The sequence below is a fragment of the Astyanax mexicanus genome, chromosome 13, assembly GCF_023375975.1.
Source record: "Astyanax mexicanus isolate ESR-SI-001 chromosome 13, AstMex3_surface, whole genome shotgun sequence".
In the NCBI taxonomy this organism is placed as follows: Eukaryota; Metazoa; Chordata; class Actinopteri; order Characiformes; family Acestrorhamphidae; genus Astyanax; species Astyanax mexicanus.
The window spans coordinates 42,082,566-42,154,654 of NC_064420.1; the positions used below are offsets into that span (position 1 = coordinate 42,082,566).

General features: G+C 36.0%; 3 protein-coding genes and 1 long non-coding RNA gene across 5 annotated transcripts in view; 3 read left to right on the top strand and 1 right to left on the bottom strand.

The window, feature by feature from the left end:
- The first annotated feature begins 4,547 nt into the window (after window positions 1-4,547).
- On the top strand, window positions 4,548-11,329 carry tac3a (tachykinin precursor 3a). Its single transcript, XM_007246760.4, has 7 exons — window positions 4,548-4,717; window positions 5,764-5,878; window positions 7,140-7,239; window positions 7,374-7,403; window positions 7,495-7,548; window positions 9,695-9,764; window positions 10,988-11,329. Exons 1-7 carry the CDS (start codon window positions 4,572-4,574, stop codon window positions 11,004-11,006), a joined length of 534 nt encoding a protein of 177 aa, XP_007246822.3. The 5' UTR covers window positions 4,548-4,571; the 3' UTR covers window positions 11,007-11,329.
- A 167-nt stretch (window positions 11,330-11,496) lies between these two features.
- LOC125780553 (uncharacterized) lies at window positions 11,497-12,199 on the top strand. The gene is made up of 3 exons (XR_007423781.1): window positions 11,497-11,566; window positions 11,633-11,698; window positions 12,087-12,199. It is a non-coding gene; the product is annotated as an uncharacterized LOC125780553 (long non-coding RNA).
- A 413-nt stretch (window positions 12,200-12,612) lies between these two features.
- c1galt1la (core 1 synthase, glycoprotein-N-acetylgalactosamine 3-beta-galactosyltransferase 1, like a) lies at window positions 12,613-45,143 on the bottom strand. Of its 2 annotated transcripts, none has more exons than XM_049462865.1 (5): window positions 44,803-45,143; window positions 41,828-41,942; window positions 23,569-23,824; window positions 20,984-21,648; window positions 12,613-15,028 (listed from the first exon to the last, which is right to left on the bottom strand). In XM_049462865.1, the coding sequence occupies exons 3-5, from the start codon at window positions 23,780-23,782 to the stop codon at window positions 14,705-14,707; spliced, it is 1,203 nt and encodes a 400-aa protein (XP_049318822.1). In that variant the 5' UTR covers window positions 23,783-23,824; window positions 41,828-41,942; window positions 44,803-45,143; the 3' UTR covers window positions 12,613-14,704. The 2 variants fall into 2 exon arrangements, with proteins under 2 accessions (XP_049318822.1, XP_022532626.2); XM_022676905.2 differs by having other exon boundaries at window positions 44,799-45,143.
- A 4,943-nt stretch (window positions 45,144-50,086) lies between these two features.
- b4galnt1a (beta-1,4-N-acetyl-galactosaminyl transferase 1a) overlaps window positions 50,087-72,089 on the top strand; it is a 41,741-nt gene continuing 19,738 nt past the window's right edge. Inside the window, exons 1-5 of the mRNA XM_022676903.2 lie at window positions 50,087-50,256; window positions 54,882-55,093; window positions 66,750-66,926; window positions 69,966-70,072; window positions 70,448-70,485. Of these exons, the coding sequence (XP_022532624.2) occupies window positions 50,218-50,256; window positions 54,882-55,093; window positions 66,750-66,926; window positions 69,966-70,072; window positions 70,448-70,485 (573 nt within the window). The 5' untranslated portion in view covers window positions 50,087-50,217. The remainder of the gene's footprint in view (window positions 50,257-54,881; window positions 55,094-66,749; window positions 66,927-69,965; window positions 70,073-70,447; window positions 70,486-72,089) is intronic.

Sequence of the window (72,089 nt, forward strand, 5' to 3'; positions counted from 1 at the left end):
TACACTCATGTATTGCATATTTAGTCATATGGACACCTGAGCTTAATTTGAAGTGTTATTTAAGAGATAATATAGCTAAACAAATAAAACTGAAAAAAAAAACATTTTTTTAAACAATTGTGATCAATCATAAATGTAATCAACAATAATCCAGTCCAGTTGTATTTTTTTCTTGTGAAAAATCCAACAAGTTAGATCCTCAAATGACCCCGATTAGATATTTCCAATAGATAGGATAAAGGATGGGTGGGTGGATACTTTATTGATCCCCCCAAAAAACTCTGATTTCCTACTCTTCCATGCAGAATTCTTTCAGCTGCATATTGTTTTATTACATTTTACTACATAACAACTAATGTTAAGTTTTATTTGTTTAGATACAGTATATAAGCTCAATATCTCTTTTAGTATTGACCAAATTTAAGCTACACATGTGCTGTACATTCACATTTATCGTATTTATTGTCTGTTGTCTTGCACTAATATCCTTCTATTACTGCATCGAAGAACAGTGTTTCATTGTACTGTGAAACCAATATCAGTAAAATAATGATAAAGTTAAAATGAATTGAAATGAATTGATATGATTAAATATGTTAAAAAAGACAAATGTAAAATTGCTGATGAGGATGATGACAATGATGAAGACTAAGTGAGTCTTTTTAAATGTAATATGTTGGTGTAATATGAGGTGGGTGGTAACTAAAGCTCTCACCACTCATCGGTCCATTTCTCCAGCCAGTAGAATTGCTCCCCTGAAGAAGTCCGTGTAGGTTGTGAGACACTGGTGGAACTGCTATCTGTGTAATTGCTTCCTTGAGAGATTACATTCTCGCCAATGGCTCTGTCAATTAGACGCTCAGGCGGAAAAAAGGACAATAAGACCTACTTAGCAGAGAGAGGAGTTCAAACAGATTGAGTGAACGGAGATGACATTTCAGAGATGACATTTCAGTATTATGACCAATCTCACGGCAGGTTAGATATATAAACATTATAGACCTGTATATACAGGTGCATTAACACGTATGCAATATATACAGTATAATGCAACCAATGTTTTGGGACTGTTCTCTGGTTGTCAAGGAAGAGGAGGGGGGATTCTCTGAGGAAAAATTCATTTTTTTCTCTTCTACTATTCTGTAGTTTTGTTTTAAGTTATTTTTCTATTTTAAAAACAGAAATATGCACCTTTCTATGTATTTGTATCTACATGTTTTTAATCTTTAATCTGTATGAATCTTCATACTATTTGTAACATGTCTAAATAGAATCAGAATTTAAGAATATATTGTCAGTGTGATCCCAAAGACAATAATTTTTTTTTCCATTACTTACATAATAAATGTACTAATACATATGCACACATGGATTTTAATATAAGTGTACCTCACTGTCAAGCAAAAGCACACTTTCAAGAAGCTATCACAACTTTAATGATGAAGCAGGAATACTCCACACAGGCACATTTCTGTTCACCAATGCACAAACACAGTATGATACTGGTCTCAACTATGGTCCTCAAATATTAGGAAAAAAAACAACTGTAAAGAAGTATAGTATAAATATGGCCACACTAAGAAAAGTAAATACAGATTTGTACTTAAAAGAGTACAAAGCTTGTCGCTGGGGCTGTACCTTATATTGAGGTGAAACATTCAGTAAAAGTCCTTTTTTGTACCCCTGGTTTTTGTGCCAGTAAAGATTATAAAGATTATAAACATTATCATCAACTGAATATGGCTCAAAAACTTGATGATCCAAAATTGTCTGGCTTTCAAATAAAAAATGTGCAATTAAAATATATATTGTTTATTAGTACAGTGATGCAGAATACTGAATGTACCCTTTGGCTGGTTAAATGGTACAAATTTGTACTTATTATAATGACTTTGTACTTCAGAGGGAACAAATCTGACCCTGTAAAGACCAATATTGTACCTTTGAGGGTACAATTATGAAGAGTGTACCTTTGAGTACAAATAAGTACTCATACCGTACCTCTGTTTTTTAGAGTGCTTAACTAAAGGTACTGAACACGTTTTTTTTTCTGAGAATGTAAAATATAATCAAATTTCGATGTGGGCATGGTTCAATAAAAATAAAATAACTATATATGTGTATGTGTGTGGGTGTGTATAAATATATATATATATATATATATATATATATATATGCAGCCTTTTTAGAACAAAGCTTCTGTTTGTAAGGTTTAGAGCTGTCCATGGTTCTAAAATATCTTTAATCCATTTTATGTAAAGTAATTACTCAAAGGTGGTCTGTACATTCAAAGAAATAAACCAATTAAGAAAAATATTTAACCAAATTAACAAAGCTGAATAATTTACTTTAATGAAATATATTCAGCAAACTGTGACTTAATTTTTATAGATTTTATCACAGGTGAATTGTGTTACTATGTTGCTGATTTTACTTTTATACATACACTGTAAAAGGTATTACAAAACTAAAAGCACAACTTATAACGTATTGTCGCTTAGAACTTTTTTTAGGCTTTTTGCTTATCAACTCAATAAAAATAGTCAAAACATTTGTTACTTTACATTTTTAGTGTTAGTGTTAGACTACATTGGGTATATATGGCTAAAATGGTTAAATAATCCTAAATAATTAATATGATGTAAAAAGCTGTTTAGAATAGACACAAACAACACAATACAAATTAATTCAGATTTGACATATGATTTAGATACAGTAATTTATTAAATTATTTATTTAAATGGGTTACCACTCGAACCCAGTATTTCTAGTTCCCATATCACTCACTTTACCACTAGCCTGAACCACTCAAGCCCAATCTGGACAACTGTATAGCCCAGCCTAGACAATGACTTTCCAACATGGACTACTGTAACTCAACCTGAACCACTGCAGTCCAAACTAGACCACTGTAACCCAACATGAACCAATGTAGCTCATAAAGCACTGTAACTCAACCTAAACTACTGTAACTCAACCTGAACCACAGTCCAAGCTAGAACACACCTATTCAACCTGGATCACTGCAGCCCAACCTGGACAACTGTGGCCAAACTTGGACCACTGTGGCCAAACTTGGACCACTATAACTCAACCTGAACCACTGTAGTCCGACCTGAACCACTGTAACTTAACATGAACCAAGGTAGCTCAACCTAAACTACTGTTACTTAACATGAACCAATGTAGCTCAACCTAAACTACTGTTACTTAACATGAACCAATGTAGCTCAACCTGAACCACTGTCGTCGACCTGAACCACTGTAACTCAACTTGAACCAATGTAGCTCAACCTAAACTACTGTTACTTAACATGAACCAATGTAGCTCAACCTAAACTACTGTTATTTAACATGAACCAATGTAGCTCAACCTAAACTACTGTTACTTAACATGAACCAATGTAGCTCAACCTGAACCACTGTAACTCAACATGAACCACTGGAACTCAACCTGAATCACTGTAACTCAACATGAACCACTGGAACTCAACCTGAATCACTGTGACTCAACCTAAATCACTGTGACTCAACCTGAACTACTGGAACTCAACCTGAATCACTGTGACTCAACCTAAATCACTGTGACTCAACCTGAACTACTGGAACTCAACCTGAATCACTGTGACTCAACCTAAATCACTGTGACTCAACCTGAACTACTGGAACTCAACCTAAACCACTGTAACTCAACACAAACTAATGTAACTGAACATGTACTACTGTAGCCCAACCTAAACCACTGTAACTCAACACAAACTAATGTAACTGAACATGTACTACTGTAGCCCAACCTAAACCACTGTAACTCAACCTGAACCACTGTAACTCAATATGAACCAACGTAGCTGTGGTATATGTAGAAAGGTTACGCAATTTTGATATATGTTACCCTGAAGTACAACTTGGCAGAGGCTGTAGAGGAAAATCCCAATGAAAACAGTATGTCCTCAGTTTTTGCTCTGTAAGATATTTCTGTCAATAAAAAGTCAGTAACTTGATCTGAGTTTCCTTTTTTTGTCATAAAAAGAAGTTATAACCGTAGCTCAACTAAACCACTGTAACTTTACATAAACCAATGAAGCCCAACCTGAACCAGGACCAGGACTACAGTCCAACCTAGACCACAACTATCCAAGCTGGGTCACTACGGTCCAACCTGAACCACTGTAGCCCAACTATTCAACAATTATTCATTTTGGACCACTACAGCCCTACCAGGACGTCTGGCACCCAATCTAGACCACCATTATCCAAACTGGACCACTGACCACTATCCAACCTGGACCACTGTTTCACTGTTTGTTTGTATATATTATAACCTGATTACAGACAAATCTACACACACACACTGCTGAAATTTAAACACACTTTGTAAAGATTTCCTGCCAAACTCTGATAAAACTCTAGGAGAGGACATATGCTCCAAAGCGCGCGCCGTGCTTTTCTCCTTTTAAGGAAAGCCTCGCGCTCATGATGTCAGGGTCTTGGTTTGCGTGGTCATCTCGGATGGAGAGGCTCCATAACCTTAAACCACACCTACAGAGCAGCATCTGATTGGACTTACGCACATGTGTCTGTCATTTAACCATCAGGGAGGAGAGAGAAGCCCTGTCTCTCTGCTCCAACTCTCATCTGCACACAGCTGGAGCTCCTGTCCCCTCGCGCACCAGCGAGCCGCGCGCTTTACCTGCAAACTGCACTTTCTCCAACCCAGGTAAGCGCTTCACCTGTTCAATACAACCGGGATTAATCCCTTATCGTGTGTTTTAGTTTAGTGTGCATGTCTGTGGACTTTACATGGAGCTCGTGGAATTCACAGAGAGCTGCTCGCGCACTGATCGCTTCACCACAGAGATCCACTCCTGAGACAGACATCTCCGCGCGCGCAAGAGCACGAAAGTGATACAGACCACACAACATGATGAATTGTATTAAACGATTGTTTAATCGTTAAAAAAACGACGTAAACATTTTTTAATTCATTTTAATTCCAAGAAATCGACGCTTTGCCCAAAGGAGAAGCAGTTAGGCAAGACTTCAAAAATTTCCCTCAGGGATTTTTTAAATATATATAATTTAGCTTTTCCATAACTGTTATGATCAAACAAGCATTAAAGTTAGCATCAAATAATTGCATCTTTAAAAAAAACACCAAATATATTAAAAATACGTTCTAAACATTTTAAATTGATTTTAACCAAAAAGTTGACTCAGGATTATATTTTGTTTTGTATTTTTGTTGCTAATGATTGCTAACGATTACATCAAAGTATTGCATTTCTTCTATCAACTTAACATGTTTTTTCTAAATAAATCTGTGCACATACATGTTTTACGCACGTTTTATTTTCACGTATTTTATTGTCACGTCTTATCTTCACGAATGAGTGGGTTAGCATAACTCTAATCAATCAGCCGTTTCGATACTCATATTTGGCAAAAAAAATGATCTAAACATTTTAAACTTATTTTTATTTCCAGTGTGAATAATGGAGATGCGGTTACGCACGACTTAACGCGTAATGCACGAGTTCGTGTAGTTTTTCTTTCTCTTATATTTTTCTTTTCCATTCCTGTTCTGATCAAATCATTGTATCCATTGCTTTAAATTCATCATATCATTGAATTTGACTCGCATTAAATTACTTTTCAGTTTAAGCAGTTTCCTTTATGACTGAATGGCTCAGAATCTTCTCTCTCCATCAGCTGTACAGAGACTCGCCCACAGCTCACTTACTGCCTCCATCTTTCCTCCCTCAGACTGCCTCCCAGGATGTACCGAGCTTTACTATTCGCGGTCCTGGTTCTGGTGCTGGAACCTCGGTTCACCCAATCCAGCTGTCAGGATGAGGAAACGCACAGAGCAGTCTCAGATGTGAGTGACCTGCCTTCACTTAACTCCTCTTCACCTGAAAAAGTGCAGTAAATTAAGTTACAAAATGATCAAATAGTTACAGTGCATACATGTATGCATATAAAAACAAAAGAAGTACTGATCAAGTAAAAAAACAACTATTAAAAGTGTTAAAAAGTGTATTAAAGTATCTGTCAAAATATATATTTTGCCATATATATTATTTATATTTTATAAATATATATTATAAACTGCAGAAATCAAGCTCACACTGAGGTTACATTTCAATATACGCTACTGCAGTAGTTATATAAAATAAATGCAGCATAAGAAAAAAAATTACTAAGAGCTTTCTTCAACCGCAAAAGGTATTAACTCTCATCACAAAAAGAACAGTCTGTTCTTATAAGTGGGAGGTGCATGCTGACCCCCCTTAATTACCTGAGCTTGATTACTTAAAACCACCCTTTAACATCCAGATCACCAAATTAAAACATCTCTTACATTATTAGGGAACACACACACAAAAAAAAGATTTAGTTTTTTATAACAAAATACAAACCCCAAGCAAACCACTAAGTATCATGGGAGCACTCTATTGTCTTAATAATTTAAAATCACAAAATATAGCATAACTTCTCTTTTTTTGTAATTTTAAAATTTCTGTAAAAAAAAAAAAACTTTCTGGCAGCAGTGGTGCTCAAATATTGCCATATTTTGCTGATATTTAAGGAATTTAATTTAAAACATTTTGATATTTAAAAAAAAATCTTTAAAAATTTAATTAATATATATATAAAATCAGAATCTGAATCAGAATCTGTATTTGCCAAATACGAAAGGTACAAGGAATTTTTTTGGTGCAGGTATCAACATTTAAATGTATTTATAGATAAAAATGGATATAAAAATCTAAACTATATATGAGCACAAATTTGACTAAGAAAAATGAATCAGAGTACACGCACAAAAGTCCAATGAGTTATGTGCAATGTAGGTGTTACAACAAGCAACAATACAAAATACAAAATTACCAAGTGTAATTTATATTTAAGTATGCAAAAGTGTATAATATATGGTAAAGTGCACTATGCACTGACTGCAGTAAGTCTTTTTGGAAGACAGTAGATCATACGTTAGTTTGTACAGATGATATAGTATATTATAGTATAAAATGGTATAAAAATGTGTATGAATGTGTCACATGCTCTATAGTTAATTGTACTAGTTAAATGTACTAACTGCATTAATCCAGTTCTCTTCTGTTCTCATTTAAACTCAGGAGGATCCCAGTTTTCGTCTCTCGTCGCGGAACTTCCCCAAGCGGTATAACGACATCGACTACGACAGTTTTGTGGGTTTAATGGGGCGGAGGAATGCAGGTGAGTGAGGTCACCCTTTAACCAGAACCCATACACCAAACACACTCCTCACCTCCATCACATGACCGTGTCTGAGTGCCTGCATTACAGATGTTTATACCCAGCTGAAAGCAGTGTGTTACTCTTGTTTCCAGATGCTGATGATGTGCCGTCTCCACGCAAACGTAAGTGCACTCCTGTACTCTCCTCTCATTTCCTCTCAGCTCTCTCCTCTCTCAGATACCCAGCAGTGCCCACATCTTCTGCCTCTTACAGGAGAAATGCACGACATCTTCGTGGGGCTGATGGGGCGGCGGAGCAGCGATGCTGGTGAGCATTTCTGCAGAGATGCAGTGCTTTTAATCGATGGGATTTAATGAGTATTGAATTTGAGGGTTCTTATAGATGAGGATTAAGTCTAGTCCTGGACTATGAAGCACTTTGGATGGAGATTCTTCATTGAAAGAGATTTGTAGTCCAGTGCTACACAGTAAGAAAAAGTATTACAGATTTGTACATAAAAGAGTATACAGCTTGTTACAGGGTCTGTACCTTACCTTATATTGAGTTACAATAGAGTACTTTTCAGTGAATGTCTTTTTTTTGTAACCATGTTTTTTGTACCAGTAAAGATTATAAAGATGATAAACATTATCAGCAACTGAATATGTGTCAAGAACATAATGATCCAAAATGGTCTGGCTTTCAAAAATATATATATAATAAAAATAATTATATTGTTTATTAGTACAGTAATACAGAATCCAGAATGTACCTTTTGGCTGGTTAAATGCTACAAATCTGTACTTTCTGGTGAAAATATCTGACCCTGTAAAAATATATTATACCTTTAAGGGTACAATTCTGAAAAGTGTACCTTAGAGTACCAAAATTACTTCTATTATACCTCTGTTTTTTAGTGTGTAGGCTTAATCCCTATGCAGGAAACTAACCCTGAATGCCCAGATGTTTGTGGACACCCATTCTAATGAGTACACATACAAGAATGCTGTTTGTTGTTTGTAATATATGCAAAAGAAGACTCTAAAAGCAGCGGATTCATGGTCTATTTTGATGGACTACGTGTCTCAATTAGTGTTATGTACAACAAAACAATAAAAAAAAGAAAATACATCATCTCTATTGTGATGGAGACAGAGTCTGAAAGGGTTACATACACACTGTGAAGACACAGGTTTAGTCTTTAAAAACAAAGTATTGCCAAAAAAGCTCATACTGGACTCTTTATAGCAGATAGACATGAACTTATTGGGGCTGTTTCCCAAACAGAGATTAAGGATGGAGATTCAATTAAGATTTTCCGTAGAAAGAAAAAAAGTATAGTTTATGATCAGGTCTAATCCCTGTCCAGGAAACAGACCCATTGGAACCATGCCAAAAGCTAAAAGCTAAAGCCATTTGTGGGCTAGGTGTCCAGGTGTCAGGTGTATAGAGCCCCCCTTCAGCACTGAGCTGTGAAGCATTTGGGACCAACTCTCTGGAATGATGGTTCTTCGTCCAATACTATTTTGTAGAAGGCATGTGGTAGGATGGAAATCATCCAATGTCCTCACCTCACAAATGCTTTTATGTCACTGAATACTATCAAATTCCCACAGCAATCCTCTAGAGCAGGGGTCGGCAATAGGCATGAAACATCTGGCCCGTGAGGTTGTTTGAACAATAATGAACAATAATGAAAAAAAAAATGCTTCTCTTGCTCGGTGGGACTTTAGTTTCTGCCCATTCTCATTTTTCTGCCTGTTCTTGGGCTCCCTAACTCCTTATAAGGGCATTTTTTCCCGGCTATGTCCCAATTCACTAGCAGTAGCAGCAGTAGCATATTGGACTGCGACCCTGAAGACACGGGTTTAATCCCGCGTGAGGAGCGATGTGTTTATTTATTTATTTATTCCTTTCTTCTTGGGTTTACCTGCTTTGCGATCAACTGTTCTGCAATTAGGTTCAACAACCCTCTGGGCTGGAGAGCTACTAGTCTGTAGCAACTCCATCCCATCACACTTCATTTTACAAAACAGAAATTTTACGTAATTGCTTGGAAAATATCTGGCCTGCAGCTAAACTTAATAGCCGACCCCTTACCTAGAACCTAGTAGAAAGCCTTCCTTGAACAGTAGAAACAGTAAAAACTTCAACAAATGATAAAAGATAAAAAACTCTTTTTCAATACAATTGATTTTTTGAAGAAACAATGAATAAGCAAGTGAGGTGTCCCAATACTTTTTGTCCATATACTGTATGCAATATTCATGATGAACAAAATGTTCTATGTGTTTAATCCATATTAACCCTTAAGGTAATCAATCAGATTGATCAGATTCTGATTGATCAGGGGGGTTTGTGCCTAAGTGGACAAGCGTCAGCATCTATACTGAGGCTTCATTTGACAGCACTTTACTCATCCTCACTCAGACAGTGTCACATCCGCTCATCTGTACCGTGTTCACCCTGACAGATACTGGGCGTCCGTGGAGGAGAGAGCTGCCAGAGACCAGAGGCTTATTCTTTAACAAGTGCAGACTGAGGTTAGTGATCCTTCAGCTCCGGAACTGCAGCTCATTCCTACAGACAGAGACATGGAATTTAGAGTAATACCATATAAAACCCTTGTGCTTCAATTAACCTCCTCAATCCCAATAATTAACACATTATAAACAAACAAGCCCTTCCAATGAGGAACCATATCAGCTATTTATCTCTTTTAGCAGAAAGAATTTGTTTAATTTAATTTAAACCACTTTTTTTTACATTAACCAAGTAAAATGTTACACTTTATTTGACAGCTACCTATATTAAGCTTCATAACACATTCATAAGCATTGAATAATGTATGTATAAAGCAATATTTAGATATTTATGTATAAATATCAGCTCCAGAACTGCAGCACATTCCTATAGATAGAGGCGTGGAATTTGGAGTGATGCCACAATTCTCCTTAATCCTAAAAAATGAACACATTATAAACAAACAAGACCTTCCAATGAGGAACCATATATGAGCTATTTATCTATTTTGACAGAAATTAGTTGTTTAATTTAATTTTAACCACTTATTCTACAGTAACAAAGTAAAATATTACCCTTTATTTGACAGCTACCTATATAGACGCTTAATAACACATTCATAAGTATAGAATAATCTATTTATAATGCAATATTTGGATATTTACTTATAAATATCAGCTCTTGAAGACCTCGGTAGATGTGCCCTGCATTGGAAATGTTCTTTCATGTGTAAAGTAACTGTTTTCCCCTCTCATAAACCATGTCTCTACTAAGTTCTAAGTATAATCTTCAAGAAAACCTAGCTGCTTTCTGATTAAAATGCTGATTACTGTTGTTTTGCTGCATTGTTCAATATCGTGAAATATATAATCGAAAAAAAGAATATTTGCAATGTAATTTTTTTCCAATATCGTGCAGCCCTAATAATCAGACAAACAAAAATGCTAGAACAGAAAAAAAAAATCTTATTTTACCTGGATTTTTTTTTCCCAACTGTGTTCTCTGGAATGATGGTGCTTCATTCAGCGCTTCTGGTAGGCATGAATAGGGAAGCTGGGGAGGAGGTGGGGTCAGGTTGGGATCAACCAACATCATTCTGACCTTAGTAGGAAGCCTTATTTTAGAAGTAACAACAAATAAACAGGTGCTCCAAATGATTTAATGTATCATTTAATTCATTTAATGTTGTATTTGATGTAGAAGTAAACTATGATGAGATTCTGACGTTGCTGCTCTGTTTCAGATTTCGTCGTGGGTTATAGACCGAGCCGCTCCTCCACGCCCCTTTGGACCATCTGTACCGTTTTCTCACAAGATGAATCCTTTTCATGCCTCACTTTGGTGCAGAAAAAGAGCAAAAGAGTTTAATTAAAGCAATTATTTAACTGAGATTTATCCAATTTATTCAAAGATGATTTTTGATTTACGTTTACCTGCAACTACCAATGATATAGATTGTATATACCAGTAGACAGACGTCTCCAGATACATTCTCTGTATTTGAGTATATTTGTTTACCAGTTATTTTTGCTTTCTAATGTAAAAAAACATGATTTTTTTGTAAATAAAGACATTATTTAATTGATCTTGTTCTCATTTAATTTCTACTGCATGTCCAAAATAAACATCACAGCAAGAGCAGTGTGAAGTAACTGTGTTTGTTGTAATGGGGCATGTGTTGAGGAGATGAGGTGGAGTAATGGGCATGTGTTGAGGAGATGAGGTGGAGTAATGGTGCATGTGTTGAGGAAATGAGGTGGAGTAATGGGGCATGTGTTGAGGAGATAAGGTGGAGTAATGGGGCATGTGTTGAGGAGATGAGGTGGAGTAACGGGGCATGTGTTGAGGAGATAAGGTGGAGTAATGGGGCATGTGTTGAGGAAATGAGGTGGAGTAATGGGGCATGTGTTGAGGAGATGAGGTGGAGTAATGGGGCATGTGTTGAGGAGATGAGGTGGAGTAACGGGGCATGTGTTGAGGAGATGAGGTGGAGTAATGGTGCATGTGTTGAGGAAATGAGGTGGAGTAATGGGGTGTTGAGGAGATGAGGTGGAGTAATGGGGTGTTGAGGAGATAAGGTGGAGTAATGGGGCATGTGTTGAGGAGATGAGGTGGAATAATGGGGCATGTGTTGAGGAGATGAGGTGGAGTAACGGGGCATGTGTTGAGGAGATGAGGTGGAGTAATGGTGCATGTGTTGAGGAAATGAGGTGGAGTAATGGGGCATGTGTTGAGGAGATGAGGTGGAGTAACGGGGCATGTGTTGAGGAGATAAGGTGGAGTAATAGGGCATGTGTTGAGGAAATGAGGTGGAGTAACGGGGCATGTGTTGAGGAGATGAGGTGGAGTAATGGGGCATGTGTTGAGGAGATGAGGTGGAGTAATGGGGCATGTGTTGAGGAGATAAGGTGGAGTAATGGGGCATGTGTTGAGGAGATGAGGTGGAGTAATGGGACATGTGTGAGGAGATGAGGTGGAGTAATGGGGTGTTGAGGAGATGAGGTGGAGTAATGGGGCATTAAGGAGATACGGGTATGGGGTAAAGTGAAGGGGTGGAGTAATGAGGGTTAAATGGATTGAGATAAGTAAATGTGGGAGTAATAAGGGTTAAGGGGATTGAGATAAGTAAAGGGGGGGTAATGAGTGTTGAGGAGATGGGGTGAAGTAAAGGGGTGGAGTAATCAGGGTGAAGGGAATTTAGATAAGTAAGAAGGTGGGGTAATAAGGGTTAAGGGGATTGAGATAAGTAAAAAGGTGGAGTAATAAAAGGGATTGAGATAAGTAAAGAGGGGTACTTAACACACATGCACCTTTTCTACATACTGCACGGATGAATCTTTCATTTTAAAAAGCACTGCACAAGTGAAGCACTGTAAACCCGCTTTTATTCCATTAGCTACATCTCCGCACAGCCAGTTCACACAGGTTAAGGCTTCAGATGTAACACGCAAAACATACAATAGTAGAAGAGCCCTTAAAAAAGGGATACAAGTAAATATTATTTTTGTGACAGTCTGTATAAATGATATATTAAGACGTATACGTTCAGTTCATAAACTGGGGAAAGGCCTCCTGCATCTTCAGTCCAGCCGACCCACCCTGTGACCCTGTGGCTCAGCACCAAGCCACCAAAACACAAACTATCACACAACTGACACGAAACTAAATTACTTACCGTACCTTTAACTGACACCGATCTGCAGAATTACAGAGGCTGAGACAGACTGACAGCTTAATCTTCCTCTGACACTTACAATCCATCAGCTTTAATGCATCTCACAGAAACAAACACACAGTTTTGATCCTTTAGAGAGGTAAAAAGTGCAAAAAAGTCAAATTAAGAAAGCCTGCAACCAATAGCAAAATACAATGCTGGACAGTTTTTTGGACTGGATTTATAATATAGTGACTAAATTGAGAATTTATTTAAATTTAATTAAATTAAAGATGATTAGATTGATGCTCCTGAAAAAGGAAAAAAAAAGCAGTGGTAAGAATGCAGGATTTCTTAGTTTTGCCTCCTAACTTAAGCCTAAAGTCCAGCCTGTCCAATAGGAGGAATAAGAAATTCTTCTCTGTGAATTAAACTCCAGAACTTCCCCATTTTGGGGAGCACAATTAAGTGTGTTCATGTTTTAGAAAGAGGAAAAGAAACAACAAAGAAAGTTTGCATAAATTAGTTAATATGGAAATTGGTGCTCAGTAAACTAAAGACCCTTTCACACCAAGTCTGAAACTGATGAACTGTTACACTGTGTTAAGTTTTAACTGGATTTTGATTTCAATGGTTTTGATTTCTGCGTTGTCAAATGCATTAATTATTTGCTGACCAATCAAATCTCCTGTTTACTTGTAAAGATTGGTGTTTAATTCATATCGGTTTATTTATTGTCTTGTGTTTAAACCCTGACCTCTAGATTTGCAGTGTAGTACTCTGTCAATAGATGCCACTTTTCTGATTGGTTAAAACTTTGGGTAAACTAACCCAATATACAGCTCTGGAAAAAATTATGAGTTTCTTGATTTTACCAAACTGAAAACTTCTGATATATAATCAAGATGAAGCTTGATGATCACAAGCCATCAAACTAAGCTGAACTGCTTGGATTTTTGCACCAGGAGTAAAGGCATAAAGTTATCAAAAAGCAGTGTGTAAGACTGGTGGAGGAGAACATGCCAAGATGCATGATTTAAACTGTGTTTAAAAAGCAGGGTTATTGCACCAAATATTGATTTCTGAACTATGAACTTGTTTTCTTTGCATTATTTGAGGTCTTAAAGCTCTTTTTTATACATGCTCTAAATGACAATATTTTTATTTGGAATTTGTAATAAAGGATTGAATAAAACAACAATGTTCATTTTACTCAAACATAAACCTATAAATAGCAAAATCAGAGAAACTGAATCAGAAACTGAAGTGGTCTCATAGCTGTATATTATTTCCAGAGCTGTACTGGCTTGCTTACAGTATGGAAATTATACTGCAATCTATTTATTAATACAGCTCTTGCCAAAAACACAGAAAGCAAAACGTGTGTTGGACTTGATTTGCAAACTTTAAGCAAAATATTTTAAATATGCTCAGAAACAGTGTGGTCAGTGTGGTTTCCACTGTAGGTTGCTACCAGTTTCTCAGTACAAAAATATCTCAGTGGTTTGCTGTAAATCTCATGTTGCAGTGTAGGAGGCTGCGGTACATCCGGCTACAGTGAGCATCATCAGCTACACAGTATAATTCATACTGGCTTTACTCTCCCTGAATCAGCAGAGCTATCACAAACGCAGAACAGCCATAAAACCATTGGTCATACTGAAGTAATATGAACTTATTGTTCCAGAGACAATAAGTATTAATATGGTGCTACTAACAGAAGGCTAATGGTCTGTTTCAGTATACCGTCCATGCATACATTCTCCGTCGCCCACGTCCCACACAATCATATCAGCCTCTTCCAGGCTAGCCCTGGCTCTCCTGAACGGGAGCGGGGCTGCTGTCTGCTGGATTTCTCTCCGGAACAGCTTTAGCCACAGTTTGTGTCTCCGCTCGTCCGTGTAACTTGGATGATTCAGGCTCCTTTGGTAGTGGAGGAGGTATTTTCACAGTGGGCAGGACTGTCCTCTCAGTCTGGGCTGCTTTGTTGAGGATGAGGGGAGCTGGGGGCTGGTAGCGGTGCTGGTAGCCGTAGGGCCGCAGGTGGTAGCTGTAGTACTCCAGAGTGTACATCAGCTCCGGGTCCACGTAATGAAAGGACACGGCCAGATCAGAGCAGCACTGAGGACCCTGTGAAAGAACAGTGAGCAGGATCATGGGGAGATTCTACTGATTAACATGTAAAAAAATAATCTACCAACACTTTATATACTATATATGAAAAATGTCAACAACAATCTACATCAATATGCCAAAAATCAAGAGATAGCAGTAAATAAAGTGGTCAGGAAGAGGGACTTCAGGGAATGGCTTAGGAACACCACACCTAGTGCTGAGCGGTATGACCAAAAATGTATATCTCAGTATTTTTTAAGATTCTGATGGTTTTAAGGTATATCACTGTATTTTTATTATTATTATTATTATTATTATTATTATTATTTATATATATATTTTTTGCATGACTGGGCTTTTTTATCGGTCTGTGTCACTTACTGTACTGTTAGGAGTACATATAACACATAAAACACTAAGGCTTTAAATTAAGGCTTTGATTATTATTGGGTTTACTTTGCCCCACAAAATTACACAATATATGAGGTATTCAAACTTTATTAGCAAAAAAAAAACCCAACAAAAACAGCTAAAGAATGTAAAAACCAGACCTTAAAAAAATATGCCAACGAGTTTAACACGACTTTCTTTACAAAACTAAATATTTTAATAAATCACAATTCACTTCTTTCTCCAGTTAAAAAATACATACAGTTCAGTGTGCATTAATATTATTCTTCAAGCTACAGTATTAATATATTTAAACAGAGTGGTGGGGTTGAGGCCCAGCAGACCAATCATAGCTGCGGCTGTCTGCGTCGCACGTCGAGCTACAGTGTAAAGTAGGGTGTAGGATACGCGGCGACAAAGCAAACACCAGCACTTCATACACCTCTAAACAGATCCAAACACATTAATAAACACTTACAGTCTCATGGACAAACGATAAACAAATGATAATGTCTGTTATAAAGCCCTGAACCATCCAAAACTTCTCCACTAATATCCTTCCACTCCTGCTTCTCCTCAACTCTGCACCGCAGCAGATCCAGGTGGTGCCAGTGCTTGGTAATTGGTAAGTGGAGCGTTCTGATTGGTTCAAAATTACCCTACGATACCGCATGAACTGGTATACTGCCCAGCACTTACCACACCTGTATATACTATGAGTGTGGTTGGTGTGGTGCAGTGGATAACTCCACTTCCTGCCAGTAAGCCCTAAAATTAATATTCCATGGTATTTTTGCCATAATGATACTCTTGGCAATATGACAAATCACTGAATTATATATATATATATATATATATATATATATATATATATATATATATATATATATATATATATATATATATATATATATATATATATATTTCAAGAATACACTACTGCAACAAAATTAAAATTACATTTTATTTTTGCATACAATATGATATGTCACACCCCTAACTGAGATACAAGAATGGTATCAGATTTGTAACAGAAATGCAAGAATATTGCTAAAAAAAACTGAAATAACGTAAAATTATTTTTGGGGGAAAGATTAGCCACCCAAAGTCAACACCCAAAGTGCCACCCACAGTGAACAGACAGAGCAGGAGGAGACAGATAATGGAGACAGATAAAGAGACTAAATACTAGTGCCTGTCCCAGGACTTTTGGCATGACACTATATAATAAATGCTTCATAAAATTAAAGCAGATCTGCATTCATGTTTTACCTGACATGAATATGAACCAGAATATGAAACTGTACATATGGCTAAATTACAAACATAGTTTTTTGTAGGTTTTCATTGATTTTTACCAATGCATAAATTAAATAGCCTAATTGTGTTTGTCAAACCTTGTCATTTTTAAAAGATACAGTTTTTAAAGATAATCCTTGTGTATAAATAAGGTAACAATGAAGAAAAAAATAAGTGAGAAAAATAACAAAAGTTATTTTTTTTTATTTTACCTTTATTCTTACAAAAGATCTGGTAAACTAATTGCTGTCCCAAATAAGCAAAATGTAAAGCCCCATCAAAGCTATACTTTTGTTTTATAGCTGGAAATAAAAATCTAGATATGTTTCTGTTCATCCATCTACAGCGAGAAACTGACTGAAGGATGTGGGTCTGAAAGGAATGTGGAAACAATGAAGCTCTTACTGAAAAACAAAAAATCTATATGGATGCTGAAGCTACTAGCAGTCTCAGAAAAGTGGACTGACCCCAGAGTGCAGACTTTAATCACTGAATGTGTGTGGGACGACTCAGAGGCAGAGAAACAAAAAATGCTGCAATTTCAACAATTAAACAAAAAAATCTTCCGGCACAAAAACACCAGAACAAAAAATGTTTCCTGACTTATTAAAACTGAAGCTGTTGATATTTTTTCCGTTATTGAGGCTTCTGTGTCTTCAGTTTTCGAATGTCCGTAACTTGAGCGGAATGTGCAATTTGGAGGCACACAATAAACTTGTGTATTAGGAATGTTTTAATGACTTTGTAGAGAAGTGAAATCATCAATACCAATTCAACATACTTTCACCCTGCTGTTTATTTCACGTTCCTGAGGAGATTAATGAATAAAAACTACTGTCTGTTACTGAAAACTTACAAAAATTGCAACGAGCCGAGATAATTCAGGTAATAGGCTACTAACCACTGCATATGCTCTTTTTTTTAAGTTCATAATTACGATTGGTTTATGTTTTCTTTGGTTTTCGCTTCTATTTATTTATTTATTTATTTATTCAATTTATTTCCCCTTCAAGTTATTACAAAGAGACTGACAAAAGCAAAAAGTGCTGATGATACTGCTATTATCATTATAAATCAAACAATCCTGGCGTAATCACAGGGGAGAGCAACAATGGCTGTGTACAATGGAAGTTATAATGATCCGTCATTTTACAGCACTCCTTTCTCAAATACTTTGGTCCGCTGTGACTCATTGCTCTCGTCATTCACAAACCAGAGTTTCAGGACACTGAAATACTCTCATCCCGCCACAGAGAGAGGAGACAGAGAGTGACAGAACACCCCTAAAGGACACTTACTCACCCCGCCCCCCTGAAATCCCCTCAGTAAGATACAGACGTTATAGATGCTGTGAAATAATGTATTGGTGTCAGTGGGGGAATAACAGTGGAGCATGTGAGAGCAGCTCTCTTGTCCAGACTTCATTCTGCAGGTGGGGGGACAAATGATGTAAAATATTCATACACATGTCATTGATGAGTGCCTTGGACAAATGCATCTGTGAACTTATTTCCCTGGAGTATAAAGCAATAGCTTAAGACACTGCAGGGATATTGAGTTTTGTGAAGCAGATGATGTTTGACTGATACTTTCATTAGTGGAGATTTCAAAAGCTCCTATAGAAAATAAGAGGCAAGAAACTAACAATAAGTAATAAGTGATACTGTGATACACAATGCTATTGTATACTTTAGACCAATGACTGCAGAATGCCTGGACATCATGGGGGTTTCATAAAAGAACACAGCGCTATAAGCTGTGTTTACTATTACGGTCTAGATCAGGGGTGTCCAAACTACGGCCCACGGGCCATTTGCGGCCTGTTTCCTTTTTTGGAGCGGCCCGCGAGGTATTTTAGAAATAGAATGAAAGTTGGCCCTGTTAAGCAGGTTTTTATAATGTGAGATTCAAAGTTTGAACGCTAGGTGTCAGAAACGGGCCAAAGAGTCTAAATGCGGAGAGAGTGCGCATTTCTAGCTCAGAAAAACGGGCCAAAGAGTCTAAAAGAGGAGAGGGTGCGCATTTCTAGCGCAGAAAAACGGGCAAAAGAGTCTAAAAGTTGCCGTAATTAAGGAGTTTAATATTAAGAGACATCATGAAATTAAACATCAATTTGAAAAATCTTAGTTTACACAACACTGTCAAAGATAAAGATAGTTAGTCAAGTAAAATGGTGTGTAAATAAAATAATAAGCAAAAAAGTATTATTTAAAGTGGTATATTTCATTATTTGTTTTATTACAGAGTGTGGCCCGTGACTTCAAACATATTTCTAATTCTGGCCCCCAACAAAAAAAGTTTGGACACCCCTGGTCAAGATCATGGGTCAGTAATAGGCGGACCATGGTCCGGGTTCAAACCCAGACATTGTCCAATGCGGACCCAAACCGAAAAAGGATTTAAATTTGACAGTGTTCCCTTTAAAGCAGTGTAACTTTTCTCGTTCACTTTGTAGCTACGCGGCATTGCTACCAATTACTTTCTCCACCTTTCTCTCGCTGCTTTGGGGTGTGTCTCCTGAAAGAGCAAATAGTTTATCTGCCACCAGCAAGAATGTGTAGAGTTGTAGTTCAGTGCTGTGTATGAACGAGACGCGGTTCTTTTTTTATCACCCGGTGAACGCTGCTAAAACATTAAGTTCAGGACCAGCTGCTCCTCCGTCTCTGTTGTCTTTTAAAGCACAAAAAAGCCTGAAAAAGCCTGAAATTAGCCTCTCCTCTATTTTCTCACTCTGTAGTTCAGCCTGTGGTGTGTGTGGTGCTGAGGCCCTGTCCGCATGGCGCTGATTGGCTCCTGCCCGAAAACTGGCGGAAATTAAAGACACGTCGAGCGCGAGAGAGAGACAGCGGAGGAATCTGTCCAGAGAGGCATTTTATTATTATTATTATTATTATTATTATTATTATTATTATATTTTTTTTCCAGCATATTTCAAACAACCTTAAGGGTCAGATGTTAACTTGTGTTATGATTCAGTGCTATATCCTGTATGTATATGTGTATAGACCTTGGACTGACGAAATTTTCTCCAACTGGACCGTGCTGAATTCTAGTTAAATACCCCTGGACTAGATTAACCCCCAAGAAAGAAAGAAAAAATGTTTAAAACATGAAATGTTTATGATTAATTAGCGAGTTACGTTGGATAATATCTCATAACTATCTCTCAATCTTTAAGCCCTCCCTGCTCTTCTAATCATTTTGCATCTGTCTGTCTGTATGTTTGTATGTCTGTCAGTCTGCACCCTTTTATCTGTTAAAGTTGTGTTTAACAGTATAAGTAGTTTTACAGTTTGAGTTGTGAGCTGTTAGCTATCATTTTCTTTATTAAGGCTTCTGGGTCAGAGCTTTGCCATGTTTGATGCGAATGCACTCCCTGAAACCTTTACTCAGCAGACTGCGAGATTCTAAATCAAAAATCATCTAAATCAGGGGTTCCTAAGCATTTAGATTCTGATTGTGATTAGTTTTTTTTTTTTTTTTTTTTACAATTGATTGACACCACAAATTATTATATAATCATTGTGTACCGAGGCTGAAAGGCATTGGAAAAAACAGGCACTGGAACAGTTTTTTTGTCTGTAATATACAGCTTTGAAAAAAAATAAGAGACCACTTTAGTTTCTGAATCAGTTTCTCTGATTTTGCTATTTATAGGTTTATGTTTAAGTAAAATGAACATTGTTGTTTTATTCTATAAACTACAGACAACATTTCTCCTAAATTCCAAATAAAATATTTTCATTTATAGCATTTATTTGCAGAAAATGAGAAATGGCTGAAATAACAAAAAAGATGCAGAGCTTTCAGACCTCAAATAATGCAAAAAAACAAGTTCATAATCATTAAGTTTAGAAATCAATATTTGGTGGTATAACCCTGTATTTTAATCACAGTTTTCATGAATCTTTGCATGTTTTTCTCCTCCACCAGTCTTACACACTGCTTTTGGATAACTTTGTGCCACTCAAAGAAATTGCAAAAATTCAAGCAGTTCAGCATGGTTTGATCATACATCTTCCTCTTGATTATATTCCAGAGGTTTTCAATTTGATAAAATCAAAGAAACTCATCATTTTTAAGTGGTCTCACTTTTTCCAAAGCTGTATATTGCGATTTCAATTTTTTTTAGGAATTTTAACCAGATTTTAACCAGACATCAATGATCCTACATGTCACAGTATCAACAGTGCACTCTATATATCCAAGATTGATTAGAATACAGGAGATTCTTCAGAAACTACAGAACAATTTTACACCCTCTGAGCTTTAGAGTCTTACCTCTACAATAGGATAAAAGCAGTAGTTCCAGTACCAGAAGCTCTTGGAGAACTTGCCAGTGAGGTGATGCTCCGGCACAAACGGATGAAACGTCTCACGGTGTAGAGAGTCTCGAGAGTCTCCTGCCAGCACGCCCATCTTCTCCAAACACTGACCCATGGCCAGGTCCTCCACCGAGGTAGTGTGAGTGCACACCTTAGTGCTGAACCCCTCCACGAACCTGCGCAGAGCTTCTTTACTCAGCACGTAGCCGGCACCGCCGCTCATGTAGCCCTGCTTAGCGTAGGGCTTGAAGCGCTTGCCGAAGTAGACAGGGTCCTCGGACGAGTAGTTGGACAGGACCCAGCGCAGGTTGTCCACCACCACGAAGGTGTCATCGTCCGCTTTGAGGAACCAGTCCGCGTCCTCTCCGTGGTTCTTCAGAGCGTAATGGAAGGCACGGATGGTCTTCCAGTACAGCTGGTCCCGGCCCTCCCCCGTGCCCAGGCCCACGGCGGGGAAGCTGTGGTCCTCCACAGAGCTCATGAAAAGCACAGTATTGCAGTGACGAGTCCACGTGGCCTTCACGTGACGAGCCTTCGACTGCAGGTTGCTGGGCCCGGTCATAACCCAGCACAGGATACGCACCTTTTTATAGAGCTCGTCTGCAACTCTGCTGTCCTCTTCTATAGGAGAGAAAATTACACTGGTGAATGAGGTGCAGAATTAACCGCACACAATCTTGCATTAATCAGAGAATTTGAAAAAAGCTATAGAATTTGTTTCAAGGCTGGGTGAAATATGAAACTCCTTTGGAGCCAACTCTGTTGGCTGCATTGCAAAAAAAAAAAAAAAAAAGAAATCTACCAGAGATGCATCCAAATATTTGGCAACCAAAAATATTTGGCAACTGAAAATATTCAACTGAATAGTAGAAAATGAATTAGTGATAAGACCACACTTTTTATACTATTAAAATGACATTGATTTTAAAGTCCTATTTCAGAAAAGATTTTTAAAGCTGAAGCACCTCACCCACTTTCCTCCTCCCTCCCCCAGCAGCACAAACACAGAGTAGGTAAGTTCATTTTTACACTTTTAATCTTTACTTGCATTAATTTAATTAAATAAAGCCTTCAGTATCACTTCGGTATGCTTGGTATTAGTTTACTATACTTTCACAAGCTGTACAGGACTGGAATAGGAATATTAACTGACCTAACGTAGCCTCAGGCTGTGTCTCAATTGTAAAAAAAAAATACAGCCTATTTAGACAAGATTCTGAGGCAGGAAGACACCCAGTCATGTCTACATCGAAGTTTTATTGGATGATGCTAATAGCTAATAGTGGAGACAAAAGCTCAGACAGTGCATCACAAGTGCAATCACATTGGCCAATTTTTTTTTTAACCACTTTCTGGCAATTTGCCAGTTATATCTCTTTTCTGATCTCAATAAATAACAATAGATATCAGACTCGCTCCAGTGGCTTGATCCTTTGTTCCCTAGAGTTTTTAGTGAACTGGGAAAATATGCTTTTAGATACAGAGCACCAGCGAGCTGGAATTCACTACAGGAAACTCTGAATTTTAGCTTGCAGGGATCACTGAATCATTTGAAATTTTTATAATTTTTATAAATCACCACCAGAAAGCCTGTGACTGTTTAAACTCAGTTTACCCTTTCTCTGATTATTTTTAAATTTTATAATTTTCATTTTTATTCATTTGAGCATTTCTTATCATTATTTTACCATTTACTTTTACAACTATTCGTTTTTTATATTAAATAAATTATTTACTTCTTATGCAATAATGTATTTTTTTTCCTTATTATTTCTAATTACTCATTACGTATGTTCATGTTCATGGCCATGGATGGGTTTTAACTGCAGAATACTAAAATTCATTGCACTGCAGTGCAATGTCTATAAAGCAGGTGTGTAAGGATGACTGTTCAGGCTCCTATTTGCAAGTGATTGGACTGGATTTGCATGTCTGAACATCACAAAGGCACCTGTGTGGTGCCTTTTTTCTGGATCCATGCATTTCTGTCAATTTAGGCAAACAGAAATCTGGTTTAAGCATCCAGACTGAGACATATCTGTACAATTTATGTGGTGTCTGGCTGTCCAGACTCCAAAAATCAATCTGGATACAATCTAGATATTCCTAAACTCAGATTTGGGCGTGCAGTCCGAACACAGCCTAACCTACTAAGCCTGATAATAAAAAAATAGCTAATTTAGATTAGTTTTTAATCAGAAAAAGCTAAAAACTGTTCATGAGTTGGGCAGTCAAGTACTGGCCTACTTGCCTAGTTCTAACCTCCTTTCCTTCGTCCCCTTCTCTACTCCTCTATCCCATTTATTTATCCCTTTGACCTCCTTTATGCCCTAAAGATCTAAAGATGTTTTTACCTTTAACTTCTATTACTTTTGCACTCCATTATTTTAAGTCGCTTTGGACAAAAGCGTCTGCCAAACGTTATGTAATGTAATGTAATGTAATGTAGTATAACTTGCCCACCCTTGTTATGCAGTGTGATCTGAGTCGTGTGTTCTGTTTATAGCATACATCCTCCACTAGAGAGCAGCAGTGACGCACCTGAATGATGAGGATGATTCAGGTTGATAAGTGCAGATCCTTCTATCCTCCAGTTTGGATTATTTGTCGTTATCAATGCAGCTCCATCCCGCTGACCTCCGTGCCACAGGATGAAATTCTGCTCAAACGAGACCTGCCTCAGGAAGAAGTACAGGGTGCAGGAGCCCACCAGGAAGCCCAGGAAGAAGGCAGATCTGGAATTCACCATCTTCATGGCACTGCTTCAGTCCTCCTGCTTGCCACGGTTACTGAACGGCTGTTGAAAAAAAAAAAAAACATCAACTGAAACCGATGATTCATAAAAGAGAAACGCCTACAGAACAGAAGTTTCAACACTCACTCCTACCACACACTCCTAAAAAAGAGCCCTTTCTGTTTCCTGGAGGAGGACACGCCTATTAAACCTGGTACTTAACCTCAGAGTGGAATCAGGTGTGTTTGAGAAGGAAAATGACCAAACACACAGAGCTTTCAGAACTTCAGATGAAGAGCTTTGTAATAAAGGTCACAAAAAGGTTATTTAAACAATAACACAGGCATTATTTAACTGAATTGGAGCAGTAATGACATACCTGTCAAGTTTTAAATGTAAAAATAAGGGAAATTTCCGCCGCCCGGTTTGAGCCGTCCCACCAGCCCAACTGAGGTTCAGTATCCCTTACATTTTAAGACAGGTTTACAAGAAATCTAAAATAACAACATGTGAACCACTTACAAACTACAATTAAATGATTAGAATCTGATAGGCCTACCTTTGTCGACACTGAAATGTTGTGGACATTCCTACATATGTAATTCTTATAATACAGCCTAAATAAAACCTTTTCTAGATATTTACATGAAGTCTTCACTTTTGTGGCAGGAATGCACTCTCTTTTTATTCAATGGATTTAAAATTGAACAAAAGGTGCACAAAATTCTGCAAAATGAGCTTTTACTAAAGGACATGGACCAGATATATTCCATCAATAAATCCATTCCTCAATAAAGTATGCAAAACAGTACATCAACAATGGATTTCATGTAGCAATGTAATAATGTAAACAATTCACTTGTTTCTGATTTGTTCTTTTACCTTTCCCAAAGTATTAAAATAAATATTGATAAATATCAGTTCTAAGGGGCCTACAAAATAAATATCTTTATTTAATATTCCTCTAGCAGGCAACAAAACAGCTCGGGCGGTGGCGGTAGGATGTGTCTAATACACTGCTGGATTTACATAGTGATTGAGTTATGGGCCACAGTGGGCTAAGGGATTTTAACAGCTAGACTCAGTAAATGATTGTTTATTAGCTGATCAGTTGGATCAGGTGAAAAACAGAAACTGCTTTAAACTACCAACATAAAGTACTGTACCAAATTCTGGCTATCCACAACACATACATATATTTTTTGACTACCTATCTAATTCCAAAGTTATGCTAACTGACTCATCACAAGCTGTATTTTATTAAGCACACAATGGGTTCGATTTGTCTGTTTTAACTGGGAGACGAGTCTTTTTAACCTGCAGAAACAGCTCCAGAAACAATGTAATCACAGTTTACACGGTTAGCTACGTTACTTTTCTTTAAGAACAATCGCTGAATATCCAGATTAGTTTTAATGTCAGCTGCTCCGACTAGCTGCCTGAACTCACAGCGAGGAGGGGGGGTGGCCCTTCTCTGCGCTCCGCAAAAACAGCAAGCTGATTGGCTGTTTCTCCTGAAAGGTAAAAATTTGAAGAAAAAAATAATAATAATTGCACACCCGTGCATCTATTTACCAAAAAATATAATTTAGCAGTTTCTCAGCAAGAGAAACTTACAGCTTTGATGCACACCATTTGAAAGTGAGTGAAATACACCTCCAACAAATGAAGGCATGGAAACAGTTCTGCAACAGTTCTACTCTTAATTTGGATTATATCTAGCTACAATATCAGATATTATCATTATCAGATAATCAGATGTGTATGAAGTGCTAGAGACCCAGGCTTGAGTAAAAGAACAAGTGTTCTATTAAAAAGTGACTTGAGTAGAAGTTAAAGTGTTTTTAAGCTCCACCCTTAAGTAGAAGTACTAAAGTATTGAACATTTTCTGTACTTAAGTATTTTCTGTACTTAAGTAGTTTACTGTAAAATGTAGTACTGAAGTACTGAAAGTTAAAGTACAGTACTGTGTTATTAGTGTAGTTATTACAGAAAGAGTGAAAGGCAGAACGGGAGCATTGAGATCTTCTATTAAGATCAGCTATGCGCTGCCACCATGATTGGGAGATCACCTGTTTGAATCCCAGTCATGCAGCATGCCATCACCTGCCAAAGCCCTGAGAGAGCACAATTAGCCTTGCTCTCTCTGGGTGGGTAGATGGTGCCTTCTCTAGTACTGTAGTTATTAGTGTAGTTACTACAGGAAGCAGTGGAAAGTTCTCAGAGTGAAAGGCAGAACGGGAGCAGAAGATCTTCTTTTTGAGTCTTAATTCACTCAGTGAGGAGCAGCTTCATCAAACCCAGTGACAGTGCAGAACATCTACAGCTCTGGGTTTAGTGATAATGTGGGTTTAGAATGATTCATAACATTTTTATAATTGTAACAAGTAACAATGCAGCTCGTATCAGAGTAAAACCATTAAACTCACCCAAAATATGTAGTGAAGTGAAAGTATAAGTAGGAGAAAAAAATAATACTCCAGTAGATACAGTATTTTAGTACTTAAGTACAGTAGTAAAGTGAAAATAATACTCTAGTAGATACAGTATTTTAGTACTTAAGTACAGTAGTAAAGTGAAAATAATACTCTAGTAGATACAGATACAGTATTTTAGTACTTAAGTACAGTAGTGGAGTAAAAATAATACTCCAGTAGATACAGATACAGTATTTAAGTACTTAATTACAGTAGTAGAGTAAAAATAATACTCCAGTAGATACAGATACAGTATTTTAGTACTTAAGTACTAAAAAATACAGTCCAGTAGATACAGATACAGCATTTTAGTAATTAAATACAGTAGTGGAGTAAAAATTATACTCCAGTAGATACAGAGACAGCATTTTAGTACTTTAATACAGTAGTGGAGTAAAAATAATACTCCAGTAGATACAGATACAGTATTTAAGTACTTAATTACTAAAAATAATACTCCAGTAGATACAGATACATTATTTTAGTACTTAAGTACAGTAGAGAAGAAGTAAATAATTATAGAATTGCTATCCTGTATCCATAAACAGTTTAAAATATAAATGCACACACAAAAGAATGAGAATAAACAGTGCACAGTATACATTTTTAAATGATTTTAAAACATGGAAAGAAAAGCAGCTGATAAGAGAGAAGTTAATCACTCTGTACTGAAAGGTTTTCTGCTTGTGGTTTAAGATATGCTTATCTACATCATGGTGCTACCCTGCTCCTGCTCCAAACTACTGTTTGACGGCGTTGAACCTAACTCTAAAAATCGTATATACTGTGCTGAAATGGACCTTAGACAACCCCCACCCCTTTTTAAGGTGCAATCACAGCACTGATTTGATTAATTTTAGTATCTTTAAATCCATTTTATTCACATTAATATACAATCTAATCTAAGAAAAATGAACAAGTTTAAAAAATGGATTTTACTCACCAGCAGGTTTGATACTAATATTAGTCTGGAATAATTCAGATGTTTTCCATTTTTATCCAGTTTTAATTCATGTTTTACAAACAATTATAAGAGCCTTAATGAATCAGTGTTCCTTTTAGCAGGGATACAGTTCCACAAACATGCCCAACCTGGATCAACCCTACTGCCAGTCCACACCCACACAGCCAGGCAGATTACAGAAAGAGTGAATTAATCAAAATCCATGTGCAAACAATGTGTGCAGGAGGGGTTTTTGTTTTTAGAACATAACAAGTTATGAAACTTTTTGGTTGTTTTATTTTTTTTATAAAATAAAAAAGTTTTTAAAAATGTTTAAAGAAATAATTTAAAAAAATGATTACACAACAGCAGCAATATACTATTTTAAACTAAATTTTAAGATTAAATATTCTCACTCGTCTGTTAATATTTTTCATACTACCAATTAGTCTATAATCAATCAATCAATCAATCAATCAATCAATCAACCAACCAACTATTTTGACATGGAGGTTCACTGAGGTTGATCCCTATGTTTAACTCAGCTGAGCAATTAAAATAACAGACTTTTACCTAAAGTAAGAACAACAAAGAAAAATAAGCAGCTAAAAAAAACATAAAATGTTTAATTAAGTTCAAACTATTATAACACAAATAATTAAGAAATAAGGCTGAATTAATATGAAATTAAAATTAAAAAAGAGAAGATAAGAAGTAAAAAAATAATATATATATATATATATATATATATATATATATATGTTGAAAAAACAGTTATTTAAAATAATATTGTAAAATAGATCAATTATGAAACTTTATGTCATTGATTTGAAAAAAAAAAAGGCCAATCCAAATTAATCAAATAATGAAATATGACAAAATGCATGTGCATGTTTTATTTTTGGAACAATAACAACAGTGTTTCAACTATATAGTTATATACAGTTAAAAAAAGAGGTGGGGATTTTTACATTTAGTTCATTTAATTGTACAATAAAACAACCCATATAGTAGATCACGTGAGTGAAATTCATACAGAGAAAGGCAGACAGTCTTTTGGTTAAAAAAAAAAAAAAAATGCTTAAGCTAAATTACCTTGGTTAGTGCTACTATTCTAGCCCTGTACAGCTCATACCTTTCAGCTGAAAAACAGCCAATTTATTTGTGATACAAAGCATGATAAGTCATGCTAATAATTTGATATCATCATCTATATCACACTATATATATATATATATATATATATATATATATATATATATATATATATATATATATATACTAGCGGTGGGCAATATTATATCGTATACAATATATCGTGATACAGAAATATTGTGATATTAAAAATCCATATCGTGATAATAGGGCTGTTCTGTCTTAAAAGTAGTCTATTATTTACTGTGAAGCTTTAGGTGTATTTATTGTATAATTGTTTTAGTTTGCAGTTTATATGCATGCACTAAATATTCTGCTGCATTATATTATTTTATGCTATATTATTTTGAAGGGTGTGATTGGAGATAACCACACCTTCACACTCTTATTCTTAAATGTTTTATACATTTATATATACAGTTATTATTTTTACTGTTCACGTTATAATTCACTTAATAACCTTATGATCTCTGCTCTCTTTTTAACTGTCACTATGACAAGGCTTTGGAGGTTGTTTTTACTTTTTCAGGAATCAGGAAGGTCAGAGTGTTTTCATCAACAATGAGAGCTGTGAGAAGAACGTGACCCTGAGTGGCAGAGAAGCTTCACTGCTTTTCTGCTGTTCTGGGACCAGTGCATAGGCAAGGCAAGGCAAGGCAAGTTTATTTATATAGCACCTTTCATACACAACGGTCATTCAAAGTGCTTTACAAGTTAGAAAATACACAGAGAAATCAAATAAAAAAACATGTAAAAGATTAACAGTAAAAATGGAAATAAAAACTAAAATAAGAATAAAGCATGATTGATTAAAACATGATTAAAACAAAGAGAATTAAATTAAAAACATGTAAAAGAACAACAAGGAATTAATAAGAATAAAGCATGAATAAAACATAATATAAAAGTGCCGTTACAGAATAAAAGTGTGTGGAGCTGCAGTGTTTTAAGCTGAGCTGAAAGCCTGATCAAACATGTAGGTTTTCAGTCTGGATTTAAACATGTTTAGTGTTGGAGCTCTTCTAATGCTCTCTGTTAACTGGTTCCATTTAAGAGCAGCGTAGTAGCTAAACGCTGCCTCTCCGTGTTTAGTTTTTACTTTAGGCGGCTCTAACTGAGCAGTTCCTGATGATCTGAGAGTTCTGCTCGGCTCATACTGCTGGAGCACATCAGATAAATATGCTGGTCCTGCACCATTAACACATTTATACACCAGTAACAGTACCTTAAAGTCTATTCTGTAACATACTGGTATCCAGTGCAGGGATTTAAGGATGGGGTGATGTGCTCCCTTCTTTTACTCCTAGTCAGAACTCTGGCTGCTGAATTCTGAATCAGCTGAAGCTGTTTGATGGTCTTTTTTGGGAGTCCAGTTAGGAGTCCATTACAGTAATCAATCCTACTAGAAATAAAGGCGTGGATGAGTTTCTCCAGGTCTGATTTAGACAGAAAATCTCTGATCTTATTGATGTTCTTGAGGTGATAAAATGCTGATTTGGTGACTGCTTTGACATGACTGTTAAAAGTGAGATCAGAGTCCATTTGTACACCAAGATTACGCACTAGTTCTTTAGATTTCAGGCTTTTTGAATCCAGATAGGCAGCTAGTCTGTGCCTCTCATTACTATTCCCAAATAAAATAATCTCTGTTTTATCTTTATTTAATTGCAGAAAGTTCTGTCCCATCCATTTATTTATCTGCTCAAGGCATTTACACAGTGAGTCAATGGGACCATAGTTGTTTGGGCAGAGGGCCATGTAGATCTGAGTGTCATCTGCATAGCTGTGGTAAGATATCCCATAGTCACGCATGATTTCCCCCAGAGGAATCATATATAAATTAAATAAGAGTGGCCCAAGAATTGAACCCTGGGGTACACCACAGGTCACTGGCACAGTCTCAGAAACATTATTTTCCATTTCCACAAAGCATTTCCTTCCTTGAAGGTATGAACTGAACCATTTTAGGACAGTTCCAGAAATTCCAACCCGGTTCTCAAGTCTATCTATGAGAATGTTGTGGTCAATGGTGTCAAAAGCAGCACTGAGATCAAGCAGTAGTAGAATAGACATTTTTCCTGAGTCTGTGTTTAAGCGAATGTCATTGATAACCTTAATTAGCGCAGTCTCAGTACTATGATTGGGCCTGAAACCTGACTGAAATTGGTCTAGACAGTTATTTATGGACAGGAAGTGCATAACTTGCTTGAAGACAATTTTTTCAATTATTTTTCCAATGAATGGTAGATTAGAGATTGTCTGTAATTGTTCAATAAGTTTGTATCTAAATTTTTCTTTTTTGAGAGAGGCTTCACAACGGCTGTTTTTAATGCATTTGGGAAAACACCTGACATGAGTGAGGTATTTACAATTTGAAGAATGTCTTCTGATATTGAGTAAAAAACATTCTTTAAAAACTTGGTTGGTAATGTATCAAGACTGCAAGTGGATGATCTGAGGTGACTCACTGTATCAATTAAAACTTCTTCATTAATAGTGCTAAACTGGCACATGTTGACTATGATGCTTTTGGAGAGCACATGGGCTCCTTGGTGGATAGAGATGTACTGATGGCTTGTCTGATATTGTGGATTTTAGTATTAAAAAATTTAGCAAACTCATTACATCTCTCAGTTGAAACTAGCTCAGGGGTCATATACAGTTGTGGTCAAAAGTTTACATACACTTGTAAAAAAACATAATGTTATGGCTGTCTTGAGTTTTCAATAAGTTCTACAACTCTTATTTTTCTGTGATAGAGTGATCGGAACACATACATGTTTGTCACAAAAAACAGTCATAAAATTTGGTTCTTTCATAAATTTATTATGGGTCTGCTGAAAATGTCACCAAATCTGCTGGGTCAAAAATATACATACAGCAACAAAATTTGTCAATTTTGGTGATGTAGCGAGTTGTGTCAATCAAATTAGCTTCATGTCATGGCCTCTAAACTTCTTGTAAGTGATTCTGATTGACTACAGCTGTTGACTTCTCATGAGCCCATTTAAATAGGGCTCATTTGACCCAGTGATTAGACTCAGCTACAAAAGCTACAATGGGAAAGTCAAAGGAACTCAGTGTGGATCTGAAAAAGCGAATTATTGACTTGAACAAGTCAGGGAAGTCACTTGGAGCCATTTCAAAGCAGCTACAGGTCCCAAGAGCAACTGTGCAGACAATTATACGCAAGTATAAAGTGCATGGAACAGTTGTGTCACTGCCACGATCAGGAAGAAAACGCAAGCTATCACATGCTGCCGAGAGGAGATTGGTCAGGATGGTCAAGAGTCAACCAAGAATCACCAAGAAGCAGGTCTGCAAGGATTTGGAAGCTGATGGAACACAGGTGTCAGTCTCCACAGTCAAGCGTGTTTTACATCGCCATGGACTGAGAGGCTGCCGTGCAAGAAAGAAGCCCTTGCTCCAGAAAAGGCACCTTAAGACTCGGCTGAAGTTTGCTGCTGATCACATGGACAAAGATAAAACCTTCTGGAGGAAAGTTCTCTGGTCAGACGAAACAAAAATTGAGCTGTTTGGCCACAACACCCAGCAATATGTTTGGAGGAGAAAAGGTGAGGCCTTTAATCCCAGGAACACCATGCCTACTGTCAAGCATGGTGGTGGTAGTATTATGCTCTGGGGATGTTTTGCTGCCAGTGGAACTGGTTCTTTGCAGAAAGTAAATGGGATAATGAAGAAGGAGGATTACCTCCAAATTCTGCAGGAAAACTTAAAACCATCAGCCCGAAGGTTGGGTCTTGGGCGCAGTTGGGTGTTCCAACAAGACAATGACCCAAAACACACATCAAAAGTGGTAAAGGAATGGCTAAACCAGGCTAGAATTAAGGTTTTAGAATGGCCTTCCCAAAGTCCTGACTTAAACCCCATTGAGAACATGTGGACAGTGCTAAAGAAACGGGTTCATGCAAGAAAACCATCACATTTAGCTGAACTGCACCAATTCTGTCAAGAAGAGTGGTCAAACATTCGACCTGAAGCTTGCCAGGAGCTTGTGGATGGCTACCAAAAGCGCCTAGTTGCCGTGAAAATGGCCAAGGGACATGTAACCAAATACTAATGTTGCTGTATGTATATTTTTGACCCAGCAGATTTGGTGACATTTTCAGCAGACCCATAATAAATTTATGAAAGAACCAAATTTTATGACTGTTTTTTGTGACAAACATGTATGTGTTCCGATCACTCTATCACAGAAAAATAAGAGTTGTAGAACTTATTGAAAACTCAAGACAGCCATAACATTATGTTTTTTTACAAGTGTATGTAAACTTTTGACCACAACTGTATATAGGTGAGTTAGTTAGTCTGTCAACGACAGTGAAAAGAACTTTGCTATTGTTAATATTATTGTTAATAATGCTGGAGAAGTAGGTTTGTCTACATGTGCACATTATTTTATTGTAATCACGCAGTCTATCTTTAAAAATTTCTTTGTGAATGTGAAGCTTGGTTTTACGCCATCTGCGCTCAGCCTTTCTGCATTCTCTCTTTTGGAGCTGAACTGCAGCATCATTTCTCCATGGTGCTTTCTGCTTGCATGGCATGGTTTTAACTCTAACTGGTGCAATCTCATCTAAAACTCTAGCAGTTTTTGAGTTAAAACTATCCAGCAGAGTATCTACAGAGTCTGATGGTTTGCATGGTGCAGAGCACACTTTGCTCACAAAAAGTTCAGCTGTCATGTAATTTATCTGCCTTTTCTTGTACCTAATCTGTCTGGTTTCACTGTGTATTGAAGTCCACATTTCAAAGAAGACACAGTAGTGATCTGACAGTGCAACATCCTTAATAGAGGCTGATATGTTGAGACCCTTCGAAATAACCAAATCCAGGGTGTGACCATGACAGTGTGTGCTTCCAGTCACATGCTGAGAGAGTTCAAAAGAGTCAAATACATCATAGAGTTCTCTGGCATAATTATCCTTGGAATTATCAATATGAATGTTAAAATCACCAGCAATAATAAAATGATCAAATTCAGTAGAAATAAAAGACAGCATATCTGTAAAATCATCAATAAAATCAGCATTGTACCTTGGAGGCCTATAGACAATTATTAGTAATATTCTTGGTGTCCCTTTTAAAACTGCACCTAAATATTCAAAATATGTGAAGTCACCAAGTGATAACTGCTTGCATTGGAAAGTATCATCAAACAGCATAGCTACACCTCCACCTTTCTTGCCGGTACGTGAGACATTTAAAAAGTTAAAGTTTGGTGGAGCCGACTCAATTAATACACTTTCAGCACTACAAGAATTTAGCCATGTCTCTGTTAAAAACAGAAAATCAAGCCCATAATTTGTAATAAAATCATTAATTAGATAGGACTTGTTTGTAAGAGATCTGATATTTAGTAGAGCTAACTTAATAACCTGTGCATTTTGTTCCAAAGACTGTGGGTTACAATTTATATACTGCAAGTTGGATATATTCACATTATGTGACCTATACTCTCTGTTCTTTCTGCTTCTGATAAGAACTGGAATGGGGGAGATAACTGGCACACAGGGTCCGTACTTGTTTTGAAAACATGTACTGCTGACTTCACCATTGTAGCAGCACGGACCCAAAATATATCAGTTTGCTGGATTACTTGTGGCGGCCTCTTCCCTTATGGTGGAGGGAGGTGGGAGGGGCTCCTGCTGGTGAAGAAGTCGAGAGCAGAGCTGTCTGTCCGGTGGTTTAGGAGCTTGTCTCTTCTTTTTGGGTTGTGGGGGGAGTTTGTTTAATACTTCCTCAAGTTCATGTTCACTGGGCTTCATTTTGGTCCCCTTTTCTAACTCCTTGATTGGGGAGTGTAGTGGTGGTGAGGATGGGGGTTGCTGGGTCCGTGAGGCAGTAGGTGACTGTGGAGGAGAAGTTGTGCTGATTTTCCGCTGTACCTGAGGACTCGCTGACAGAGAAAGCGTCAGTCTTGTCCCTGCAGATACCAGCTTCTCCATGGTTGCTGGGAAGTTCAGGTGGGGTGATGATGGGGTGGAGATGGAGGATGATGATGATGAGGTGGAGATGGAGGATGGTGTGGAGTGTTCATGCAGTTGCGGTGTTTCCGGCAGCTGATACAGCAGAACATGGCTCCCGTCCGATAACTCCGCAGTCTCTGTGGGGGGAGGATGTTGTGTCTCTGTAGTGCAGACAGTGTCCTTGGGTGTTAAAGCTGACGTGTCTTCACCAGTGGGAACAGAGAAGTTGCACAGAGAAAAAATTAAGTTCTCTGACAGGAATTTGACTCCCCTCTTGTTGGTGTGCAGTCCACCTCTCCTGAAAAACTCTCTCTTCCCAAAAAACAGATTGAAATTGTCAATGAAGTTCAGTTCGTTTGACCTGCATATGAACTAGGAGACAACAAGCTCTCTGAGTGAAGTGCTGGGAACCTCTCCTCAGATAGCCAGCGCATGCCTGTTCTACACGGCGTAAAGTCACACAGGCCAGATCTTTCCATCCACTCTTATTCTCTGTTTCCTCTTCTCACAGACTTTAGGACACTTAAGGACTGTCTGCTGTGTTCATGAAGGACACAGTGCTGAACAACATCATGATAAGAACCTGTTGCTCAGACAGGCTGGAGCGGATCACGTCATTGGAACTGGACAACAAACTGTTTACTGGACTCTGCTGACGTAATCATATGATAAGTTCTGTCCAATCACATGTCATTTGCAAAATGTATAACTGCTTGGATGAAGTCTGAGGAGTTCTCTCTGTCCCTCGACTGGCTTTAGTTTCTTTCTCTCTCTCTCTCTCTCTCTTTCTCTTTCTCTCTCTTTCTCTCTCTCTCTGGGTTGCGAATGTCTTGATCTATCGAGATTGTATTCGTTGATGTACTTTTACTCTTTTCTAATATATATCTATTAATTTTTGTTCCTTTTATATATCTGTAATGCTGAAACTATTTTTCAAGTAAACTTTAATATATTTTAAATTCTAAGCTCTGACTCATTGGTCATCATTTCATGTTCTGAGATTTCTCACATCCGAGTTTTATCTAAGTCATGCTGTGGTAAATTACCCTACAATTTATTTTGCCACATTATGATTATGCTGTTATACTCTTATACTGTATTTTCCTATATCGCCAAGTATATCGTTATCGCAAAAATACCCTGAAATATCGTGATATTATTTTAGAGCCATATCGCCCACCCCTAATATATACTCTATATTACATCTATCATCAGGGTTAGGTGTGGAGTCTATGTGTGGGTATCTGCCTTGTGCTTTATACTCACAGAATTAAAGGCTTAATGTATATATATATATATATATATATATATATATATATATATATATATATATATATTTGTCATCAACATTAAATTCGGCTGATTGATTTTTCTGTGCTCCTGTTTATTTCAGATCAGGAGCAGCAGAGGCCCTCGGCAAAAAGCCTCATCAAGTGATAATCACCAACACACTGAAATCACACACAGCTGACCTGCCTGCTGAGTTTAGGATAAGCGAAATGTCTCACTTAAATCCATAAATTCCTTTTAAAAGCTAAATAATCACTATACATGGGTTCAGCAAGTCCAGAATGAAGATAAACTACACACAGTTAGAGAAAATACACTGAAACAGCAGCCAATTCTATTCTTATAACACAAAATTAAAAATGTTAAAGCACATCTTACCACACTGAACGAATAATGAGGCTCCTGTGTGGTAAGATGTGCTTTAACATTTTTATTTTGTTGCAGTCATGCAAATCTTGTATTTGCAAAATTGCAATCTAAGATAAAAAAAAAACACATTTATTGGTCTATTCAAGATGAAATCAGTACACAAAGTTAAAAAAAGGAAAAATAAGACAGCAAAAGATAAAAAAATGAGTGGTACATTTAGGCCTGTCACGATAACAGTTTTTTGCGAACGATATGTTGTCCCAGAAATTATTGCAATAAACGATATTGTTGGCATTTTAAGACCATTAAATGCCACTAATATAATGATAACATAATATCATAAAGGAATTAAACCCTTTTAAAGACAGTATACTATAAAGACATATATACAGTGTATATACATACACATTGTTAAGTGCAGAGGCGGAGATTCCACGGGTCCACCCCGCACCATGACGTGCAGCCCCGTTCTGTCCCAGCTGGCCCGCGTTGGACTGGCATAGACCTTGCGTCATTTTGTAAGTGCAAACACAATGGACGATATCACGATTATTAAAATGACTGAGGTCATGTCCATTTATTGAACGATAAGTTGATAATGCAATTATTGTGACAGGCCTAGGAACATTAAAATTGTGTCAAATGAAAAAAAGGTTTTACAAAATGTTTTGAAAATAATAAAAATGAAGCCTTCTCACTCATCCTTTAATACATATTTTTTGAGTTTTCAACATTCACACTACTAATAAATTTATAATCAAACATTCAATCAACCAATCAACTTTTATTTTGACTCAGAGGTACACTGAGGTTGATCCTCATGTTCAATACAGCCAATTGCAATAACAGACTTTAAACATATTAAGTAAGAACAATAGAGAAAATTAAGTCGCGAAAAAACATAAAATGTTAAATAAAATTAAATTATTATGATACTAAAATAATTAAGAAAGGTTGAATTAATAAGAAAATAGGATAAAAACAGAAGATAAGAAGTTAATAAAAATAAAAATTAATAGGTCTAAGTAGGTCTGTCACAATAAAAAAATTTTGTGGACGATTTATTGTCCCAGGAATTATTGCAATACACGATATTTCTGTAATTTTAATACTATTAAAAGCCACTGACATAATGATTACAGAATAGCATTAAAAAAGCAATTATACACTTTTTAAAGAATTCTTTTTTTTTTAAGATTTTTTTTTTACCTACTTTAGTCCACATTGTGTGTATGGAGTCATTTATTGAAGCATGGCTGGCTTAAATACTGTTAACTGCTACATATGTGAACAAACCTACAAATAAACACAATGGACGATATCACGATTATCAAAAATTATTGAGTTCATACTCATCTATTGTACGATAAATCGATATTAGAATTATTGTGACAGGCCTAAGTCTAAGAAATAAAATGATTTAAAATAAAAAGGTGAAATAGATAAAAGCAAACTAAAATAAAGCTAAAACTAAAATAATAACAATAAAATTACTATTATTTCTACCATTACTATTATTGCGTTACCTTTATTGCATTATATTGACAAACAACTGTTTAAATATTTCTGTATTTATCAACATGACCTTTAGTCCATGTGTAAGTACTACAGAAACAGAGAAATTATGGAAATTCAAGATTTACAATAAATATGATATGATGAAACCATATCAAAGTATCACTATTTATTTGTAACACCAAAAAAATAACCCTTATACTCACACTGAGACTCAGTAAACTGCACTGGATTGTGCTGTTGGAGATTAAATAAAGTAGTCGTGCTGCTCATTTTGTTTGCAGCATTCAGCACTCCTGTGAGCTGAAAGCAGGTGGTGCTGTTGTATCTAATAGTTCATCAGTGATCTGCGTTCACAGAGAGGGAACCATGCAATGACCAGACTGTCTAGAGAACAGCAAAAAGATCAGATAAGATTCTCTGTCCCTCCCTCAGTCAGGATTAGTGGGGGGATTTTAGGTAATTTAAAGATCAGGCAAGTGGTGAGGTGTAGATACACACACTTACACACACAAAAACCATAAAATACCCTATTTAACACTAATGAAAGTGCTGCAGGTGGAAAGCACCTGGTTCTGTTATTTATTTTTATAAAACTTCTAACAATAGTGATATAAAAAATCTAAATGCATACACCATTTTTAAGCATACCAAAATGGGTATTCAACTACATAGAACACCTCTTGTAGAACTGTTTAAATAACTGTTGTATATTGGGGTGGGACAAAATATCAATATTGTGATACTTCTTTTTCCTTTGAGATATATTATTGATAACAGAGAGTGAGAGTAGGTAAAGGCCCTAAAGGAAATAATTGTAGATGGTGGATTGTCATGTTAGTTAACTGGGGAGCTTCAAAAGTAGCAAAGGTATTCAGAGAAACTGAGCAACAAACGGCAGAACTGAGCTTTAAAGACGAGAAGATGGACTTAAACCCACCCTTTTTATGAGGGTCTTAAAAATATTATGAGAACATTAAAGTAATAAAATAAACCATGTAAATTTAATAATTAAAAAACTGGACAGAAAGATCAGGAAATGTTACTCGACTCTCCTTTAGTCCAACTTTAGAGCAGTTGTGAGCGAGTTTAAGTGTACGTTATCTCACAATAGCAAATTCAAAACCAGAAGAGAAGAGCAGCTATATGTTTCTTTATATAAAAATGGCCACAAATCTGGTAAATACCCTCCATTTTTAATATTACATAAGAAATAGGAATTTTCAACCACAGGCTTCACCATCAGCAGCAGAAAGCCCAGATCAGCAGTTTCACTACAAGAGTTTCACAACATAAGTTTTAGATGTGCATCAATTTTAAACCACCAGCAACAGTTTCAGACCAACAGCAACAGTTTCAAACATGCAGCTTCAGACCAGCAGTTCGATCTAGCTTTAGTGGATTTTCACACCTATAGTTGGCTACAGCGAGCCTTGGCACTGCTGGTCTGAAACTGCATTTGCTTTGTTCTGGATCTTGTAGAGATATATTCTCTCTGCTGATTGGTCAAACCTTTCTGGGGTGGAGCAGGAAAGTAAATATAGGATGATGTAGATATTGATTGTTCCAGTTCAGTTTAACATGCAGCAACAGCAGAGATGGCATTAGCATTAGTCCCTAGCTACTAGGGGTGTGACGAGATCTCGTGAGATTAAAACGGACGATATTTCTCGTCAAGCTTAAACCTGTCTAGCGGGGCAAAAAAACAGTTAAGTGTGGACTTTTTAAGAGGGATCTGGCAACCCAGTAGCGATAGCGATAGAGTATGATGGCTACTTTTAAGTTGTATGTCTGGCTGCATTTTGGCTCCAGTGGAAACAATAATCGGTAACAGAGTGACCAACAAGACACAAAACATATGTAAATACTGTAAGTAAATCCTACACGTGACTGTTTCATAGGCAGTTGTACTAATCTCTTAGCTCTGTACTGTATTTAAAAACATGTTCTGTCTCTGTTTGCACTTCAAGCATAGTCTTAATATGACTGGGTATGGTTGTGCATAGTTAAATTACAAGAGATTTAGGAGAAAAAACACAAACCCTAGGCTTAATATGACTGGTTGTGGTTTGCACTTATTGTTTGCACTATATAAGACCTAGACAAGTTCTATTTTTATTTTTTATTCTTATTTCTATTTCTTATAGAATCAATGTGTGAGAGAAACCAGTCTAAGTTTGCATTACATGATTTTGTCAAATAAAACTCTAGTTTTGAAGCCATTTTTAATTTTAGACGTTTTCTTTAAAATTTTATTTTTAAATCTTGTCTTGTCTCGTTCTCGTGAACCCAGTATCGTGTCTCGTCTCGTCTCGTGATATTAGTGTCTCGTCACACCCCTACTAGCTACAGTAATTATCAATAGGTGGCGACAAATAATGACAAATAAAGACTTATCCCCCAATCTGACGTATTAAACTTACAGCTTCCTTACTCCACTTGTTGGTGCTAATCGAAAATGAAAAGCGTAAACCTGCGGTTTAGGAGTATTTTATCTTCTTTAATCACACAGATGTTTTGTAAGATGCCCTGTGGTTCCTACCCCTAGTAATTATCTGGAAAATAAAACTGGTTAAACATGATACAGAAGAAATACACCTCATAGATGAGTCAGTTTGTGGTCAGACCATGTTCTATCTAAAATCAACTGCTCCTGAGATTTTGAGTATTGAGAATTCAGTTTGGGACCAAGTTCACCTCCTGTCAAAGATCTTACTCCAGATTCAAGTGTGGTTGCTATATTCAAGACTAAAAGGTGCAGGGGTGAAAAAGCTTTTACTAAAGCCTGATAAACTAGCCAAGTAAGCTGTTTGTTTCTTACACTTCATAGCTGTAAATATGGATGTTTAAAGTGCCTGGATTTTAACATTATTAACACTATGCATGTGCATATCACCTGCTCACACTCATAACTCAGAACCTGTTTCTACATGAGCTTTAACTCTCCATTATTTCTTTAACATTAACACTAAGCATGTGCCCATCACCTACTCACACTCATAACTCAGAACCTGTTTCTACATCCGCTATAGCTCCAGGTTACCTCTCTGTTCTGTATTTGATCTGTTATATGTATTTGCTGCCAGGGGGAATGGTTCCTCTTACGAAGTTTTGGTTCCTCCAAAAAATTCCTTCAATTAGTGTGAATGAGTTTTTCTTTTTTACTATCACTGTGGTGCTACTCATAAGAAGCTTTGTAACAACATTTGTTATAAATGTAATTGTTTTAGTACCATATTTTTTTACACTATAACGTGCACTTAAAATCCTTTAATTTTCCCAAAAATCATTAGTGCGCTTTATGTATGAATTTTGCCAGTCAGGTTATAAGAAGCAGTAAAGCCACTCTGCTGAAGTACAGCATTAAAAAAGTGTCAGTTTTAGTTAAGTTTTTCATACACCGAGGCTGGAGCAATATTAGCATTAGCCGCTAATCGCACTAAGTGCTAACTCTTTCACCATTCAGAGGTGAGAATTATCGGCCTGTTGCCTGCTGCTTACCCCGACTAGCACTGCTGGAGCAGCATTAGCTAACCACGCTAAGCGCTAGCTCTTTTACCGTTCAGAGGCAAGTACATTGGTCTAGGGTGTTTGCCTTGTTTAAACAAGCTACATGGGATGAATATACCTAATATTGCCCTGGCTTCCCGGAACACGAGTTCCGAGTTCCTCAGAGTAATGCTGTTGTGCTGCAGTAGCTAGTTCGGTTACCCGCTCATGCTAATGCTGCTGCACCTAGCCTTAGTTGAGATAAGGAAATCAAAGCTTACTGTAAATGAACAGAAGCGTTTTACTCACCCAAATTAACGTTTTTAAGGACAGAATTCTGTGTGAATTAACATACAGTGCTGGTTTTACTTTGCAAGAAAATGCTTTTTTGCTTAGCTTTACTTGACTTAGTTACTTGACTAAGCTAACCCCCCCCCCCCAACAGTGAGGCCTGCTGAATTAGAAGGAAAACATGGTGACACCCCTGTTCCTTACTAGTGTCGCATAATGTTCCTTTTAATCCAATGCGCCTAATGTTTGAAGATAGACCAGATAATAGACATTCTTTGAAAATGCACCTTATAATCTGATGAACCTTATAGTGCAAAAAATATAATTAAACAACAAAACAAGTTTGCATTATTTTTTAAGTTATTGTTTAACTTAACTTAAATGCTGCATCACTGCATTCAGAGTAAATCAAAATCAATCAAACGTTTTTTATAATAATTTTAGGGGGTGTTCATGTGTGATTTTCAGGTTGGAAACTTCAAACAGCACACAAATGCAGCATTAGTTGAGGTGGAAGGTTGAAGGGTGATTGTTTAAGCTGGTTACCTTGGATGACTGACCAATCTTGGTATTTGGCTTATTAGCTTCCAGACACCTGCTGCTGCTGCTGCTGAGTGGCTTCCAGTCACATTGTCACACCATCCTTAGGAAAGTCAGTAAGCTGGATAAAAGGAAAAACAGATACAGAGAAACAGAAAATAAACCATCGTTAACAAGCTAGTTAAATATGATGCAGTTGGGACATGTGCAGTGTATGGCTTCAACTAATGATATTTTTTTTTGATTACCGTATTTTTCGGACTATAAGGCGCACCGTATTATAAGACGCACTATCAAAGAACGCCTATTTTCTGCTATTTTTCCATACATAGGGCGCATCGCATTATAAGGCGCATTAAGTGACACTAGAAAGGGTGCCTATATCAAAGTGAACAGGGGTGGCGCCATGTTTCCCTTCCCCCACCGGGGGTGGTCGCTTGCCGGTGGAGCGTCTCAGTATATATAAATCTAGCTCTTTCAAAGTCAAACGAGTGCTGGATATTAATCTACACAGATTCCTCTCCTGAAAACTGTTTATTTGGGTGAGTAACGTGCTTCAGTTTATTTACAGTAAGCTTAGATTTCCAGATGTCCACTAAGGCTTGCTGCACCAGCGTTAGCATAGCTATCCGCTAGCACGCTAGCTAGTCACCTAAACTAGTAAAGTTAACCCAAACTTAAACGACAGTGTTACACTGAGTAATCCTGCGTGTTCTGGTAAGACAGTGAGATATTAGCTAGCGATTCGTCCCCCGTAGCTTGTTTTAACACTGTAAACAAGCAGATTACAGGCTGATAAAACTCACCTCTGAGAGAGTTAGCGCTTAGCATCTAGCTAATGCTAGCCAGGCAAAGCAGCACAGACTTACAGGCCGATAACTCACCTCTGAACGGTGAACGCTTAGCGATTAGCATCTAACTCTAATAATACTGCTCCAGCAGTATTAAAAGTGCTAAATTTAGAAAATACTGATCTCTGAACAGTGAAAAAGCTAGCTAGCTAAGCGGTTAGCATCTAGCTAATGCTATTGCTGCTCTGCACGGAGTGTGTGTTTACTGCTCCTTACACCTGACGGGTAAAATTTAGATAATACTGATCTCTGAACAGTGAATAAGCTAGCTAATGCTATTTGCTGCTCCAGCCTCGGAGCTGCACGGCTCTGGACTCTGTATAGCACTGAAACTCTGTATAACGCTGCACGGAGTGTGTGTTTACTGCTCCTTACAACCTGACGAGTAAAATTTAGATAATACTGATCTCAGTGAATAAGCTAGCTAGCTTAGCGGTTAGCATCTAGCTAAAGCTATTGCTGCTCAGCCTCGGAGCTGCACGGCTCTGGACTCTGTATAGCACTGAAACTCTCTATAACGCTGCACGGAGTGTGTGTTTACTGCTCCTTACAACCTGACGAGTAAAATCCATACAAAAGGCGCACCGTATTATAAGACGCACTGTCAATTTTTGTGAAAATTAAAAGTTTTTAAGTGCGCCTTATAGTCCGAAAAATACGGTAGTCGATTAGTCAGCAATTATTTCTGTCATGTCCTCCATTTCTAAAAAAGATAGAAACAGCTGAACATGAGATTTAAAAGGCATTTAAATGTCTAGATGTTGTTAAAACATGGAAATTACCGATATATAGAGATTAAATATGTAATCTGTATAGTTTGGGCACTTTTGGAGACACAGACTAAGTTGAGTGTAAACTGTATGAGTGAGCCATTTACCCATCTCTCAGTGCACTTCTGTCCTCAGCACTTTGTGTAATGCGGTACTGTAACAAATGAACGATTAGTCTACAAAAGGAATATGTCGTCGACAAATTTATAAAATCAACATTGTATCAACAATTATATCAACTAATCGCTGCAGCCCTAGTGCAGTGAAGGTTATCTAGCAGACAGAGTTGCCAGGTTCGCGGTGTTCCCGCCAAATTGGGCTTATTTGAATAAAAAAGTCTGTTTTTGTGCTAACTATGTTACCATAAAATGCTCTTGACTGGGATATAAAACTGTTATAAAAGAACTAATAAAACACTAACGTTACAATATCATTTATTACTTTATGATAAATAGCAATACTGATAAGACATTCCTTATAAACCAAATACTAAGTCGTATACTCATAGTTGTTTTGCCATTCGATTCAAATGTGTGACAGATATTTTGGGCTATTGTTACTGTTTACACATCTACATGTTTGCAGTGCTAAATTTACTAAATTGTACTTGCACTGTCTGTATGGCTGCCATTGATTATCCTCACTTTATGCACATCAATTGGTATCTATCTATCTATCTATCTATCTATCTATCTATCTATCTATCTATCATGGAAGCCCATTCCCGCCACCTAACAAAAAATGTAATAATCCCGCATATTTCTTTTAAATTATTAATTAAACTCCTATCTCAATATTTTAACATACTAAGTCATTATTTTGAAATACTATCTCATTATTTCGAGATACTATCTCAATATTTTCAGATAGCAAGTTATTATTTTGAGGTACTCTCAAAATAATGACTTGTTCTCTCAAAATAATGACTTACTTTCTCAAAACAATGAGATAGCAGTTTGCTTAATAATAATTAAAAAATGTGCTGGATTATTTATATATATATTTTTTAGCTTTTGGGAATGGGCTTCCATAGGTTTTAGACTGAGTTTGGGCTGGATATTTTTGTTGGACCTGGCAACCCTGCTAGCAGAGTGAGCACTCTGACTGGGATCAGGCCATGCTACAAAGCACAGAGCCAGGCCTGTTGACCCGTCACTTTTAAAGATTAGTGATTAAAGGGGGATTAGTAAAGGGCTTTTAAGTAAATTAACATGCAATAAAGCTGTTTTAACGTTATTTACTTACACTGACATTAAACTTCAACTTGTTTTTATCATAAAGGTGGGTTGTTTAGTGCTAAAAGCTAAAACACGCCTGGTCTATAGGTGTAATTTTGTGTAACTTAACTACACGCACCGACCTGCTGCTGCTGTGGTCCCGGGTCTCCGGTGAGCAGACGGGGCGCGCTGCGGGACTGCAGGGCTCGGTTTGGGTGATTTCTCCCCGCGGTCCCCGCTGCGGTTCTCCGCCGCCAGCTCTGAGCAGCTCCCCATGCCGGAACCACAACCTGCCTAAACTGAAACACTGTATAAACCGGCTATAAAACCAGCACAGCTACCTCATACCGCACACAGCAACGCCGCACAGCCCTGTATCATCCTCAGCGCTACAGTGTAACACAGTGTAGCACAGTAAAAGCGTGGGTTTGAGGCTGTGCTGAACATGGAGGCCTTCTTTGTGTATTTACATTCTGCACTGATCTGCAGCTTCTCTGCACAGCATCACACAGAGCTGCCCTCTGATTGGAGGAGGCGCACATAAGCCCCGCCCACCCAAGGATGCTCTGCTCCTGAAGAAGCAGGATTGAGCAAAATTCAGAATTGAATTTATTGCAATTCAGACAAATCCACACATCAGTGAAAGAGTGAAACATTTAACATTAAATAAATTCTATATTTCCCAGGCATTTTTTCTGGTTAATGTAATGTTTAGCAGTTAAATTTCTGACTGTATCAAGCTAAATTCGAAAACAGAAAATTGGGTACATTACCTTATCATTTATTTATTTTTTTTCTATTGAGTATAGCAAAGAAAAATGGGTTTTCATACAATTTTTCAATGATAAAGTTTTTTATTTCAGCCTTTCACAAAGAGGATTTCAAGAAAAATGAAAAGTTAAATCCTCTCTTGATTTTCCGATTTGTCCATTTCGTATCTTGCAACAAAAGTCTGAACATATAATCCAACTTGAAAAATGCAAAAATGGAAAAATCAGAAAATAAAGAAAAAAGATACATTTATAAAATTGTGAGGGGCAGAAAAATGGAGAAAAGCATATTTCTTGTACACTGAAATACATTAAAAAAAAATGTAATAATGAGTTTTTACATCCAATTTTCAAATTTTGTATTTAGACTCAATCAGTCTAATAAATTAATAAACATTACACTGACATTTTTACCAGGAAAAATATATATTTTTTGGAAACTTAAGAGAGTCCCTGTGGATAAAGCAAACTTAAATTTAGATTTTGGCTTTTGATTACAAACTTATCATTTGATTCAGGTGTTTTAGAGCAAAGACACTCCTAAAACATGCACAACACCCGAGATGAGAGACAATCACTGCTTCTTCATGATTAATCTAAAAGAAAAGGAGCTGTCTAACTGCACAAGACAATGAATAGAAAAAAATACTGATCCTAGTAAGTTTACAACTAGAATGTAAGAATATAAGCAACCAAATATACTTATTTGCATATTCTTGCTCACACACATATTATGTATGTACACAATATATATATATATATATATATATATATATATATATATATATATATATATATATATATATATATATATATATTGTATTTGATGTAGATATGACATATATTATGGATTAATAAATAAATACATACAAAAATAAGGTATGGAATACAGTGTGGAAAGGTGTAATATCCAAAAATGTGGTTTGTGGCCTGAGGGCAACTCTATGCTGTAGAGCAGGGGTGTCCAAACTACGGCCCGCGGGCCATTTGCGGCCCGTTTCCTTTTTTGGAGCGGCCCGCGAGGTATTTTAGAAAAGAACGAAAGTTGGCCCGCTGTTAAGCTGGTTTTTATAATGTGAGATTCAAAGTTTGAACGCTAGGTGTCAGAAACGGGCCAAAGAGTCTAAAAGCGGAGAGGGTGCGCATTTCTAGCGCAGAAAAACGGAGTAAAAGAGTCTAAAAGCAGAGAGGGTGCGCATTTCTAGCGCAGAAAAACGGGCCAAAGAGTCTAAAAGCGGAGAGGGCGCGCATTTCTAGCGCAGAAAAACGGGCCAAAGAGTCTAAAAGAGGAGAGAGTGCGCATTTCTAGCGCAGAAAAACGGGCCAAAGAGTCTAAAAGTTGCCGTGATTAAGGAGTTTAATATTTAGAGACATCATAAAATTAAACATCAATTGGAAAAATCTTAGTTTACACAACACTGTCAAAGATAAAGATAGTAAGTCAAGTAAAATGGTGTTTAAATGAAATAATCAGGAAAAAGTATTATTTAAAGTGGTATATTTCATTATTTGTTTTATTACAGAGTCTGTGGCCCGTGACTTCAAATATATTTCTCCTTCTGGCCCCCAACAAAAAAAGTTTGGACACCCCTGCCGTAGAGGATCCGGTGTAAAATAGACTTGGGGTGTGGTAAAACGTGATAACTAGTACACGCTTTTATCAAATAGCCCACCTGCGTTTATACCACCGTATTCCAAAATACAGGCCTTTTAGCCTTACAATGCTAGTGATAGGGGCATAGCATTGCCCATGCAAAGAAATCACTATTTCTACATCATTAATAAACTCAAAGCATTAGCCCTAACCCTAACCCTAACCCTAACCCTAACCTAACCCTAACCCTAACCCTAACAAAGATTTGAAGGCCCCTTTGAAGGCCCCTTTGAAGGCCCCTTTGAAGGACATTTAAACTGAGGAACTGAGGGCTTTGAAAGTGCACAGAAACACTTCCTTTAATAAACTCTTCCGAGTTTTTATCTATAGCAAATATTTTGTTCACCCAAACAAGAACCCTGTTTTCACTTATGTAAGGTTTAATGTATATTCACAACAATATACACACAAAAAGAACAGCAACAACAAAGAGGAAGAATTGTAAAATCCCATATATCATGATCATTTTATCCTAACAAGTTATTCTACCAAATCTCCAGTGTTGGAACCCTAGTCTAAGCCAGAAAAGCTCATATGTATAATTTTTTTTTTCAAAACTCACTCTAGCACATAGAATTAAGGGCTATGCTCTACTTTATTTTAATAAAGTTTGTTTTGGTGGATCAGTTTTGTGTAATTTGTGGTCATTTGTAGCTTCATCCAAGTGCAGTGTAATAAAGTCACGTGTCATCAACTCATATGAGTTCAGACAGAACAGCCTTTCGTCTAAAGAAGAACTGAAACTCCTGTGGAAATACACACATACAGAGATTTCATTAAAACTCGCTGAGCTAAGTCAATATCATTTTAGTTACAATTTTCTTAGATGCTTGTTTTAAAAATGTTTATTTCTAATGTCTTGTTATGGCATGATGCAGATTTTTAACATTTTATTGACATTTTATAGTCAGCATTTTCTCGTCATATGAGCTTCTGAATATAAGAATATTCTGGGAAATATTATGCTGAGAAAATGTTTAGGCTGTCTAACTATTTGGCAGCACTAAGACTATTAACCTTTTAGAATTTATTTTAGACTTGAAAAACTGAAAGAGTTTTTAAATTTAATTTTGTTTTGTTTGTAAAATATTCTACATTATTTAAAGCATGATCACAGAATTGCATATTTTGTAAAATAAAGGTCCCTCTATATTAAACATCTGTCAGGTTTTCTGGATGCTCTTAGAAAATTTTTTTATTCAACATTTTTTAATGTTTATTCTGTCAGGTTTTCTGAATGCTCTTAGAACATTTTTTTACTAAACATTTTTTAAATGTAATGGTAATGTTGTGATGCACACCCTCATTATAATCATATGTTTTTACAATGTACCTGAAATATTTCTGTAAATGTTACGATCTAAGCTTCACAATTTTGCTCAACATTTTTTTAATGTTTAATCTGTCAGGTTTTTTGGACGCTCTTAGAACATTTTGTAAATAAAAATTGTAATAGTAATGTTGTGATGCAAAGCCTTATTACGTATCACACATTTTTTACAACGTTCCTGAAACATTATTTCTGTAATGTTACAATCTAACCTTCAACATTTTGCACAACATTTTTTAAATGTTCAATCCATCAGGTTTTCTGGATGCTCTTATAATATTTTTTTTTATTTAACATTTTTTTTTATGTTTTGGTAACGTTGTGATGCAAACCCTTATTATTTGTCCGTTTTTCACAACATTCCTGAAACATTATTTCTGTAATGTTACAGTCTAATATTCCTGCAAATTTACAAAACTTTGCTCAACATTCTTAAAACATTCAACCTGTCAGGTTTTCTGGATGCTCTCTTAGAATGTTTTTTTATTTAACTTTTTTTTTTTTTTTTACATTTTACAGTGCAGTGAATTCTCTCATTAGTAGTGGCTCTTATAAAAATAATAAAAGTAGAACTTCCTCTGATATTACAGCATTAAACTGCAATAATATGAGCTAGAATAACTACTATGGAAAACAGCTAGTCACTAATTTAAGCACTGAGAACTATGTATGATAAGAAAGGAAATTATATTTAATATTAAAGATTTAATATTATTTTTTAAAAACCTACCTGGCCTACCTAATATTTTAATGTTAGTATTTATTATAGTTTTTATTATAGAAAATGAGAAATGGCTGAAATAACAAACAAGATGAAGTTCATATTCATAGTTTCAATAGTTTTAATAGTGCATGCATGCATCTTGGCATGTTCTCCTCCACCAGTCTTACACACTGCTTTTGGATAACTTTATGCCTTTACTCCTGGTGCAACAATTCAAGCAGTTCAACTTAGTTTGATGGCTTGTGATCATCCATCTTCCTCTTGATTATATTTTAGAGGTTTTCAATTTGACAAAATCAAAGAAACTCGTCATTATAATTATTTTTTTCCCAGAGCTGTATATGCATATAGGTCTGTATTTTCCTCATTTATACCAACAACGATAACAATAATAATAGTAATGATCATAAAACAAGCTTTCTTGTTTTCTTGTTGTTTCTTTTTAAAACAACACAGCACCAGTTTTACAAAGAATTTAGAGAGAAAAAGTTCAAAATACAAAAACAAAAGGAATTTTAGTGCGTTACAGTAAAAATTACGAATGGCACAAAGATGATCACAAGATCATTATAATGTGCATTATTTAGTTAAATAGATTTATATTATATGTTACGTTATACCACAGTTAGTTTTGACCCTGCAATGTGATTGGCTGAGAGGAGTTTTGTGATGCAGTGCTCTATAGTGCTCTATTACTGTATGTAATGCTGTAATATCAGAGACGTTCTTCGTTTATTCTTTTATAAGAGTCACACCGCGAGATCTGCTGTAGTTCTCGTGGGCTGCATGCGGAGACTCTCCTCCTTTTGAATTAGATGATATTTTGGTAGTGGTTTGGAGCACTTAGGAGCAACTGAGTAACAACTGAGTAACTTAGTAAAGTGCTAAACCTTCAGCACAATGTCAACCTTCAGCTTTCAGCAGCAGCAGCAACAGACAGCCTGAACACCACCCACACCTGCCTGCTGCTGCTCCACCTCCTCTCAGCAGCAGCAGCACGAGCACGAGCACTAGCAGCACGAGCTCCACATTTTAACCAGCTCTCTCATTACAGACACTCACAGGTGAGCAGAGGAGGACATGAAGAGCACTGGGAAACTGCTGACCACCTTTCTGATGGTAAGAGGAGAAAACATTTATCTCATTATACTGCTCTTATAAACGTCTGCTGGATGAAGCTGATGTTTGGAAGTCTGTAACTGATACTTAAGTATCCGAGATTCACAGTTTGGACTGTAATTCTGAACCATGTTAAGTTTCAGACATTAGTTGGTCATGTATAGCGAACGTTTTTATAAGAACTTATAAAAAAATCGTTTGACGTCCGTGTCAAACGTTCAAAAGACTTCCACGGAGAATGCAGATTTAACGTTTTTTTTTACCTTTATTGAAGACATAAAAAATCGTTTTTCTGACGTCCGTGTCAAACGTTCAAAAGACTTCCACGGAGAATGCAGATTTAACGTTTTTTTTTACCTTTATTGAAGACATAAAAAATCGTTTTTCTGACGTCCGTGTCAAACGTTCAAAAGACGTCCACAGAGAATCCAAATTTTACGTTTTTTTTACGAAGGGACAAAAAAAAAAACAATTTTGTTTCAGTGTCTTTTAAACGTCCTTTATAGACGTCATTTGGAAGTCAGGGTAATAACGTTAGACGTTTACCCTGCGAACAGAGAACGTTATAAGAATGTTTAGCAACGTTTTGAAAAGGTCCCAGAAACGTTAGCCTAGCCTGTTACAGAAATAATGTTCCAGGAACTTTCTGAAATTGTGACATTATAATGGTTTGCATTACAACGTTGTTACTCACACAGGTTTCTCACAGACGAACGTAGAAGGGAACATTCAGATTCCCAAAACTAGAAATGAAAACTATTTAAATAATGTTTCATAAATACAAGCAGTCTAAAAACAGCCAGAAAATTGAAAGATTTAACAGTATAAAACGTTACCTTTAAGGTTCAGAAAACGTTCTACTAATCAAAAATTGTTAGCTTGCTACAAAGTGTTCAAAAACGATGTAGGAAAAAAAATGACCATTTCAATTATTTTAGTTTGTGTTAAAATAGGAAAATACTAACTAGAAAGTAAAAGTTCTTTATGAACAAACATCTATACCTTTAAAAATGCAAAATAAATGAAAAGGAAATGTAATCTACAGTTTATTAAATGTTGAACAGTGAGGTTTTTATTTATTTTCATTATTATTTAACCAGGCAAGTCATTAAGAACACCTTCTTATTTACAATAACAGCCTGGGGGTGTTGAAACAAGGTCAAGGTTAATGCTGACTGCCTTTTGAATCCAATCATAATCCAGTGTTGATTTAACCCTGATACTGATTAAACATTTAAATGCGAGTTGGTTGTAGATGTCTTTTGAATGTTCCACACAGACGTGGACAGTTTTTGGACTCGTATTTGCTCTGTGGTAGATTGTCTAAGTGACTCTAAGCTTGGATGTGTGATTCTGGGAAGGAACCCTGAACTATAGACGTTCTTTAAATGTTTAAGTTCTTTGGACTCACATAAATCTGATTTACAGAACCTTACAGAATGTGATGTTTTATAGTTACAGTTCTTCCTGTTTTATAGTGTTCAGGTTTAGATTTGCGTAGTTTGTTCAAGTACTGAGTCAGTCTGCTCTCAGGAAGCTACACCTCTGAACATTTTTTATTTCATTATCACACTTTCTTTTTATTTTGTTCTTGTTGTGAGAAAAAAAGATACATTAAAATATAGCATTTTTTTCTTCTAATACTGTATAGATTTTTAGAAACACAGTATTACATAAAGATTGGTGTATATATAAAGTGTTTTTTAGTGTTTAAGTGTTATAGTGGAAGCCCATTCCCTCCGCCTAAAAAAAAAAATTATCCAGCAATTTTCTTTATTATTAAGTAAACTGCTATCTCAATATTTTGAGATACTAAGTCATTATTTTGAGATAGTAAGTCATTGTATGGAGATACTATCTTATTATTTTGAGATACTAAGTCATTATTTTGGGATACTATCTCAATATTTTGATATACTAAGTCATTATTTTGAGATACTAGAGATAGTATCTCAAAAAGAGAGATAGAGATACTATCTCTAGTATCTCAAAATAATGACTTAGTATATCAAAATATTGAGATAGTATCCCAAAATAATGACTTAGTATCTCAAAATAATAAGATAGTATCTCCATACAATGACTTACTATCTCAAAATAATGACTTAGTTTGTCAAAATATTGAGAAAGCGGTTTACTTAATAATAATAAAAATATATATATTTTTAGATTTTTTTTTAGGTGGCAGGAATGGGCTTCCATACACTAGATAGCAGTGCTGTACTCTGTCATTAGATCCCACTGTTCTGATTGGATTAAAGAAAGGAAACGTTTTTTTTATTTAGATTTTATAAATATAATAGTGTGTTTTTATACCATTGCAATATATCTCCTTGTGTACAGTATCACATTACACTGAATGGGATTCCCTGTAACTTGATACATATAATATTACCACATTTTTGTCAATACACAGCCTGGTAGAATTTGCTGTAAAATCATTAAAACTAGCTGAAAACTCGTTAAAAATACATATTAAAAATTATACAAAAATATTTTTACTTTATTTTTTTTTATTGTATTTGTTTATACAAACGGTTAAAAGTTTCAACATAACATTTTGAATTGTAGTATTATGGAAGTATTTTTTTCTTTACTTTCTTTGCTTTAGTTTTTTAGTAGTTCTTGCCATAACATGGATTAGAACATTATGCAAATGGAGCTATTTACTGTATACCAACTCTACCTCTTTACAGCACAACACTACTTAGACGAATCTAAAATATAAAACGGGTTTGTTTCACACTTTTTTGTGTAGTAATATAATAATTCCATATATATATTTTTTTATAGTTTGGATTACTTTGTATTAATCTACAATGCAAAATATTTTTTTAAATAATGAAAAACACAGAATGTTTTTTTAGGGTTATAGTGGAAGCATGTCCAGTAGATTTCATCAAGCTTTAAAGCAGATCTGTCCAGTATGTGCAATCAAAATTGTGCAAAATCAACAGCCATTTCCTAAAAAACAGAAAGCGGTGTTTCTGGTGTCACCAGCACAAACGCTTACCACACTAAAGACTACAGTTCACTGGACCAGTTATTTTTGTTTACAGTAAAATTTTCATTTTACATTTACCAATACATACAGATATACATGTAATGTATATATTTGTATTGTATTACTTTTATTGCATTTTGAAAGCTTGAACTTTGAGAATTAATATATACTTTTTGTTTATACTATATTGCGTATCTGAAATTATTTAGTTAATGTTAATTATCTAGTTAATGTAATTTCCCAATTTTTATTCTTTTTGCACACAACTTTAGTAGTTTGGAGTGTGGATGATCTGTATATGATTGTAGCTTTAACTAGACTTAAATACAGCAGAAACAAATATTGATATTGCTTTTATAGGCTTATTTTATCTTATCTTATTTTACAGCATATTGTCTCCTTACTCCATATAAAGCTTAATCACAGTAATAAAAATAATTGTAGGAAATTAAAGTGCATCTTTTTTTTAAGACAGAACAAGGTCATGAACTATTTAGCATGTCAGACATAAAAAAATAAAAAAAGTCATTTAAGCTGGACATTTTTATTATAGATCATAAGATCATAAGATCATAAACCAGACAATGAAACAGTAGCTTTTGTAGCTTTTTAGCTTTTTGCACTGGGCAAAAAAAAAGACAAATGAGATATTGGGGCATGTCAGCATTACAGAACAAATAAGGCAAAGTAATATAAGCTAATTTTTACTAATTTTGGGGCATTTAAAACACTTTTTATCATGTCTAGTATAATATATATATATAACACAATTCAAGTCTGAAAGGATTAAAATGTATATATTTACCTGCATACTATTTTACTTTTTATGTCAGTCAATGCTAAAATAATATGAAAGTATTAATATGTGTAATATATAGGGGTGGGCGATATGGCACTAAAATAATATCACAATATTTCAAGGTATTTTCGCGATAACAATACTCTTGCCGATATGAGAAAACATCGAAATAAAAAAATATGTATTTCAGAAATACAGTACTGTAACAAAATGAAAAATACATTTTACTATTGCATATGATATAATATGGCACATCTCTAACTGATATATTAAAATGCGAGAATTTTATTATATTTGCAACAGAAGTCAGTGTTCCAGAATGTCATTATACTAATAATGCACAACAAATATAAAATAATAAATGATACTGGACAGATATAATCTCTATATATAGTCTCTAGTAGATATATGATGGGAAATGAGAACCGTGTGATATTTTTCTTTTGCTAAAAACAGTAAAAAAGTAGTACCCTGATGTGATAATTAAGGTTGGGTGAATCAGGATCGATATTTCAGGCTATGATATCGTTCACGATATTAAAGAATGTAGGTGATATTATTGCATACGATACGATATGGCACAGCCCTAGTAATATATATTCTTGCTGTGTTACGTACTTTTACTGATTTAGTTTAATATGTAATGTAATTTTAATTACAATACACTTTTGTTTGACTGTAAAATTCCAGATTGTTCGTGTGTGTGTGCAGTCTGAGAATAGGATGCTGAAGCGAGGTGTGTGAAGTTTCACAGGTGCAGATAGTGATAAGGGAGCAGCGCGGGTTAGAGCTGATTCTGTGCTCTGTGTTGGTTGTTTGCAGGGAGCGATGCGGCTGCAGAAGAAGAGAGCGGTTTTCTGTGTGATTTTAATCACGGGAGCTGTTTTGATGTATAACTGGACGGCGAGTGAATCGACTGTGCTTGATGTTCAGCAAAGACTGGACTCCATGGAGAAACTGGTGGAGAGGAGTTTCCAGCACCTGGAGAACAGTTACAGCAGTGTTCCCTACAGCCTGAAGGAGCACAGGGCAGGGTGAGCACAGCCTGACCGTTTCTAACACAGGGATTAGAGTTTAGACACAGCATTTAGAATGGAGATTTTTTTTTTTATTAATAGGAAATTATAGTGTACAATTAGGCCTAATCCCTGTCTGGATAAATAACCCATATTATACTAATCTGCCAGTTTATTACTGTCATGCCTGACTTAACAGGCAAAAAGGAAATAAGAGACAACTGCTGGGATGAAAAAACGAAGCAGTAGAATTTAATTAAAAATAAACAACAAAACTACAAAAATAAAGTAGAATAGAGCAACACTACGGTGGCCGAGAAAGCCCAACGCAGTGCAAATTGAAAAGCGCTGCAAAAGCACAAAACACATCCATCAAAATTACAACACAGGCACAGCAACTAGAAAAACGCGCTGCAACTAGAAAAACGCGCTGCAAATACAACCACAACACAACGGAAGTGAGTCACAACGGAATTTTCCCGGGGGACCTTAAAAGATACTGTACCAGCTCATACCTGTCAAGTCTCCCGTTTTGGCCGGGAAACTACCGTATTTTACTCCTCTGTCCCGCCGTCCTCCCGTATTAGTATTTTCCCGTAAATTTCCCGTATTATACTAAATAAAAAAATATATAGGCCACAGGCGACAATGCACTGACCGCTGTGTGTCTCTTAACCAATCGTGGTGCCGGTTCAAGGAGAAAGTCCCGCCTTTCAGCAGAAACAGCCAATCAGCTAGCTGGTTTTGCGGAGCGCAGTTTAGTGTGCGGGAAACCCCGCCCCTCCCCTCGCTGTGAGTTCAGGCAGCTAGTCGGAGCAGCTGTCGTTAAAACTAATCTGGATATACGGAGATTTTTCTAAAAGAAAGGTAATTAACCATGTAAAATGTGATGAGATTGTTTCTGATAGCTGGTTAAAAAGACTCTTCTCTGAATCAAAACATAAATTAAACCCACTGTGTGTTTAATAAAATCCAGCTTGTGACTCAGTAAGCTTAACTTTAGAATTAGCTAGATAGATATTCAGGGTTTGAGAAAAATCTACATATATATATAATGCCCTGCCCATATGTGCCTGATCAGCCAATAACTATCATTTCCAAACTCTATTAGTTCAGGGCTAGTTTTAGGGTTTGTTAGAATTTGTTTAAATCTCAAGTATTGTGGTAATGTATTATAATGTAATGTAATGTATTATTTAGAAGGGGTAGAAGAGATGGTTGAGCTGGAGAGAGAGAAAATGTGGAGAGGGCTGAAATTAACTGAACTGATCAGGAGTGGACTGAACGATAGAAAGAAGTATTAATGAAAGATTAGTAATTGTGTAGGCCCCTTAGGACTATTATTTACTTATGGAATATATCTGATCCATGTCCTTTTTGTAAATTTGTGCACCCTTCAATTTCAATTTTAAATCTATTAAATAAAAAAATAGATATATATATTAAAAAAAAAATATATATATATATATATATATATATATATATATATATATATATATATATATATATATATATATATATTTATTTATTTATTTTTTTTTCCCTCGTTTGGGCTGTTGGGGCGGCGGAAAAAATCCCTTATTTTTAAGTCCAAAACTTGACAGGTATGCCAGCTAAGCTGCGTCTTCAGTAACGTCTCGGACTTCACTATATGTACAAAGGACAATAAGTGGCAAACAAGGCGTTTTGTGAAGCAGAGCTTTTAATAATATGCACACAACCGTGGTAATCACAGGTAATAAACATAACTTACTTTTCAGAAGCTTGTTTGCCACTTATTGTCCTTTGTATACAGCTGGTACAGCATCTTTTAAGGTCCCCCGGGAAAATTCCGTTGTGTTGTGACTCACTTCCGTTGTGTTGTGGTTCTATTTGCAGCGCGTTTTTCTTTTTGCAGCGCGTTTTTCTTTTTGCTGCGCCTGTGATGTAATTTTGATGGATGTGTTTTGTGCTTTTGCAGCGCTTTTCAATTTGCACTGCGCTGGGCTTTCTCGGCCACCGTACAACACACTAAAGTTGGGCAAAATAGGAAACAAATATAAAAACTGACAAAGCAAACTGGACTGGGCCAAAAGAAACAGGGACTAAAGAAACAAGGAATAAGAGAAACGGCCAAAACAATATAACCAGGAAGTAGTATGGGGAATGGGGAAAAACAATGGGAGCACTAGACTAGAAAATGGCAAACAGAAAACTGCTAAGCAGAGCTTAGGAAAACGGCTAGACTAAAAAGTAAGCTGGGCAAACAAACACAATAAATTAAACAGGGCTACTTAAGCAGGGAGGAGTCCAGGGAAACACCAGGAACTAGGGCGAAACAGGCTTGGGAATAAGAAGGCTTTGTAGAGATGCAAACAGGCTGGAACCACAGACCATGTGAGCGACCAATACTCAGCGACAGCAGAGAGAAACAGCGTGCTTTTAAGCACCTCTGCCCAGGTGAGTCTGATCTCTAATCAGGGCTGGATGGCTGCGTGCGGGCCCTGATTAGAGGAAGTCCTTATTTGGGCATGGAATGCTTCTCAGAGTGTGTGTGTGTGCTCTAATTAGGGGAATGTCCTTATTTGAGCATAGAGTGCTTGGCTTGGCTGGACGGGCCTGACAATTACATTAACTTTACCTGAACTTATCAGTCAGTTAAAAAAATATATATGGGCAGAGAGCAAAGTATTATAATAATGACCTTCATAATCATTAATATATTACTTATTATTTACCTGCATATTATTTTGCATTTAGTCACTGCTGTTGAATATGAGCTTATGGGTCTTCATTATTTTTTATTGCAAAATTTGGTCAAATTTACCGTTTTAATGATTTTTTAAATTGAATAATCTACATTTTACAGTCAAGTAAAAACGTTTTATTGTCAATACTGCATATGTACATGACCTACAGATAATTAAAATCATGTTACTCTCCTTCCCAATGTTACAACAGGTACAGCAAAATAAAAATTATAAATATTAAAAAAAAATAAGAGACACTAAATATAACAAATATGTACAATATAACAAGGTCACAGATATATACATACATGAGACACAAGACAGTAGTTTAGTAGTGATAGAGAGATTAAAGAGGGAATAACAGTAGCATTGTAAACAGCACTCATATAAACATTAGTGCAAATATAGAGTTATAGAGCTTAAGGCTGATAAAGTGAATAACAGGTAGAAGCTGCCAGATGGAACCTCAGTAGATGTAGATCAGCCTTGTGTTCCTGTCAGAAACTCTTTTCATATTTGTTCTTTTTAAAGAATTTTTACTCCCACAAAATATTACCGGTAGTTTGGATATTTTACAGCTCTAAATGTGGCTGTTTGTTATATTTTTTGTTCACCTAGAAATGGAAAAAAAACTGCCTAAATGTTTTCTGACTTGTTATATATTCTTTTATTACTATTATAATTTTATTATTATTGCTTTTATTCTTTTTAGTTAAATTATTTATTTGTATTTTTATTGTATTATTTAAAAGTTAGTTTTAGCTTAATTTTAACTCATTTTTGTTGTATTAATCTTATCTTCTTTTGACCTTAATTTCTAATCAATTAAACCAAGCTTTATTATTAGTAGTAGTAGTAGTATTAGTAATAGTAGTCGTAGTAGTAGTAGTATTAATACTAATTCTGTTTTTATGTTTTATTTTATTTCATTTTAAAGTTATTAAATATCATTATTATTTTCTTTGTCATGTCAATCCCTGTTTTTGTAAATGCTCGGCTTAGGGTGCTAAATTTGGCACAACACTGGCTTTACTCGTCAGGTCAGTGATGAGAGCAATGAATTGCAACAATGACAATATACTGCAATAATAATAATAATAACCAAATCTGTTATATTATTTAAAATAGTAATTAAACAAATGAGTTTTTTTGTCACATGTGTATTTATTTATCATATGTATGTAATTCAGACATTGCACGCATATATATATATATATATATATATATATATATATATATATATATGAAGTACAGAAAAAAAATGATTTTGTTTTTTGGTGATTAACTGTAATTTCGCAAATGTTGTAATTCCCTATTGGGTGGGCTTTGATTAATTTTAACAAATGTATCCCCCCAACGTCAAACCCACTCCTACACCATTGAGTTACATTCTTATGATCACATTATAATTTAATCACTCCATCTTTGAGCTTTAGCAACACGTTTATCTCTCCATCTACTAGACCAGGGCTTCTCAAACACTTTAGACTACAAAACACATATGACCTACATTTCCAAGTAGCTACCACTTACACGCTGTTTCACAGAAAACATCACATATACTTTTTATACTCTTAAACCCTCCTGTTGTGTTCCGGATCAATTTGACCCATTTTAAAGTTTAAAAATCTAGGAAAAATAGTTCAAAGTATTTTTTTTTCAGTATGAAACTTCTGCTTGCCTTAATTAGTGTAATAAACATATAATATGAAAATGGTTCATCTTACATATTTGCAACCACCCCCTGCAAAAACTAAATCTAAAACTAAATTGAAATGTTATTTTTCAGTGTAAATGTAAAACTAATGTTTTATATGTTGGTCTTTTAAAAGTATTTTTACATGTATTTTTTTTAATGAAAAACGAGTGAATTATCCTAATTAAAGCATTACCTGTTAGAGGAAAAAAAAAAACAATAGTAATAGTAAGACATAAGTATGTAAGTAAGCTTTATTTATATTGCACCTTTCTAGAGCAGTAAGTAAACAAAATAACACAACAGAACAAACCAAAATAGCAAGTAAAATAACAAATAAAAGAAGCAAATCATCAAGGTTCATGTCTTTAAAGCAAGAGAATAAAAATTAGTCTTTAGTAGAGAAAGTTTGGGGTGTTTGGGGTAAATATAATGGAAAAAAAGAAATCTGGATTTCTTTATATGGATGGCTTTTGCAGTATGTTATGCACTTTCCTGATTAGATCTAAGATCTTAGATCTTAGTGTTGTCTTTGCGAAGCACAAAGTTCTGACATTATCAACTCAAATTCCTAAAACAGCGTTAGTACGCTGTGTACAATGAAGATACATATAAATATCAGAACATGTGACACATATCAGATAGTGAGACCTTTTACCATTTCATGGAAAACTTTAACTCATTTAGAACTTGATGGCAGCAGAACATCTCACAAAAATTGGGACAGGTCAATGTCTACCATTGTGTAGCTTCCTCTTTACTTTTATCAACCGTCTGCCACAGAAAATGACTCACTAATTCAGTAGGGTATGGACTGTATAGTAATCTTGTGTTTGGTGTTGTTTGGTGTTGATGTACTTTTTTTTCGTATAGATCCAACAGATTTATTTATTTTTTTATTGCATTCTGCTGTTGTTTTTAATTCATTCTAGACTTGTGGGTATATTTAGCATCGCCCACATTAACCTTTTTTTTTTGTCTTTTTAAATCTGTTTTGAGGAATAATACTTATATTGTTTACACAGTTAATAATAATTGCTATCTTTTTTACCCCCTAATTTCAAAGTCAAAAAAGTCAAAGTCAAAGTCAAAGTGGTTTTTATTGTCATTTCAGCTATATACAGAGTACACAGTGAAACGAAACAACGTTCCTCCAGGGACCATGGTGCACATAAACACAGTGTAGACAGAACAATAAGTGCAACAGGACCAAAGTGCAGACAGACAATACAACACAATACAGACAAAGAATAATAAATAACAAGACAGTGTGCAAATTATGCAGTGTGCAAAAAAGACCAGTGAGGTAGTAATTACCTCTATTACACAGTGTGCAATAGAGTCCAGTGAGGTAGTAGTGTTTTTAGTACTTTCCATTTTCTGGGGTAAGTGGGGTAAGAGTGTGTGTGCATGTACAGAAAACCATCAGTTCAGTCTCTGCAGTTGAGGAGTCTGATGGCTTGGGGGTAGAAGCTGTTGCAGAATCTGGTCGTGCTGGACCGGATGCTGCGGTACCTTCTTCCCGAAGGCAGGAGGGAGAACAGTTCGTGTGAGGGATGGGTGGGGTCATTTACACATCTAGCTTGAATTTCACATGAAACAAATCTAATTAATTTATTTTTTGGTGCTTTTGTACAGTATTAACTATTTTAAAATCAATTCTAGAAATAGTTGTTTATAGAAATCTAGATGGCAGTGAGATAAACTTTTAAAGAGACATTTGAAATTTGAAAAAAGGCAAAAAAATGGAAGGGGTAGTTTGGGAGGGGCACTGGGTGATGTATGGGTTTAGAGGCGGTGGCAGGAGGGAGAGCTGATTGGCTAAGCTGCAGAAAAAAGCTGGGGAAAAAAAAACTAGTTTTTAGCTCGCCGCTAATGTTAACTCAACTAACCTTAGTTCTCTTCCCGTTAACGTTAGCTAGCTCTCCGCTAATGTTAGCTTGCTCTCCGCTAATGTTAGCTTGCTCTATGCTAAACTTAGTTCTCTCCCCAGTAACATTATGTAGCTCCCCACTAATGTTAGCTAACTCTCCACTAACCCAAGTTTTCTCCCTGGTAACGTAGCCAACTCCCCGCTAACGTTAGTATGTTAGCTAGCTTACCACTAATGTTAACTGCGCTAACCTTAGTTCTCTCCCCAGTAATGTTAGCTAGCTCTCCGCTAATGTTAGCTAGCTCTCCGCTAACCTTAGTTTTCTCCCCAGTAATGTTAGATAACTCACTGCTAATGTTAGCTAGCTCTACGCTAACCTTAGTTCTCTCCCCAGTAATGTTAGATAACTCCCTGCTAATGTTAGCTAGCTCTACGCTAACCTTAGGTCTCTCCACAGTAATGTTAGATAGCTCTCCACTAATGATAGCTAGCTCTACGCTAACCCTAGTTTTCTCCCCAAAAATGTATAGATAGCTCGCCATTAATGTTATCTAGCTCTACGTTAACCCTAGTTTTCTTCCCAGTAATGTTAGATAACTCACTGCTAATGGTTGCTAGCTCTATGCTAACCTTAGTTCTCTCACCAGTAATGTTAGATAACTCGCTGCTAATGTTCGCTAGCTCTACACTAACCTTAGTTCTCTCCACAGTAATGTTAGATAACTCACTGCTAATGGTTGCTAGCTCTATGCTAACCCTAGTTCTCTCACTAGTAATGTTAGATAGCTCTCCACTAATGATAGCTACCTCTACTCTAACCTTATTTCTCTCCCCAGTAATGTTAGATAACTCACTGCTAATGTTAGCTTGCTCTACGCTAACCTTAGTTTTCTCCCCAATAATGTTAGATAACTCACTGCTAATGTTAGCTTGCTCTACACTAACCCTAGTTCTCCCCCCAGTAACTCGCTGTATGTGTTTTCCCACCGGCATTAAACACACCATCTAAAAAAGACTTTTTAAGGACCTGCGGGAACCCTGTTAAATGTACCCTTCCACCCCTAACTGTTATCACTTTGTCTCCCCCTGTATTTTCCCCATGACATGGAAACATCTTTGGTGACACAATTTTACTGACTCTCGGTTTCAAATAACGTGTAAAGCAGTTTCAGAAAGAGGAAGTATGAGGAAGTTGCTGCAAACTGTGCTCTCAGCCCTGTGGTCTGCTTCAAAACACCCACACTCTGGTGACAAACAACAGACCTATAGAGCTGGAAACTTTTAGTAACTTTTAAAAAGAATGTTTTTTTTGGAGAAAGTTTAGGCTTTTTCTTTCTCTATTGTACACATAATAATATTATAAAAATACATATTGTGTTTAGAGCAGTATGTCTTAAAAGCAGCATACTATTTAACTATTTATTGCCTTCAACACTGAGGCCAGGCAAAGGGTACACAAAGGTAGCCGGGGAAATGACTATACATAGATGGTGGCAGGAGCCAATAGGAAAGGTGAGGTGTGAGATTTATTTATGCAGGTTGCACTTATATAAACAAAAAATCATCATAAAATATATTATAAATATATATAAATTATCACTGGTAAAACTGCCTATATTATTTTTGTGTTCAATTTAAAGACTGTGTCCCTTATTATTGTTGTTGTTGTAATTTTGCCTTTTTTTACTTTGTGCCTTATCTTTGTATGTAAAGCGTCTTTGAGAATTTTGAAAAGCGCTATATAAATAAAATATATTATTATTATTATTATTATTATTATTATAAAGTCTTAGAAAGAGTTAGCTGGGCATGGCCATGCCAGATCGTGCCTTTTGTTTTAGATATTTTAAAGTAAACACATTATTACATTATATCTACAAGAAGTATTGTGGAAAGCTTGGGATTTGTTTGCGTGAAAAACACACTATGCATTAATGATAAGTCAGATTCATAACTAATCGGTCATTGGGAGTAAAAAAAAATGTAGTTTAGGCTCTCTCTTTCTCTATTGTACACATAATAATATCATTTAAAAAAACATATTGTGTTTAGAGCAGTACGTCTTGAAAGCAGCATACTATTTAAAGATATTTATGTTGTAACTTGCTCTGACAGCCTTCAACACTGAGGCCAGGCAAAGGGTACACATACATAGTCAAAGGGGGAATGACTACACATAGATGGTGGCAGGAGCCAATAGGAAAGGTGAGAGATTTATGCATACAGGTTGCACTTCCTAAACATAAATTCATCATGAACTTGTAGAAACTATATTTGTATATATATATATATATATATATATATATATATATATATATATATATATATATATATATATATATATATATATATATTTGTTTGGGTTGAAAACACACTATGCATTAATGAATAGTCAGATACCTAATTAATCGGTCATAGCATATTTTCAGCATTTTCAGCAACATTTCTTTTATGTAACCCCCCCAGCAGCCACTACAGACCATTTCTTTCAGTGTCGTCTGCTGCCAAGAATATGTTTATGTGGTTTTGACACGATCAGTGTCTGTAGGGTCGGAAATGGCCTGATCATTTTCTCACATTCTCACTTCATTTTAAAAGTTGCTTTGTTTAGTTGTTTTAAAAATTTAAAATTTAAATTTAAAAAAGCTCTATTTACCATGTAAGAGCAATTTGTAGTTCTATAATTACAGACTGTAGTCCTGTATCTGTTTATCTGTATACTTTATTATTATTCTCCTTTCATCTGTTCTTTCACTACAGAGCAGCTATTACTTGAGTGGTGGATCGTTTTCAAGCCCTTAACGCAGCTATGCAAATACAAATGCCAACGCCCTGCCATTAACACACAAACAAAAACACACACACACACACAAAGACATACACACAGACACACACACACATTCGACCAGTTCATTTTATTTTCATGATGTTGAGAAACTCTGACTTTTCTCAAATTGTAAAATAAGAAAATTTGAAGCTCTGTTGCCAAATCATGGCTATTAATAATAATAATAGTCTCTACCATAGAAAACGACTATTATAAGATCAGGGCTGTTCCCTACACACTAATACTATAGGGTATAGACTGTATAGTAATCTTGTGTGTTTGTACACAAATTATTAACATTAACTCGTTTTTTTTACTAACAGGAAGTGATGAGGCATGCAGCATTCTCTAGCAGTATTTATTCTTTATTTATTAATTTAACCATTTATTTATTTTCTTCATGTTTTTCCTTTGTATATGTGTTGAGAACAGTGTATTACATTTTTTATGTATGTGTATGTGCTCTTCCCTGTCTGTTTTACATGGATATTTGAGTATACTCTACTTACTACTAACCATTTTTTCTAAGCTACAAACTATAGTTTAGACACTGTTTAGAATTAGTTTGCACCCATAGTGACTCAAATGTGCTCTACCAAATAGCCAAGCAGAAGTTAAAGGATTAAAGGCTATCCCAGATAATAATGTTAATGAATGTTACAGTTAAGGCTGTAAAGCTTCAGCTTATCTCTATTGTGGGACTGTGGAGGATTAGCAATGTTTTACTGTTTACTACATAATTCCATATGTGTCCCTTAATTATTTCATGTTTTTTAAGTTAATCTGCAATGTAGAAGATTATTTAAATCTGCATAATTGTAATGTTTGTGTTTTTACATGCAAATGTTGTAAATATGAAAAACTAAAGTATTCATGTGGACAATATGAATAAGGCCTGGGCGATAGTGTAAAAAATATAATCTTGATATTCAAATATATGAGAGATCCTTTGTTACAATTTTCATTTATTTAAAACTGAAAAATAAAGGTTTATTGGTATTCCAAGTTTAAGAATAGCAAGCAGCACTGGGCTCTGAGTGGTCCAGCGGGCTAAGCAATGCCACTATGATTATAGGATTGCCGGTTCGAATCCTGTTCATGCAGCTTGCCATCGGAGGCCTGCCAGAGCCCTGAGAGAGTATAAGTGGCCTTGCTCTTTCTGGGTGGGTAGATGGCGCTCTCTCCCCACATCAGCTGCAGCAGTTCTAAAAGAGGCGGAGTCTGACTTCACATGTATTGGAGGAGGCATGTGTTAGTCTTCACCCTCCTGGTGTGTTGGGTTGAACTATTAGTGATAGGGGGAGTTCTAATGAGTGAGTTTGGGTAATTGGCCATGTAAACTGGGGAGAAAATGGGCTTAGAAATAAAATTATAAAAAAAAGGTTATGTTTTTAAAATAACGAAAAGCTAAAGTATTTATGTGGACAGTATGAATAAGGCCTGGGCAATACTGTTAAAAATAAAATCTTGATATTCAAATATATAAGTGATCCTTTGTTACAATTTTTATTTATTTAAAACTGAAAAATAAAGGTTTATTGGTATTCCAAGTTTAAGAATAGCAAGCAGCACTGGGCTCTGAGTGGTGCAGCAGGCTAAGCAATGCCACTATGATCAGGAGATCGCTAGTTCGAATCCTGTTCATGTTGCTTGCCATCGGAGGCCTAACAGAGCCCTGAGAGAGCACAATTGGCCTTTCTATTTCTGGGTGGGTAGATGGCGCTCTCTCCCCACATCACTCTTAAGAGTGATGTGGATCAGCACAAGGCTGCATCTGTGAGCTGATGTATCAGAACCGAGTTGCTGCGCTTTCCTCCCGAGTGCGCTGTGATGCTATTCGAGAATGCTGTATGAATAAGGCCTGGGTGTACTGTAAAAAAATACAATCTTGATATTCAAATATATGAGTGATCCTTTGTTACAATTTTGATTTATTTAAAAATGAAAAATAAGTTTATTGGTATTCCAAGTTTAAGAATAGCAAGCAGCTTCTTCTAAGTTTACATGCTTTTATATTGAACATGGTGCAAAAATAACCTTCTTGTTTTGAAAATCACTACCGTACACACACACAAAAAAAATCTTTACATATTTCTGACAGAAGCACAAGTCTATCTACTAAGATTCCCTCTGACAGCTTCTATATGTAAAAAAATCAAAAATCACATTAAAACAGTATAATAAATAACCTAATTAATTCAAATTTACCACCCAGCCACAGTATGCTTGAATGCTTGTATATGAATACAAATAATATTATTGTAGTAGATAGTGATTTTTAGATTTGCCAAAATATTAGTTTTACTAGTAATATAGTTGATGTCCATAATTATATTCATAAATAAAGATTAGCTCTTAGATATTTTTAAGTTAACTAAAAACAAAAAAAAAGAAATAAAATAAAATACTGATCTATAAAGGTTGAAATTTTCATACATGGTTTAGTTAGCTTTTAAACCACAGGCATGTATTTTTGTTGTTGTTTTTTTTTACTATTATTAACAATACTGTTTTGGCTTTTTATTTTATTTTATTCCATTTTTAAACAGACCCCAGGCCAGAAATGGATGCGTATGTGAAGGAGATCCACAGGGTATTAAAGTTCCTCTGGCGGATGTCCTCTTTTCTCGGGTTTCAGCTGAGGAATTAAAGTTTGCATTTAGACCCTCAGAGCTGGAGGAGGTAAAGAAGCGACGACAGCACGAGTTTAACAACTTACGCAAAAGGTAAGTTACTGATCAACTCTCCATAAAACGCACCTTGTTAATATTTACATCAACGCAGGTCCAGTTAACTGAAGGGATTATTTGTCCTTGTGTCTTAAATAAATGTTGTGCCTCCAAGTCTAAACTGTAAGGGTATTGGCAGTTGGCCAAAACAAGAAGTTGTGTTGTACAGCTCTGAAAAAAATAAGAGACCACTTAAATGTGATGAGTTTCTTTGATTTTACCAAACTTAACCTCTGGTATAATCAAGAGGAAGAAGGATGATCACAAGCCATCAAACCAAACTGAACTGCTTGAATTTTTTGCATCAGGAGTAAAGGCATAAAACTTATCCAAAAGCAGTGTGTAAAACTGGTGGAGGAGAACATGCCAAGATGCATGAAAACTGTGATTAAAAAACAGGGTTATTCCACCAAATATTGATTTCTGAACTTTTAAAACTTTATAAATATAAACTTGTTTTCTTTGCATTTGTTGAAGCCTGAATCATCTTTTTTTTTTACACATTTCTAATTTTCTGCAAATAAATGCTCTAAATTAAAATATTTTTATTTGGAATTTGCTGTCCACACAAATGTTGTCTGTCGTTTTTAAAATAAACCAACAATGTTCATTTTACTCAAATATATACCTATAAATAGCAAAATCAGAGAAACTGATTCAGAAACTGAAGTGTTCTCTTAATTTTTTTAAAGCTGTATATTACAAACCCTTGTTTGGGTACCAAGCTCAAAATATCTGTATTTCAGCGGAAGGTAAATTGCAAAAGGCATTTGTTTCATTGTAGCAAAAAATTAAAGAAGTGTTATGCAAAAGTTTGGACACCCTTCTATATATTCTATATATTCTAATATTAAATTCTAATAACTTTTACAAATGTCTCGGACCTTATTTAGCTTTGCAGGGCTTTAACGTGTTCACACGAGTCGTTAGAAAATGGGAAGTGATATAAATTTCATAGCTGTACAACCACTTGTGAAAACTTCACACTAGACCTCAAGCAGTTTGGACTGTGTGTCTCTCCACTCTTCCTCCAGACTCTGCTCCCTTGATTTATAAATGAAAAGTAATGTTTACTGATGATCAGAGATGGTTTGGAGAGACATTTCATCTGCTGCTGTTGATCCACTGTGTTTTATTATCAAGTCTAAAGTCAGTGCAGTTTTGTTTTCCCACAAAATCTTACAGCACTTCACGCCTCCCTCTGCTGACAACTTTTACGGAGATGTGGATTTCATTTTCCAGCAGGATTTGGTACACTGCTCACACTGTCAAAAGTATCAGTTGGTCTTATATTATATTCGAATTTTTGGAGACACTGATCTTTGGGTTTTCATTGGCTGCAAGCCATAATCACCAACAATAAAAGAAAAATAAACACTTAAAATAAATCATTCTGTGTATTTCATACATCTATATAATATATTAGTTTTACATTTTAAATTGAATTACTGAAATAATGTAACTTTTTAATGATATAATTTTTTTTTTAGATGCACTAGTATATTTCTTGTCTTCTATGTACCTAATAAACCTGTGGACCTTTAAGAGACACATTGGAGTACTCCTGGTCTACACAGTCCTACACACACTATTCAGCACTCAATTAGTGCACAACAGTGAGAAACGGCAGCTAATTGCCCATTGATCCAGAGATCAAAAGACCAAAATGCTAATCCATATCTTTGCATACATTCATGCATAAACTTATTCACACACCACTCCAGGACAATTTACAGAAGGGCTCGGCAATAAAGTTTGGCTGTGGGCCAGATATTTTCAAAGCCATTATGTGGCAGGCCACAAAAAAAAAAAAAAAAAAAAAAAATCAGTTTTGTAAAATGAAGTGTAATGGGAGGGAGTGCTATAGCAGACTAGTAGCTCTCCAGCCCAGAGGGTTGTTGAACCCAATTGCAGAACAGTTGATCTTAAAGTAGGTAACCCCAATAAGAAAGAAAAATACATTTAAAATAAATAAACACACTGCTCCTTACGTGGGATCAAACCTGTGTCTTCAGGGTCGCAATCCAATAAACCATTGCTGCCTCGGCTAGTAAATTGGGACACGGCCGGGAGAAAACGCCCTTATAAGGAAATAGGGAGCCCAAGAATGGGCAGAAAAAAGAGGATACTAAACGGAAACTAAAGTCACGCAGTGCACGACAGAGAGACAGGGGAGGAATGTAAACAAAAGTTTTTTTCATTATCGTTCATAGTGCTGTGCGATATGACGATAAATATCATGGGGAGAATAGAAAAGTGTCTATCGTGCTGCTTACCTATCGTCCCTATCGTTTCTACAGTAATTTCATCAATTATTCATGCATATATATAAAGTAGGCTACGATGACATGTATTGGTGTGGTCACTTTGTACAAACTCGGTTTATATAAGTGATTATAAAGTATTCTTTTTAAAAAAAGCCTTATAATGTGATTGTGCGACATGACACTGCTTTACGTTATTTGATGGACACTTTAAATTGTTCATTTGATAACTCAATTTAAATACCTGTATAATTTTGAAAAAAATAGCTACTGCATCCACCTCATCTGTTTTCATTTGACACATATATATATATATATTGCTGCACTAAAATGTAGTAATTCTCATTTGTGAAAGTTGGGTTTAATGTCACTTTGAAATAAAGTTGGAAAAAAAGCAAGCAATTATATTATTTTGTCATATTTTTTGAAGAATAACTAAAAACATACTCAAATGTGGTATATCATGATTTATGATATATCGTTATCGTGACACAAAAAATTCCATATTGTGATATATGATTTTTCCCATATCGCCCAGCACTAATCGTTCATTATAGTATTGCCGACCCCTGATTTACAGTATCCAGTTCACCATGTTTTTAAACTGTGAGAGAAAACCAGAGTGCCTGTGGGAAATCCTCACAGACACATGAATGTATGATAACTCTACACAGGTCGGGACTTGAACCCCAGACCCCAGCACCATGCCAACATGCTGAAATCTTGTTTATCTTGTTTTCTGAGCTCTCTTTTCATATTTCTCTCTTTGTAGGACTCAGTCAGCAGCAGACCTGCTCATTGTGGCTAAACCCAACAGCCCACTTCAGTACCCCACCCAGGGCGTTTCTGTCCGACCTAAAAAGTCTGTGGTAATTCCAGGTAAGAGACAGTCCTACAAACTGTGTGATTAATCAGGCCTGAGTTTATGCAAAGGATTAAACAGGTTTAGTCTGGTTTGAGATCTACACAAGTAAATACAATAGATAGCTGAGCTTACTGTTCTTGTTTCTGTAGTCTGAATCACTGCTCACCACTTTTCTGGTTATGTTGAGTCACTCATTTTTTGGCACCGTAACCCAGAAGAGCCTGTAGTGAAAGTGTGTGAAGCTCCTTACAGCACTCTATTTCCTTCTTTGTTTAACTCATACATTCCTAAGTGACACATACTGAACATCCTGAGAGCATTACTACAGGACAGTGTGTGAATCTGTGTTTGTTCTTCACATTTGCCTTTTGTTTTGTTTTTGTTTCAAGGTTTGGCTCTGAAACAGAAGTCGAAAAGCCTTTATTCGGTAGGTTTTACACACTTTTACACTCTTAAGTTTTGTCTGGTGTTTGGTAGGGGTGAAGGAAATGTTAGGCACCTTACTTTATGATTAGATTTTGATTATGATACAATTATAAAATGATTATCGATGCATCTTGATGGTTCTTTTTCCTCATTGCAATAACTACTTGGTACTTCTAGAGCTGTTTTTATGAAAAATTTTCACCACCGATGCTCCCCTGAGCGTAGCCCCGCCCCTCTCTCCTGCGCACAGCCCCGCCCCTCTCTCCCTCCCCCCCTTATGTAATTTATGTAAAATAAAGTTATTTTGAGATGTGACTGCCTATTTAAAAAGCAACAAAAGTTGTTCATTTGTTGGAGTTCATTTGTATCATTTCTAACATATTTAGAGTGTTTTTTACTCACTTTTTTTCTCTCTCACAATGTTAATCCTTTACAGCTTCAAAAACATGTATTATGCAAATTAGGCGATGACCTCATTTAGCGACTTCTAGCGACTTTTAGGAGATTTTACTAGGGGAAAAATTTTTATTTAAATCGAAAATCGGATTTAAAAAAAAAAAAAATAAGATTTTTTTTTTTTGGGCCATATCGCCCAGCTCTAGGTACTTCTAAAGTAAAGTATCTGTAATGATCCATAGTAAATCCTAATATTTAATAGACACTTATTTCCATTCAAAAGCATTTTTTTTTTTCAATTAATCCATTAATAGATTAACAGAAAAATCTAGGATTACAGGGAAAGTTGTTAGGGTAATGGTTAGAAAAGCTGCAGCCACAATATTAAAACCAGACGAAATAAGAAGGTGATTATAATGTTATGGCTAACCAGTGTAATCCCACTATCCCACTATCACTACTGTTGCCACAACACCAGGAGGGTGAAGGCTAGCACATGCCTCCTCCGACACATGTGAAGTCAGACACCGCTTCTTTTCGAGCTGCTTCTGATGCAGCATTGCTGAGTAACATCACAGTGCATTCAGAGGAAAGCGCAGCGACTCGGTTCTGATACATCAGCTCACAGATGACTTGTGCTGATCGACATCACCCTAGGAGTGATGAGGGGAAAGAGCACCATCTACAGTACCCACCCAGAGAGAGCAAGTCCAATTGTGCTCTCTCAGGGCTCTGGCAGCTGATGCCAAGCTACATGCCAGAGATTCGAACCAGCGATCTCCCGATCATAATGGCTCACAGCAATCACAGCTTTGACAGTTTGTTTTGACAGTTTGGAGGAAAATGATGTAGAGGAAAGTAGTGAATGGTACCATAGGTAGCCAGCTGGATTAGCATTTGTGCTAATCGACCATAAATCAGCGTCAATAAACAACATGGAATCGTTTAAGCTTACTTGGAGGTCCAATTGCATAACCGTTACACAAAATTCATAGCAACAATGTCTAAATCGATTTTTGTCATTTGTGAATCAATACAGAATCGTCCACGTCTGAATCGAGATGCATCCAAGAATCAAACATTTCCCCCACCCCTAGTTTTTGGTATTATTAATATTTGGTATATTGATTAATTAATGACATCATAGATAATCCTTAATCAATAATCATTAAACTTGTAAATGGCCACAGTCAGAAAATCATTTAAATA

Coding starts and splice junctions, on each gene's coding strand:
- tac3a (XM_007246760.4), top strand. CDS start 4,572: ATGTGTCTGTCATTTAACCATCAGGGAGGAGAGAGAAGCCCTGTCTCT. Junction 7,240..7,373: donor AATGGGGCGGAGGAATGCAG/GTGAGTGAGGTC, acceptor TCTTGTTTCCAG/ATGCTGATGATGTGCCGTCT. Junction 7,549..9,694: donor GCGGCGGAGCAGCGATGCTG/GTGAGCATTTCT, acceptor TCACCCTGACAG/ATACTGGGCGTCCGTGGAGG.
- c1galt1la (XM_049462865.1), bottom strand. CDS start 23,782: ATGAAGATGGTGAATTCCAGATCTGCCTTCTTCCTGGGCTTCCTGGTG. Junction 21,649..23,568: donor GAATCATCCTCATCATTCAG/GTGCGTCACTGC, acceptor TCTCTCCTATAG/AAGAGGACAGCAGAGTTGCA. Junction 15,029..20,983: donor GCTTTTATCCTATTGTAGAG/GTAAGACTCTAA, acceptor GTTCTTTCACAG/GGTCCTCAGTGCTGCTCTGA.